Below are 72,089 nucleotides of genomic sequence, written 5' to 3' on the forward strand. Positions count from 1 at the left end.
GTTTAGTCAAAGGCAAAGCAAGTAATGAAAAATTACGCACAAATTTCCTGTAAAAACTAGCAAGACCTAGGAAAGATCGTAACTCATGCACATTTTTAGGTATAGGCTAGTTCAATATTGCTTCTATTTTCTTAGGGTCAATCTTAATACCATCTGATGATACAATATGACCGAAATATTCAATTTTTATTTTAAAGAACTCACTTTTTTCGGATTAGCATATAGTTGATTATCTTTCAATAACTTAAAAACCAAGGACGAATGTTCATAATGTTCTTTCTCATTTTGACTAAACACCAAAATATCATCAAAGAATACAATAACACAATGTTGATATTTTAAAAATATATGATTCATCATTCTACTAAATGTAGCAGGTGCATTAGTCAATCCAAAAGGCATCACACAAAATTCAGAATGGCCAAATTTTGTTCTAAATGCAGTCTTGAATATGTCAGACTTATCTAATCTTACCTGATGATAACCAGATTTAAGGTCTATTTTACTAAATATGGCAGAACCTTGCAGTTTATCCATAAGGTCATCGACTCTAGGAATTGGATACCTATTCTTTATTGTGATCTTATTTAAATCACGATAGTCAATGCGCATACGATAGGTATTATTTTTCTTATTTACTAACAAAACAGGTGCACCAAATGGAGAACTACTAGGTCTAATCAATCCTCTATTTAGTAATTTCTCAACTTGATTTTGAATTTCTTTTTGCTCTATCTGGTTATGCCTATATGGTGCTTTACAAGGTGGTTGTGTACCAGGAATCAAATCTATTTTATGGTCTTCTGGACGTGAAGGAGGTAAACCAAGTGGTAGATCTTCCGCAAAATAGTCTTTAAAGTGTGCAAGAAATTATTTATGCCTAGGGTGCATATGATTTTCTTTAACTTGCAGTTCATTTACCCAAATGAGATAAGATTTACTACTTTTGTGTAATGCACGTTTAGCTTAAGTATGAGAAAGCAGTGGAAAAGCATTAGATGCATGCATACCATACAATGTAATATGTTTTCCTTGAAATTGAATATTAATTGAATTTGTGGAATAATCTATATCAGGGTTATTCTGATGACGCCAAGGCATACCTAAAATAATATCACTGGACTGTAATGGTACAACTAGAAAATTCCTTCTTTTAGTGTATTCACCAATTTGAATTTCTAAATCATGCACCTCTTGTGTTCCATTATACCTTGTGCCTAAGAATGCTGCTTTAATGCGATAATGCGTAGGTACAGTTTGTAATTTCAATTCTTTCACTAACTTTGCAGAAATAAAATCATGAGTACTACCATCATCATGCAAAATAATCTTTTCTTTTCCATGCACTAAACATTTCATTATCAATAAAGAATGTGGAGTTGGCATACCTGGTAAAGTATCCGAAGGAGTAGTAATGTCATCTTCATCTTCCGTGAAATCAAACATTTCTTCATGTTCATCATCTTCCATTGCTCTAAGATAGTTGATATGGACATGTGGCTTCTTCGATATACAATTGGCTGCTAGATGTCCAAGTTGGTGGCATCTTCCGTGAAATCAAACATTTCTTCATGTTCATCATCTTCCATTGCTCTAAGATAGTTGATATAGACATGTGGCTTCTTCGATTGACAATTGGCTGCTAGATGTCCAGGTTGGTGGCATTTGTAACACACTATAGATTTGGCTTTAGATACATTGTTTGCAATGGCAGGAAGTCTATGAATATTAGGATTTGGCTGTGGAATTGGCTTAGGGTTGTGATTGGTATTGGATGGTAAAGAAGGTGGTTTTGCCCAAGTTTTACGGAAAGATGATGAATGAAAACGACCTTGATTAAATCTTCTAAAATTTGAGTTGAATTGCTTAGATCCATAGTTACTATTGGCTTGAAATTGCTGTGGACGCTTGTCTCTTCCTCGAAGTTTGTATTCAGTGTCATGAGCTAAGGAAATTGCATCTTCAAGAGTTGCAGGCTTGAACATATTAACTTCAGCGTAGTAATGCCCAAGTAATCGAGACATATACTTGTGCTTGTGTGTTGTTTCAGGTACGTCTTCAAGCATGCGTAATTAGAGTAATGCATTCCAAAAGCGTTCAATGTACGGAGGAATAGGCTCACGATCTCGTTGCTCAAGAAGGTCCCATTGCTTTATGGCTTTTTCATGAAATTGTGGAGGGAGAAAATTCTGCATAAACTTCTTCTTGAAATTCTCCCAGGTAGTGGGACAATCTATACTCTTACAAACCATAGTCCACCAAAGAGATGCTCTATCCACTAAATGATTAGTGACACACTTGATTTTATCTTTTTCTGCGTATGTTTCCTCATGAAAGTAATCATCAAACAGACTGATGAATGCAAGAACAAATTTTCCATCTCGAGTGCCATTGAAAGTACGGAATTTGAAATTTCTTTTACTTATCTTTGTTTCTGTGCGGATGGATTGAGCTTCGAGAATCGCATTGATGGTACATCGAATAAGATCTTCAGATTGTGGTTCCTCTTTGTCGGTAGTCGATCTTTGTAAATTAGCCAATTGAGCTTGCAATGCTTGCCTAGCTTGTCGTTCTTCATCCAACTGCATCATAATTAAATCCAGCTTTTGCTCCATCGTAGGTTCAGGAAGATTGCCTTCAGCCATTAAATCATCCATATGTGATTCGGTCATCCTGCAAAACTTAAAAAAAAACCTCACACTCTCAAAATCCAATTAGCGGGATGAGCGTAGCTCAAGATCGGGTGTACAAGGCTTATATATTTTTGTGTGTGGCTTTCACAATCTTCATCTTTGGCTATTGTGGGATTTGTAATCTTTGCAAAATCTGCGTTTTAATCTTTTGCGCGTGCTGAAACTGGTTCAACAAGCCTGCGTATGTGAACAATACCTTCCAAAGAACAACTTTGCAGTTCGGAGTTTCTGCGCAGGAACAGTCCTTCTATGAGTTTTGAACAGAAGTTAGTTTTGACTTCAAGTGACTTGTGTGACTTGCAGACTTATGTGACTTGCAGAGTACCAGGACTTACAGAACTTGAGTGACTTAATAGACTTGCAAAATTTGAACTTTGTAGACTTGCAGAACTTTTGTGGCTTGTGTGATTGGAGGCTTAAGAGACCTAGCTTATAGCTTATATGGATTAAAACGACGAATTTTAGGGGGGGGAGGGAGGGCCGTTTTTCAGCCCGCAAAATTCACACAGACCTCCTCAGGTGCGCCGATTTGACGAATTGAAGATTATAAGCTTTTTTAAGCTTAAACTAAGCTTATTAAGCTTATCAAGCTTACTTAAGCTTTTAAACTTGTGGATTTTGAAGACTTATCTCTTTGTTTCTTGACGACTTGTATGAGAGGATGTAGGAGTGGTCCTCCGTCATTGCAGGCCGGTCCTTTGCGATCTGAGGATGGAAACAGAGATTCTTGACTGCCAGGAATCCACCCGTATTGACCGTTCACGATGAGATTGATTGTAGAGCTCGATCGTTCCAAGAGCTCCACCTTCTTACAAGATGGGTAGCGATTGGAAGCTTTTGATCTCAGCTTCGCTCTGATACCATTGGCGCGCAGATCGGATGCTGTACACTCACATAGTGAATGCCAGAAGGTCCCCAAGAACAAAAGAACTCTACTTTTTTCACAAAACTCAAGGTAAAAAGCATGCACGACATGAACAAGAGACCAATTGGGTGCAATCTCCCCCCATGCCTTGTGTGAGCACTCCACAAAGCATGTATTTTATGTATTAATCATCTTCAAGCTCAAATAATAGCCCAAATTACAAAATAGCAAGCTTTTAGCTTTTGAGTTTGCTTTAGTACAAAATAGAAATAAAGCTAATGGACGGTGCCCAAAGAGTCAGCCATACCCAATACAATGTCCAAGTACAATAACATAATCGTGCGCCCATGCGCATACAAAATAATAAACAAATATCCAATGCCTCAATAAATAGGCGTGACAAAATATAGGCGCCATGCCTAAGGTATGCGCCCATCAAAATATAAGTGATAACTCAAATACTCGCTATCCTCCAATGCTTTCCTCCGCCGTTGCTGCTATCTCTACACATCAACTGAAGCATTCACAATCATTAGTAAAATAATACAATTAAATCGACAAAAGTGAATACCTAGCAGTCTTCAGCTACATAAATAAATCAACTGGTTAGAAATCAATCCTAACCTTAATTTATTACAAGTACGCACTCTAAACTCATAAATGTTTATTAATTTAATATGCATTTTGAGGAATCACCCGCTATGGAATCACCCATGCACACACTAAATTAATGAAACGCCCGAAAAGGATAGGTGTCCCCATCAACTTCTCGCACAAAGAATCCACTTTGTGTATGAGCCCCGGTCATCAAAGTCTACGGAATCCACCGTAAAACCTCACAGAATCCACCGTGAAATATGCCTCCTGGCATCATAAACTATATAGGAAATCTATGGGGACCCATCTAAGAGCAGAGTCCGGAATAGAGCAGGTGAGAGGGTTTGCCATGTCATAAAACAATGCTAGTATACTAGAGCTAGGGTCTATGGCAGAAAGCGAGCTCTCTAGACTCAAGGTCACACAAAACCTAGGGTATATCTTGTCTTCTATGTGTGCATAGTGTGTGGAGCTAATCCATGTGGCGAAGGCAGGAATGGTAGCCGTGGCATCACACAAAGAGAAAAGGGAGGAGAGCACAAGTGTAGGGAAGTAAAGAATGAAAGTGAAAATGAGTTTGGAGTTACAGCTTTTATGTATCTAGGGTTTTAAATAAAGGTTCTTTTTTAACACTAAAGTTTTAAATTAAAACTCTTACCTTCGTTTCTTTATTTAGTACTTTAAAGTAACCATTAAAATTACTCATACATACAAATGCTTTGTTCTTCATTATTATATCCTCAAATATACTTGGATCACTGAGTATATTTAAGTCCAACTACAAAAAATATAGAAATTTTTTAGAAAAGAAATTTGAAAGACATTCAAAATCCCTTGGATCCAGTTTAATATTTAATTTTAAGAAATAAGTAGAAAAGACGAGCTACAATATATCATTATGCAAAGACAATATTGCATAGATTATAAAACTCTAGCCTGTAATTTAATTATGATTTTAACCAACATGATTGACTAATTACAATATAGTTTATCACATGCTTGGATCATAGTAAACTAAGCTTATCTAAATTGAAAGTACTCAGAACTTTTTTAAAAAATTATATTCGTTCTTTATTTAAAAAATTTACAAGGACTCAACTATCTCAAGGATATGTGGAGAAGCACATTGTTTACATGTCATGGATTGCTCACTAAAAATCGTGACTTTCTATTATCTAACTTGAAACAAAATTTACAGAGGGGCTCATTGAACATTAATTGGATTTCTTGTCTCAGAAAATAAATGGGCCAATGTCTCTCTGCGCTAAAACCACAAAAGGATTATGACCATTCCACAAGATAACCACATCTATAAGAGCTGTATGTGTCTCATCTCAGGTATCTTGATCCAAGCTGATCCACTCCCCTTGCAAAAGTTGCCATCTTCTATATCAAAAGTGAATGCAGAGAGTTTTTCTAGAGATGAAATACCTGTAATAAAAACAAAAATAATGGTAAGTAAATGTGAACGATACAAGAATTCATCTAAGCAAAACCTATGTTAATTAAATCAAGGCATTCAAAGCAATAAAAAAGATTTACCTAAATGTGAGATTATATTGGTTGACCTTGCATTTAATCATCTCATCAAAATGTGTTCTTTTGACTTGGCAAGACTCACTCAATAGCTGACTTATCCATTCCTCGGATGGACACTTGCATTGATAAGTAATCTTTATTTTCTTCAGAACATGAACCAAACAAATGTGCAAACAATGAGAATAGAATTAACCAACTAAGATGTATATCTTTGGACCCTATGATGGGTTTCATAGCACTATTGATTTCAGATTTTATCTTGGACTTACATGCTCCTGACAACTCCAAGTTATCAATCAACCATTCACCACTAGATAATGGCAGCAATGGGACATGCTATAATCTCTAGCTTTCTACTGCATACAATGAATTATAAAAAAGGATATTTTGAGTTGCAAATTGACTTGCAGAGTTATTATAATAGATCAAAGAACCTATGTCTTCATGCTAAACATGTATCTTGCCACTCAAACATTCCACATTCTGCCATTCATGCAAAGTTGATGGATATAGAGCTAACAATAAAACAAAATTGAAATAGGACATTGCAAAGATTTTTAAAAACAACTCGAATGCAAAAGAATAAACAATGATAAAATTTAAAAACTTACTATTTTTTTATAATTTGCAATATAGTTCTTGTTGTGTATAGAGATTTGTTTGTACGTATAAACATGTTGGATCAACACTTCTGTTACTCTATTTGTTCCATTGAACAATTTTCTTAACTCTAAAATTCTATATTTCCAATGTTTGCTAGGGTTTGAAACATCCTTATGTCTGACCTTGAAACTCCCTCGAGTACTTGGGTGTATCAAAATCCAATCCAACTTATAGTACTTATCACAAATCCAGTTACTGTCACTATCTTTCCTATTGAAGACCTCCACTACAAGTATGTTACTGATGTTTTTCCTCCGTGAAGACATATGATAACCTAATAGAAAAGTTACCCATCAGCATGTGTATAATTTACAAATGTTCTCTCCAAATGAAATGAAATTTAAATGGATCAATTAATTCCTTCTCATAATCAATGCCTACACATCTCTTCCCCACTTAAATTTTAAATTTCATGTGAAGGAGGTGCATTTGAGGATGGGATTGAGGATGATCAATTAGTTGATGATGTCGATATTCATTAGGATGGAGCGATGGCTAAGTGGATGAGGAAAAGGGAAAGTACATGTATATTAATTAAGATCTTAAGATTAATCATTCCTTTGCTTTATCTTGCCCCCACATGTCCCCATTCATGTGGGAATGGAATGCCAATATTACAGAGAAATCATGTTATGTTGTTGAAAATGATGATAGATAGGAAGAATTGAGAAAAGGATGTTGCTTGCTTTGTTGATTCCTACATGCTTTGTGATAATGTCATGATAGAGAACAAAAAACCTTGTCATAGAGAGAATGAAGAAAATTGATCTCCTTGTTTGCTTGATTTTGGTGGCCACTTTTGGCCACCTTCTTGCACGTGAGGAAGGTGAAGCAACTACAGTTGGAAATTAAATCCAGGTGGAAGCTACCAAGAAAATTTTGACAAATTTTAATTGTTCTAGTAGAGTGTGGAAACTGCCTCTAGTGAATGGAACTAATTGGCATTGGCATGGCTTGAGAGCTTTAGTAGTCAAGAGATGGATTAAAGATATGGAAGACATTTCTCGATGGACAATGGATGTTAATCTTCATGTGGAATCTGACTAGGTAATTCCAACAAAGACATGTTTGAATATATTTGAGATGGTTGTGTATGAGTGTATACATATGTTTGAGGTTTCTCTTTTTGAGTTTTAAAAAACTTAGTTGCAATTAAAAGTTGTTGTGAGATCACTAAGCCTAGAGGAGAAACATAAAGGATGTTATCTATGTTAAAAGCATTGATTCAAAAGATAATGCTTTTAGATTTAGGAAAAACATTTTCTATGAAGCCTTGAAAACCACAAGAGGAAGGATGGTAAAAAGAGAAAGACCGATTGTGTTTAGGAGAGGCTATATATTCGTAAGGCTGCAAATTAAGGGGAGAGCTTATTGGACAAATTTGGTGAAAGGTTTTATTGTGGAAGGTAACAACACAGAATTTAGGGAGGCATTGTCCTATGTGACTACCAAATATGATACATTACACATTCGAGGATTATCTTATCAAGGGTTGATGGATGACACCAATTATTGCAGTAGGAAACTAGAATCTTGAAGGAGGAGGAAGACATGTGGCAATGGCAGAAGATCAAATGTGGTCCGAATAGATAACACAAAATTACTATACAGATAGGGAGGCTATAACTGGACAAATGAAATGCCTGCTATCATTCGTACTAGAGTAGGGGAGACTAGGATGACCTATGGTAAAAACTCAAGGAGTGTAGTGGCTTGTACATGAGCAGCCTACTTGAGTTGAACCAAATGGAGTCAACAGTGTGTTTTTGTGGTGAAGTTGGCCTCAAGTGACATTGAGTGACACTCCAAACAGTGTCTTGTCAAGAGTGTTATTTGATGGAGTTGGTTGGTGCTTTTGGAGTGGATCTACTCAAGCCTGTTATGTTGACATATCATGAATGCATTATGATGAATGAGAAGCTTGAAGCTCAACCGTGATGACTAGTCATCTGCAAGATTAGAGGGGGCAGTGTACCTTTCAAAGGATTGGAAGACTTGTCTTAAGGGTCAATTGTCATTTTGAAGAGCTTCTTTATTTTTTCTTGTGTTAGTCGAATGATGTCAAGCGTGGGTGATCATATTACAAAAATTTCTTTTAAGATGTTAAGCTTAAAATTGTGGTGCTGATCTACATGTGATTTTCTAGAGCCTAGGAGAGCTGGATAGAGGTATGTTGGCAATGCTAAAAAATAAAGAGGACATCATCAATAGCAAGAAGAATCGGAATTTTAAGTAAAGACTTTATTGAGGTTATGAGCCTTGCTACTATAACATAGATTGTGTGTTTTTGTTGGATGCATTTTGGAAGAGAGAATATTGAGGTGATGAGATGAAGATCATGTTCTACATAAATTTACCATCTTTATATGGAACTATTTGAATCCCAATTCTATTTTGGAGAATGGTATAGTACTTATGGAATTTTCCTAGTGTTACTAGGGAAAGAACAATGAAATAGAATATCCTTTTGCATCTTAGAAGTAGCCATTCTAATTTTACTTGCTACATGTGGAGTTACTAAAGGTGAATATCAAGCCACAAATCTTTCCTGGTGCTCCTTTGCTTTTGTGTCTTGGGTTGTGTGAGAAATTTTTGTTTGATCACCACTTGCAATGCATCTTTTTTGGTGGCCCCACTGAGGAGCGTTGACAATGGTTTGGTGTTAGTTTTTGGTAGTGTGATTGATCAGAGGAATGACAACTTTTTGTGGGAGATTGGATGAAGATGTTTATGCTTGAGTTGATTATGTGGAGCACCATATGCACATGTTTCATATTGTGGATGATGAAGATATGGTGAATTTTTCTTTACAAGGATTTGAAGACTATGCCTTGGAAGTTATTAGTTGTGTCCCAGATGATATTATCAACAGTTTGGAAAAGCCTCTCTTTCTTTATATACACTTTCTTTTTTGTTTGTTGTCGTGCCACTACGTAGATACGGTGTGAAAAACTCTGGAGTGCCTCATCATTCAACTTCCTTATTGATCAAGAAAGTCAATGACATGTGAGTCATTGGTGCTAGTGTTTATGGCATGGATTATCCAAAAATAATAGATTTTTTAATAGTTTTAGTTGATTTTTTAGATTATTTATTGTAAAAATCCGAAAAAGTTAGAAAAGCTTCTAGATTAGACCTTATACCGACGTTTAAATCGACGCAGATAGCGACGCAAATAGCGACGCAGATAGCGACACAAATAGCGACGCATATAGCGACGCAACCAGTAAAGTTGCGATGCTCATAGCGATGCTAATAGCGACGCGAGCAGTAAATTTGCGACGCAAATAGCGACAGTAACATGGAAAAACAAAATTGTGGCAGGGCAGCTTGCTATGTGTACTGTATGAGAGCCATACAAAATAGTTTCTGCACTGCTGCATACAAAGCGCTTGCAAAGAAAAAGAATGTATACTAAAATCATAAAATTGATACATGAAATAAATACATGATTGCATAAAATGCGATTGGTATAATCATGAAAGGATATCACTAATACATAGAAAATTTCTACATAGATCAGGTGACTAAAAACTAAAGGTGTGTGAGCTCTAAGGATCCAAGGGCAAGTTAGAAATCCTCGTCCCCCAAAAGCTCGTCCCGCCGCAAAGGAGCATCAAACGGATTTTGTAGAAAAGAAACAACATATCAATCCACCATACAATAATGCATTCAAATATCTCATGGTAACTACGGACAAGAAAGATGAGTGACTTACAGGGCTGCCGCATCTATACAATCGGTCGATCAATGCCCTGAGACCGTGCCTCTCTGCATATTGAGTCTCAAGGCCTTGCAGATCGCGATTTGTAATGGAGTGCTGCAAAGAAAACAAAATGCTAACTGTTAGAAACACGATTGTCAGTACAAAGAATATTTCAAAAAAACAAATAAGCAAAACAAAAGAGAAAATTACAAAGTCCTCCAAATATGTCCTGTGGCCACCACTCCCAAGATGATCCACCGCTCCGGCCTTGATTCGTGCCCTCGCCGCCTCCCGCTGCTGACTCCAACGTCCTGGCGAATCTGTAGCCTCCTCCCTCAGTCGGCGCCAATCGTCTGCATCTAACCACTCGGGCTTTGGAGCCCCACTCTTGATTGCCTTGCATGCATCGGATCTTCTATGTGACATGTATGTACGCATGCAATCCATCATCCAGCCTGTAGAGAATCTATCTACTGCGGCTGGCACCGGAAACTCCTCGTGTAAGGATGCTACTATGTAGTCCTTGCTCCCCTCCGGAATGTTTCTCCAATGATCCAAGACGTTGTGCCGAAAAACTTGTTGGCACAACTCCCTCATGCGAGCCATCACCCTCCTCCCCTCATCACTCATGATGATGGCTCCTGACCTACTATCCACTAGGTATCCATAACCCCTAGGAGTCTGCCTAAGATGGACCCTGGAGTAGACGTCCCCACAAGTGTGACAAATCCTGGAGGTGACGCAGCTCTAGCTGAACGACGAGACGGAGATACCACGTCCGTGTCTCCACAGCAGCACCCCCCTGATCCTCCTGCAATCCCTCCCTCTAGCCCAAAGCGTCGAGATCGTCTGCTCGAAGCTGAAGCATCTGATCGCGTTGAAGCAGATCTAGCAGAGCGCCCTGACGAAGAACGAGACAGCTCCTGGTCTGCCATCTCTCTGAATCTCGCGAGCTGATATGGAGACATGTGTGCCATCATGTCCTGAAACTCCTCATCGCTCATCACTCGACTCATCCTGAAAATGTCACCTGCACAGATAAAAAATGATGTTAGAATAATCAATTCAAACTATACAAAGCATAGTAATATAAATCATTTTTAAAAAATCCCTCTTAAAATGCATATCTTATATACTGTTATGGAAGATCTAAACAACGAATTGAGTAATACAATTCTCCAAGAATGAAGTATTCTATGGTCCCATGTTAATCTCCTGACACAACTCTGCATACACAGGAAGGTCGATAGACATGTCACCACAAAAGAACGAGTCTACCTCATTCTCAAAAAATTCTAGGACTTCTGTATTTCCATCATTGTTAACCGATGCAGGCTCTAAGCTTGCGGTGGCCTCCACCCCTTGTAATATCGACCCCTCTATTTGCATATTTTCTTCATCTATGCTTGGAACATCTCTTTGATCATATACTCTCGCACCTCGAGGAGTTGAAGGTATAATATACTGCCATCGAGGTTTTTGGGGGTTTGGATAGAAGATTACCTGTTCACAAACACTTACAAAGCAAGTTCAAACCATTGTGACATAAACCATGTCGTATTACAATTAGCAAGCAAATGACTATTTGCACCTGTGCACAATGGGCCGGCAACACAAAGGTGTCACGCAAATCCGTCCATTTTTTTTCGCAATCTATTTCGAGAAATCCAGATGGACCTCGTCGAACTATTGCTCGAGCTCCTCCAAATACCACTTTGAACCACTACACATCGAATAGTATCATGGAGAAGCTACGGTAATCCACCGTAATAATACTTTGCAAGTTCCCAAAATACTCCATCTCATCCACAACCGTGTTTGGATCCGTTGCTCGTCGCCGGCTCTCTTGCTCAAACCTTGCCATGACACCACAGTCCATTGTGGAGCGCATTTTGTCAATACGCTCCACCCGAAAATGTCGTCCGCGCTGCACTATATATTTTGTACTGTACATTGAAACACTCAAATTAGATGTAGCAAGCAAATTTAGATACGACACATTCTAAACCCCTCATTACCTTTGGACTACATCCTCTTGAGAACTCCCACTCCTCCATTGAGACCTCTGTCCCTTCGCTGGATGCTGCGGTCAAGGCTCCATGCAACCATCGTGTTGACATAAACCGCGGCATCTCCTCCATGCCTTCGGGATATCGAATCGGTCGGTGATGCGTACTGCGTCGGAATTCAGCTCGCGCTTCCTCACGATCTTGCCTTGCAATCTGGTACTTGGCGAGCCACGTCTCCATGGAGGCATGGTGCAACATACAAAAGCGATTCACCTTCTCTTCCATTGAGGCATCCATTCTTTTTTCTACCCCATTTCCAACCACCACATCTCCAGTCAGCCTATCATCGTCCTTCAGCATCCATAGCATTTCATTGTCTGGTTCCACCGTTGGTAGCCATTGTGTGATATGCACTAATGCCTCTGACACCAACCAACCTTCCGCCATGCTATCTTCTGGACGAGCTCGTTGTCGCACAAAGCCTTTCAGGGTTTTCATGAAGCACTCCAGGAAGAACATCCATCGCGTATGGACAGGTTCAGCAATCTCCACATCGTCCACCAGATGCACAAGAAGGTGAACTTGTATCATGAGCATGCTAGTGGACAGGTATTTCTCAAAGAGACAGACCGTCTCAACTACTCCCCGCCTTGAAGATTCAATAGAGGACGTCTTAACCTCTTTCTGTGAGATCCATTGCACCAAAGTCGACAACTTGTAAATGGCCCTGCGAATTTCTGGAGTAAGGCATCCTGCGATCGCGATCGGTAGGACAAACTGCCACAAATGAGAAAGCATTATGAATAATGGCCACTTTTCAAATTGCAAAATGTCCACGCTAATTAAAATCCATATTGTTCACAAACCTGACATATCTTATGCCAATCATGGGATTTTAGCCTAGACATTTGGTCATCTTTAGAAAATGCGGACCTGAGAGAACGCATCATACCCGTCGGAGTGCGGATAGACTTGATTACTTGCTTCATAATGCGCTCTTCTTTGGTAGACAAAACCCAGGGAGTGCGAGGAAGCTGCACTCCCCCTTCAGCACTCGACTGCGGCCAAAGTGCCTCCATCTTACCTACCTCCTTTAAATCCATTCGTGACCCTATAGTGTCTCTCTTTTCTGTGATGTGGTCCCATAGCAAGCTGCCCACATTCTTGAAAATATGCATGGGATCCAACAAGTGGTTGACCTGTAAGTGGGTCCAATATGGCAACTCGTAGAAAACTGAGAACCGTCGCATTCCATTTGGATGTGATTCCGAGTTTACCATTTTCAGCTCATACCAACTTGCAACGTTCATACATGCTGGAGGTCGTCCAAGAAAACCTTCCTGAGTTCATGATCCTCCGGCAAGAAAGTGGCGTGTCCTTGATATACCATCTTCTTCATGGTTCGTGACCTTCGGGAGTCTAACTGTGGCCCACACAATGGACATGCATGATAACCTGAGGTAACTAGACCTGTAAAGTGAGCCACGACTTGGTGAATAATTGATTGAATGAAATAAAATATAGATATTACGAGCGAGAACAAAGGTTTGCTCACCTGAGCACTCTCCCAATCCTGGAAAGTCATGCATCGTCCACATGAGAATGGCTCGAATGTTGACTGACCGCCAACCATCGCACCTGCTCATATCTTGCACAGTGACCCCGTCCTCCCACAAAATCTTAAGCTCATCGACTAATGGAAGAAGATACATGTCCATATTTTTTACTTTGTAGGGGCTCGGGAGGAGCAAGCTAAGGATGAGATGTCCTTTCTTTGTAGAAAGCCATGGAGGGATGTTGTAGTTGACAAGCACTATAGGCCACACACTGTAAGAAGTCGAGTGCAGACGGAATGGGTTCACACCGTCCATGGCGAGACCGAGCCGAAGATTCCTTGGCTCTCGCGCAAAGCCTGGGAAGGTAGAGTCAATGTGGCTCCATGCGCGCGGATCCACTGATATTCGTTGAACTCCATCCGTGGACCTATTCTGCACATGCCATGTTGTCAAGCTTGCCATGGCAGACGTGCGAAACATGTGGTTTATGCGGGGGATGAGTAGAAAGTGTCTGAGAAATTTTTGAGGGATGGTTTTCCCTTGCAAGTCCTGTTGATACCAGTGAGCACCACACTTTGGACATGTCTCCATAGTCTCGTATTCATCTCGAAACAATATGCAGCCGTTGATACATGCATGGATGTTATTGTAGTCCATGCCAAGCTTTCGTAAAACATATCGTGCATCATCACGAGACTCAGGCATGGTATTTGCAGGTGGTAATATATGATATTTCAATAACCTGAAAAAAATCATAAAACACCTTGAAAAAACACAAATGTTTGTAATAATACTGTTTTAAAAAAAATCAATGAAGCCTATGTGCAAGGTACCTGAATAACTCAGTCACACTCGTATCGCTCCAACCATATTTTGCTTGCACACTTAAGAGTGCAAGCAATGTCTTCAATCGAGATACTCAGCACCCATCATATAATAGTATGGATGCTTCCTCTCTAAGCGGGTCAGATGTCTCAACATCCATGGGAATCAATGCATCGATCATTGCCTCCATCTCAGGCTCCAAGATTGTAGGTAGGTCGAAAAGGTTGTCTGTCTTCTCTGGCATTGACGGTATAGATGGGCCTTGCGAGTGGTCAATTGGCTCCTGCAATCCATCCATCGTACGTCCACGAACTCTTCTAATTGGCCGCAAAGGGTGCACTCCCCCTTGGGTCGAGACATCACCCCCGTGGATAGAAAATTTGCCAACAAGACCCATCTTATTGTGTATGGTTTTCAATAAGCTAGAGAGTACAATGCATGATTAATATTAACTTCAAATTACCGTTTGCTGAAAATTCACAATCGCCTGATCAATGATCTCAGATTAAAACTCGCCAAATCGTCGTACGTGTTCTATAGACAATCGACGTTTTCATCTAATTGCCAACTTGCATTGAGAGCAAGGACATGGGACACGCTGATTAAGATACGTCTCGCGGTCTTGAACAATAAGACCTTCTTCGTTTTCCATCTTATCTACATTACAACAAACGAGGCTTAAATGGATAGCTTTATGGAGATGTACGTCAAGTTGCAAGTTGACCATAAATCTTGCATTGTATATAGTAGTTGAGAGATTTTCCGATGTTATATCTCGGCCTTGTATCATGCTCAAGGATTTGTTTGTCCCAGTAGATAATTATTTGTTATATCTCGGCTTTGAGTATAAGTAATCCATTTTGAGCATCATTGAGGATCTCTTAGTCTAATAATAAATCAGTCTCAACAAAAAGCATCTTAGAAATGTGGTTTTTTTGTCCTAGGATCGTATATTAAAATTAATGCGCGCCATCTATGAAATTTAATAACTTTAGTAATAAAATTTATTTCAATCAATTCTACTCATAGTCATAAGACCTAAGAGAAAATATCATATACTCAATTTAAGGGTTTCTTCTTCTATAACAATACTTTTGGGTTCATTTTTATGAAGTACCGTAATGACCATTAGCTAGGGTATCATTTTCTTTTAGTCCTTCCGTTGACTAGTTGGCATGATTTCTAATTTCTTATGCCTATAAAGTTAATACAAAAACAATGAATTATGCATATCACAATTAGATCCCCTACTTGGACATTATGAAGGAATTGACCATTTTTAAGCCATCTTAAAGAGTCACCAATGTACATGGCCCATGGCAAAGCACATTGCATACCATTATCGATAAGTCTATTATCTTAAATTTCCTTCCCGTCCCTCTCCCTCTCTTTCTCTCCCTCTCTCTCCCTCTCCCTCTCTTTCTCTCTTTCTCTCTCATTTCCTCTCCTAAACAAGCAAAAAACAAAGTGATTCAAACAACAAACAACCAAACCCGTCGTGAGAGAGAATGCACACTCTCTCTCAGCCTCTCCCTCTCCCTCTCGTTCTCTTTCTCTCCCTCTCTCATTTCCTTCCCCTCCCTCTCTCTCTCCCTCTCTTTCTCTTTCTCTCCCTCTCCCTCTCTATCTCTCTTTCTCTCTCATTTCCTAAAGAAAGCAAAAAATAAAGTGATTTAAACATCCTCCAAGCAAAAGGGAGAGGGAGAGAGACAATGCACTCTCCCTCTCTTTCTCGTTCTCTCCCTCTCTCATTTCCTCCCCCTCCCTCTCCCTCTCCCTCTCTTTCTCTCTTACTCTCTCGTTTTCTCTCCTAAACAAGCAAAAAAGAAAGTGATTTAAACATTAAACAAGCAAAAGGGAGAGGGAGAGAGAGAATGCACTCTCCCTCTCCCTCTCTTTCTCTTTCTCTCCCTCTCTCATTTCCTTCCCCTCCCTCTCCCTCTCCCTCTCTTTCCCTTTCTCTCCCTCTCTATCTCTCTTTCTCTCTCATTTCGTCCCTCTCCCTCTCCCTCTCTTTCTCTCTTACTCTCTCGTTTCCTCTCCTAAACAAGCAAAAAAGAAAGTGATTTAAACATTAAACAAGCAAAAGGGAGAGGGAGAGAGAGAATGCACTCTCCCTCTCTTTCTCTTTCTCTCACTCTCGCTCTCCCTCTCTTTCTCTTTCTCTTTCTCTCCCTCTCTTTCTCTTTCTCTCCCTCTCTCATTTCCTTCCCCTCCCTCTCCCTCTCCCTCTCTTTCTCTTTCTCTCCCTCTCTATCTCTCTTTCTCTCTCATTTTCTAAACAAGCAAAAAATAAAGTGATTTAAACATTAAACAAACAAAAGGGAGAGGGAGAGAGACAATGCACTCTCCCTCTCTTTTTCTTTCTCTCCCTCTCTCATTTCCTTCCCCTCCCTTTCCCTCTCCCTCTCTTTCTCTCCCTCTCTTTCTCTCTCATTTCCTCTCCTAAACAAGCAAAAAAGAAAGTGATTTAAACATTAAACAAGTAAAAGGGAGAGGGAGAGAGAGAATGCCCTCTCCCTCCCTCTCCCTCTCTTTCTCTTTCTCTCCCTCTCTTATTTCCTCCCCCTCCCTCTCCCTCTCCATCTCCATCTCCCTCTCCCTCTCCCTCTCTTTCTCTCTTACTCTCTCATTTCCTCTCCTAAACAAGAAAAAAAGAAAGTGATTTAAACATTAAACAAGCAAAAGAGAGAGGGAGAGAGAGAATGCACTCTCCCTCTCTTTCTCTTTCTCTCCCTCTCCCTCTCCCTCTCTTTCTCTCCCTCTCTCTCTCTTTCTCTCCCTCTCTCTCCCTCTCCCTCTCTTTCTCTTTCATTTCCTCTCCTAAACAAGCAAAAGAGAGTGATTTAAACCTTGAACAAGCAAAAGAAAGAGAGAGGGAGACTCACCAATGAGATATGGCGAGCGTGGGGCGGCTTCTCTTTGCGATGAAGGCTCCTCCTCTCCTTCGCGAACAACGGCAGCGGCGGCGGCGGCAAGTTTTCTTCCTCTTCTTCTCTCACGATGGTCGCTCTCTCCCTCGCTCTTGCTCTCAAAACTCGAAGCAAAAGAAATGAAAACCGCGCTCGGGTTTCGGCCGCGTTTTTTCCCTGCAGCCCGTCGCTTTTGGCGTCGCTAGCGACGCCGCTATCCGCCGTCACTAATCGGCATCGCTAATGGCCCAAATCCTTGTAGTGCAAAAAGCAAGTTACTTTTTGAGCTTGTTATTGGATTTCTCATAAAAAAGACAGATTGGCAAAATTGTGCGTGTCATGATCACTGTTGTCAGGTTGAAAACTGCACTTTGAACTGGAATAAGAAGGAGGAGTGAACTCATCTTAGGGATTTTATACCACAATTGACAATGCCCTTCTTGGATGATGTTCCAATCAAAGGGTTTACAGTGGATGAAAAGAATGAAGAGATAGATGCTCATGGATGCAGACAGTTTGTTGCAAACCATATTGTGGATTGTGAGAGGATTTTGACACGTCTAGAAGAGGTGCATTTAACTCTTTTTGGAAAAAAGTATGTCTTTAGAGTTGAAGAGGTTTTGATTGTTGGTCATATGGGCGTTAAAAAATCACCTGGAAAAATAGATGGGATTGATAGAATGCAAGATGTATGCACGAATGTATCATAGGTGCATAGATTCTTGGGTGCATGTGTTTTCTATTTGATATGGATTCCTCACTTTGCACATGTAAGTGATGTTTTATATCAGCTTCTAAGGAAAGGTCAGAGATTTCATGGAAAAAGGAAGCATCAGAAAGCAATGAAGAAATTGAAGCAACTCTTAAAATCAGCTCCTACATTGAGAAAGACTTACTATTCACATGGAAAGCCTATTATTATTACTATTCATACAAGCCCAATCGGGATTGGATGGGCAATTGGGCAAGATGATGAGGAAGGCCAAAGATATGCAATACACTTTGGTGCTAAAGTATTGATTAAATGACAAAGAAGATATCCATAGATAAAAAGAGAATTATGGGGAATTGTGATAGCCCTTAAATGTGTAAGGAGTATTTTATGGGTGCTCATGTAGTCATCGAGACTGATTGTTTGTCAGTATTGGATATGATTACTAGTTTTGCTACCTTGGACATTGCTATGCTCGGGTGGATTGTATACATCAAATCTTTGGACCCTGAATTTCAGCATATTGTAGAAAGAGTTAACATAGTGGCAAACATGTTATCTCGGGCATGCTATGAAAATGAAGATGAGATGATGGATGAGGAGGAAGAAGATGACTTTCTTGCGGTTGAAAATGATGTTGCAAGAGTGAATTTAGTAAAGCAAGGTGTTGCTATAGCATTCACAGAAGCTTGGACAACAAAGAGAAGACACTTTAGATGTTTTGCATCTTGTGTAGAAGTGTTTTTGGAATACAAATATGCAAGAGAGTGGCTGAGAATTGGTCAATACCTCAGTACATTAACAAAGAGAGATGAATGGTCAAATGAGAAGTTTAATAAGATCAAGAGGAAAGCCTATGGGTTTTTCTTAAAATATGGATACTTATGGAAACATGTTAAAAAGAAACAGGATATGCCATTGCGAGTTTTGGGTGACAAAGCTTCACAAGTAAATGTTATGCAAGATTTTCATGAAAGCTTGTGGACTGGCCATAGAGGTGTTTGGGATACTTTTGCAAAGATCAAAGAAAGATATTGGTGGCAAGGTATGTATAAGGATGTTGCTCACTTTGTGGAAACATGTACGACATGTCAAAGATCAAAGAAAGATATTGGTGGCAAGGTATGTATAAGGATGTTGCTCACTTTGTGGAAGCATGTACGACATATCAAATGTATTCATCTATGAAACATTCCGATGGATTGTAGTCCACATATCCAATGTCTCTTCATTTTAAGTGGGTGGTGGATTTAGTCACGATGCCTAGAGGTCTTTGGTGAATGAGGTATCTTGTGCTTGCTCATGAAGACTTGACTAATCAAGTGGAAGGGAGAGCTCTACATACTAAGACAATAAATGATGTGTGTATTTTTCTCTTAGAAGAGATATTTTGTGGGTATGGCTGTGTGGGTAAAATTACAACAAATTGTGGTGAGTTGGATGTAGATGAAGTCTGTGATTTCTTTGCACGGTTGAGGATAAATCTTGCGTTAACTTCAGCCTATAACCGTGAAGGAAATGGAAAAAGTGAAAGAGTTCATCCACCTATTGGGAAGGATTTGGAAAAAGCATGTGAAAAGAAAGTAAAAGAGTAGCCACGATTGCTCCCTTATGCCTTGTGGGTTGACAAAACAACTCATAGTGCTGTTACAGAGAGGGAGATAGAGAGGGGAAAAAGAGGGAGATGAAGAGAGATATGGAAAGAGGAGGGATACTTAATGATAGATAGAAGGAGAGAGGGAGGAAGGAAGAGAAATGGAGGGAGCGAGAGAGGGATAAATGAAGAGGGCGAGGTGGGAAGATTGAGAGAGAGAGAGAGAGAGAGAGAGAGAGAGAGATGAAAGAGAGAGAGGGAGGGAGATTAAAAGAGGGAGAGGGATATGGAGAGGGAGAGGGAGAGGGAGAGGAATAGGGAGAGGGAGAGAGAGATAGAGATTGAAAGAGAGAGAGGAGGAGAGAGAGGGATATTAAGAGAGAGGTATTAGCAGAGACAAGAAAGGAGAGAGAGAGAGAAGAGCGAGAGAGGGGGATTGAAAGATATAGAGGATAGGAGAGAAACAGACACTTGGAGAGAGGGGATAAGAGAGAAAGAGATACTTGAAGAGAGAGTTATTGTTTCCTTCTCTCTCTCTCCCTCTCTTTCCATCTCTCTCATGTAAAAAGAGAGGGATGGAGAGAGAGGGTAAGAGAAAGGGAGGGAACCTTCTGCTCTCTTACACTCTCCCTCCATCTCTCTTTTCTTCTCTCTCCCTTTCTCTCTCTCTTTCTATCTTTTCATCTCTATAGCTCACTCCCTCTATCTCATGGGAAGAGAGAGAGATTAAAAGGGGGAGTAAGAGAGAGAGATGGAAATAGCAAGATGAGGGAGAAAGAGGTTTAGAGATAGAGAGGGGTGAGATAGAGAAGAGTTTAGATAGAGAGGGAAAAGAGAGAGAGAGGAAGAGAGAGGGTGAGAGAGAGAGAGAGAGAGAGAGAGAGAGAGAGAGAGAGAGATGAGAGAGGGAAAATATCAAAGAGGGATAGTAGGAGAAAGAGAGAGATGGAAAGTGAGGAGCAAAAGGTACATGTTTGTCGCGCCAAAAATGGTTCCAACACTAGCTATAGGGCTCTAGTAAGGGGCTTCCCCTTACCTAAACAACCCTATGACCTCACGTAGCCAAGAGCATATAAACACTATGAATTGTTTTATCCAAATAGTGCATTTATAGATACTATTTGTAAATTATAGTTCAATGTGTTACCCTTCTCAACTCAAAGCAATTGGTGTATCCAAACATAATGGTGACTAGCACTTCATAGCACAAATAGAGGGAGCTCCCCCAGCTTCTTGTTAATGGCCCCACTATGACTCTCCTATACCCTAGGGATTAGCCCTAGGATCCCCCATTTCAACATAAAGCATATATGCAACATCGTCTTCTCTTTTAGTGAAACACTCTAGGAGATCATTTAAACCTCACCACATCAGTCCCTAAAGGAAACGATAATATTAGACCTACAACTTAGGAAACCTCACACTAAAGCTGGGCTAATCGTTCAAAAACAAGTGCTATGCATCTAAGAGATCATTCTCCTATACCATGTATGTAAATGCAAATGCAAAATGAATACCTTTAACTACACAAATAAGTAAACTTATCGATCAAACAATGTGGATGTGCACAAATAATTATTTTCATGACTTCACTCTAGATGCAATGCATTGTTGCTGAGGCAGTATCAAAATAATCAGTGCTAATATCCTTTTTCTTAACTTAGAATCATTGTATCTACTCAGCTGGCTGGATTGTCTCTTCCTTTGGGGCAGCACTTCATTAGCCAATCTTTGGCTGATGACACCTTTATGATTTTGCGGGCGGACAGGGACAACATTCGAAAGGCATTAGATGTTTGGACGCTCTTTGGTCAGGCCTCTGGGCTCTGCATCAATGCCTTTAAATCAGCCATACTCAGTTGCACGGAGCTTGATTTACAGTCATTAGGCTGGCAGGGCCAGGTGGTTTCCCGTGGCTCCATTGTCAGGTATCTTGGATACCCATTGGGGGTGGATGTACGGCCAAAGGAACTATTGGAGTGGATTTCACAAAAATTGGCGGCGAAGTTTATGTATTGGAAGTCGCAAGCGTGGCCATTCCATGTCTGCCTCAAAGTGGCTCAGACAATTATGCTACCAATGCTAACGTATTTCCTGCCATTTCTGCCGTGGACGCCTACTACTTTGAAGACTCTCACTCATCCCATTCGTTTCATGCTATGGAAGAAGGATTCACTGTAGGCAGGTATTTCGTGGATTTCACAGTCACATATATGTACCCCTAAACGCATGGGTGGTGGAGCTATTTTGGATGCAGAAACTCATATGATGGCTCTTCGTTGGTCTTTTTTTCATGCCATGTGTGTGGATCATCACCCGTGCATGATACTTAACTTTTCACAGCCTTTCCTCCACTACCGTTTAATGTTTTCCTTATGGTGGTGGGTGTAAAGAGTGTTTTTATGCATACTCTATACCCTAAAGAATGGGGATAAGTCGAGTCTAAACCTCATGTCGTCCCAGCCCCACCATACATTTAGGAACATATTCATAAATTTTTGTAATTTTTCCATGCGCATATTTTTTTCATTTTCTTGATTTATCTTTTTTTAATTGTTTTTTAAATGTTCAAACATATAGAGCTTATATGAATCAAGAACCAACATTACATTCCATGTAAGCCCTTATGAATACCATAAGAATCATGAAAATTCATTTAAGTCTCAATTTTTCAAAAATTCCACAAATCCCATATTGCGGATTTTCTTACTTTTTATTTTAAATAGGAACAAGCAATAACAAATTTATAATTAAGATTTTTCAAGTATTAAAAATCATATTGAATTATTCTAAATTATTTTTCATAATGTACTCGAAAGAATCATCATAAAACATCATAATCAAGCACTGATATGATTAATTTTATACAAATCCACATACATATCAAAGTTGAGAAGCCATTGATACTCTTCTTTAGCCATTGATGCATCTATAAACTTTGATTTACACTCTATAATACTTCAACATCATCACACAACCAAAATCTTTTATCTTAGCCCACCCCCTCTCATATAGAATAGCCATGGGAATAAGATATAGAGAGGAGAGAGAAAGACTGAAAACTGAGAATTCCATTTCTTGCATCATTTCTTGCATGACTATAGCCAAAATAGAGAGCCCCCCCTATAGATCGGAACCATGCCTTCCTTCCTTGATCATCTTGCCCAAAGGAGAGAGCCATAATGATGAATCGAAGGGGTGCAAAAAAGAGTCCCCCCCCTCCCTCCTTTACACTGATTTTTCATGTTAATTAAGCTTTATAAGGCTTAACCACTAACCTTCAAATTAATAGTTCCATTTTTGCATGTTCACACTTTTTGGTAAGTGGTTTCAGTCTCATTGGCAAGGTAAACGAACTTTGATTTCCAATCCAACTATATAGCTAGCTTTGTAGTATCGAAATCTATCAATTTGGCCTCTATCATGCACTTTTTAGCTCTCAAATCCAATAGCTGCTTTATAGTGCAATATCTTGCGATCATTAAATGGTGGGTCAATTGACCTCCCATAAAAAAATAGAGACTTGCATTAGATTCCTAGCACATAAATGTATATAGGAAAACTCCATCTCCTTGATATACTCTCGATGAAAATTTTCTCTTTTATGCCTCCTAGGCCACTTTGTTCTAAATAGACTCCAACAATCCACTCTCACACTAACCATAAGATAGGGCAATCAAGCCCATCGGATCCACAAACTAATCCGCACAGCAAGAAACCATAAAGAGCATCAAGCTACCTCAAAGAAGAATATACAACAAAACACAAACACAACTCTCACTATATCCCTTGACCAAATCAAGGCATAAAGATCCATAAGGGATAGGTCAAGTATAACCTGACAAAGATCTAGATCTATTCATTAACCAACTTTAATAATATACACTGGCTATAAAGAACTATCAAAGAAGTCATCCTAAGTGGTGGTCCAACCTGCCTTCTAGACCTAAAACAACTGGACCAAGAACTCCTACTAGGCGAGGACTCCTATAGCCTAGTTTTGTATTTTCAGATACTTCAATTACCAATTTCTTTTGTACTTTAGGACTTGATACTCGATCATATTAAAAGGAGGGAGTTGAGCGTATTGTGACTCAAGAAGAATTGGGTATCGGTCTCAGGTCATTTTGTCTCGGTACCCAAGAACCTACCAAGCTCTCACAAGGCGACACTGAATCCTTTCTTCTTTCCCTCACTTTTATTTTCACTCTAACTATCCTTATTTATTTTTTCGGCGCTAGATGTCACCCCCACGAAGATAAGGCATTGGCCCTAGGTCTTATCTCGTTCCCCAAAAACCTACCAAGCCTTTGCAAGGCAATGATCATCTGCTCTTGGCATTTTTCTCTCTTTTTTCTTTTTATTTCCTTTTGTTCCCCAAGGGTTAGAACTCCTTTTTACACACCTCTATATACTAGGTTTTTCCATATATATTCATTATTTTTTCTGTTTCTTTTATTTTGCAAGCTTCAGTATTTGTTTCGGAACTAACAAGAACTCCTAAAAATAATTGCCTAATAGACTAGCAAGACAAGGTTACTAAGGACTTCATCAAAAACATTTCTTAGAGTGTCCAATAATGCCTTTACAAAAGGCGGACAATGGCTTAGACCTTCCCAAACAGATGTAACCTAAACTTTAGAACTTCATGCCTTCATTTTTATAGTCTCCAAAAGAATTAAAATTTCCACATATACTTATGAAATCAACCAATACACTGCAAAAGAAAGGTCCCTCTTGGCCGAATGAAGATAAAACAAAATAAAAACACACCATGCATCATATTATGACTGAAAATAAACCCTGTCCCTGTCATAAATCATACAAAAATATAGCACAAAATCATGGGATGGACCATTGTCATGATGCTGCGCATCCACCATTGTGAACTTGAGGGTGGAGTTTTTCGCCACGAATTTGAACTCATTAGTTGGTGTCATTAGAAATTTGTTTTCTGTTGTGTATGTGTGTGTGTGTATGTGTTTTTTTTTTTTGCCATTCAGTTTGGACTGTAAGCTTGAAATTTGATTGCTTAGTTTCATCCTATTTTTTTTGTTTTCACTAAGTAGTACTCGAGCGCAAATAAACCGTGTGTATGTCTGTGTTTGTGGTAGCTCGTATGAGTGCTTGTTCTAGTCAACTTGTGATCCTGCTAAGTACCTTAATGCTTCTTTTTGAAAGCAAGATAAAAGGCATTTCTTGGAGGTTTCAAGGATGAAGGTGGGCTATCTTTTGAGATGGAAGAAGATTATAGTTTTACATGAAGTTGGCGCAGCATTACAATTTGGAATTAGGGAAATCATTTGAATGAGAGCAACTTCTTCAACAATACTTTGATGGCCTTCGGCCAATGCGTTAGAGCCTTATTAGAACATCAAAGGAGTCCGAAGAAAGCACTGTAAAAGCATTTCCAATATTCCATGCTTACAAGATATCTCAAAACATATCTGTAAGACAAAGGGAACATAACATTGATTGTGAATGTAAGTTCACGTGATATGAGGATTATTTTGATACGGCTTTTGTACTTAGGCAGGCTTCTTTGGTGGCAAAGGTGCACCAAAGGTTGTGGGTAACAAAGAACCAAAAATGGACGAGTTGCTCGACTAAGTTGCCTGTTCAAGATAGTTCTCATATTGACTCGGATAAGGTGACATGACATCTTCTAAAAATAATGCAGAACCTCGATCTGGTTAGGAAGTATGCAGGAAAAAACAAAGTGGCACGAAGGATTTAAATGGAGAAAATGCAAATATTTTGCTGACCGCATGCATATCAAAGTGCTTATTAGACAAGGTTGCACTCGTAAAAACGCACGCCCTTCTAAAGTCGGATTCTGTTGTTCCATCAAGCCGATGAATTCTAGTTGGTGAAATTTGGGCTGGATACCGTGCAAAACATGTGTGGCCGAAGAAGCGGCTGTTTCTGAATTGCAGGAAAAAATGGCCTTCCAAATATTGAAATGAATGCAAAATATGACGGTTATCAAACACAGGAAAAGACGGTGACATATGCAGAATCGTCGGCTGCCGTTGATCATGGGCTAAAGGGTGGCATATTCTGATCGAGGATGACATTGACGACGAGTGGAAGAGAAGTTACAAAGAGAAGCATAATTTGCAGAGATTGCATTGTTGACTGTACGCAATGACGTGAGAGTTTTTTCCTACTGGGTCATGATTATGCTGCAGCCAAAAGCTTGGGAGGTGGTATGAGTGAGTTTTTTGATATTGGAAGTGTGCTATAATAGTTTGGATGACAGACATGCAGTTCCTCAGAGAGCGAAACTCAACATCTTGCAATAAAAAATCAGGAGGAGGTGACAGTGAACTGATAAGCAGTCATTATCGCATGCAGGGTTCAGCTCTACTATATAATTGATGAACAATTCTGGGCTTATAAGAAGCTAAAATTTAAGGTAGAAAATAAAAGGTTATGCTGATTATCTTGAGCGAAAAGGACAATGGAGGGAAGGACGCATAGCTACAGTTTGATATCTTGAGACGATATGGAAAATGGAGAAGAGCATTTCGGCCAACAAGGAAGCTCAAAGGTCTTGGTGAGAGCTGGTCAAAAGCATCAGTCAATTAGGCGAAATGATCATGGAGAAGGTTGATATATCGTAAGCAACGGATAAAGAGAAGAAAGAGCGGATCACAGTCAACGTGGAATACACTTCAGCGTGTAATACGCAGAGACAAAGTAGCTCTTGATCCGTACATCACCCCCTTTGTTTTCTCACAAAATCGTTGTGAAGGTTGATATGGCGCCCTACAATTCGTCCGATTAAGATGATGAGTGATTGGAATTTGGTATTTTGAAAACACAACAACATGGCGACATATTCCTTGGAGACATTTTGGACAGCGTTCTGAGTTATTGAATAAAGCAGAGAATCGGCGGCTGTTTTGAAGTCGAAGGCAAGGAGACAGCATTACTACGGGCAAGATGGTGAATATCATTAAAAAGCAGACAGACATGGCGGCATTATGCATATAATGTAATGGTGGTTGACCACTGATGGCGAGGAAGCTGGCCAGCTCGATGTTCGGAATCGCAGGAAGGCAGGTGATGATGTATGTACAGGTACTCCATTGACCGAGGGTGGCAGACAGCTGATTGGTCAACGCAAGGCGGAAACAGATCCTAGGACCTAAATCGCGGGCAGAGAGAGATTTGTGCACTAACGGCGATATATTTGAAGATACAATTCACAGTAACGAGGAACCAGGATAACAGGCAATGATGACGCAGGCTTCGCAGGAAATACGACTGCATTACAAGCAATGATTGGTGATTATGACAAGGCAAGAGACGGTACTCAGGGGAATGGTGCCCCGATTAGCTCCCAATAATAACGAGGGCAGGTCAGCAATGTTTAAATTTGAAGCCCAAAATGGGCATCATGGCCATTTGGGGCATCAAACGACACCTAAAAACTTGGGGCAAGGTGTCAAGATGAAGTCTAAGAATAAAGGTCAAGGTTGCAATTGAAATCTAATAACGTTAGGTAAGGTGTCACCATATACATCTGTACATACATGTAGAATGAAGTGAGAAGACACACAAGCATAATTCCCATGCTCAATAGCTTTTTTTAGAATTGATTTAAAAGCTTGGTCATGACTCAATTAAGCCTTTGAATTCGCAATGAGTGGCAAGACCACTTTCAAATCTATAAGGCTATATTAACATATGGAGCCACATGTTTTGAGGAGAAACCTACACTTGTGTGACTTGTGAATATCTATTATAAATCGCATTTGCATTGTGACTCTACCCCTTTTGCTCGATTTGTCCTCATTAGCTCGGCCCAACTTATTTGTGCATGCTCTACCTGATGTGTTTGAACTTACACTCATAACTTATGAAGGTGCAAGCATTGAGGGTTGAGTAATCAAAGGCTGAATGTTGATAGGCTACATAGGTTTGTACAAGTGTAATGGCAAAGTATCTAGTTGCCTTTAGCATCACACATTCAACCTTCAGGAGCTCTTTGAGTTAAAGCTCCTACCTAACCTCACTTTTTGACAATTACTAGCAATCACTAATCAATGAATAACACGTGTTGGGCGTCAAAAGCTCTTTGAGTTAAAGCTCCTACCTAACCTCACTAATCAATGAATAACACGTGTTGGGCGTCAAAAGCTCTTTGAGTTAAAGCTCCTACCTAACCTCACTAAATCAATGAATAACATGTGTTGGGCGTCAAAAGCTCTTTGAGTTAAAGCTCCTACAAGTGTAATGGCAAAGTATCTAGTTGCCTTTAGCATCACACATTCAACCTTCAGGAGCTCTTTGAGTTAAAGCTCCTACCTAACCTCACTTTTTGACAATTACTAGCAATCACTAATCAATGAATAACACGTGTTGGGCATCAAAAGCTCTTTGAGTTAAAGCTCCTACCTAACCTCACTTTTTGACAATTACTAGCAATCACTAATCAATGAATAACACTTGTTGGAAGCTTTGACACCCGAAATTAATGTGAAAGTGTCAATTTGATGCCCATTAAAAAGGCCAAAGGTGTCAGTAAAATTTGATTGAAGCCCAACATTGGGCGTCAAATTTAAAGCCTGGGCAGGTGGCTTTGTTGAGTCTACGGCTGCCGTTGATGATCAGGCTAGTCGATAATGCAATGTGACGATATTAAGGAAAAGCAGGGCGACAAATATTTGATTTGATAAAGCCTAAAAGGCTTTTGACTCTTTTTCAAAAACCGTTTAAGGATAAAAGCTTTTTGGAAAGCTTAAACGATGGAAAAGCCAAGGCATTGAATGCCTTAAGATTTTTATGAAAAGCCAAAAGCTAACTCTACGTATGGATATGCGAAAAACCTATATAAGGAAGGTGTAAGAGGTCTTATGGTATCCTACTCTTACAAAAACTTCTTGTATCTTGAAACTTGATAAGAGGCTTTTCACATCATAAGAGGCCTCTTAAATCTTAATAAGAGACTCTTGCTTTACTCTACTTCTTAAAAAGTTTATTGTATCTTAAGATAAGAGTGGAGGGCTTTTTGTATAGCGTCCCTGTGACAAGCAATTTTCGTGATGAAGGAGGCTTTCATCTCGCAAAGCATCCCTGCGGCGAGTGACTTTCATGAACTCCCGCACTTATTCTGTGCGACAGTGCTTAGGTCCTGCACTAAATGCATCATATTATTCCCTAGGCCCCCTACATAAATAGAAAGGGGTGTCTGGCGAGTATGTCGTTTAACAATCATATGCATCTATGAAAGGTTTAGGGTTTAGGGTTTAGGGTTTAGGGTTTAGGGTGTCTGGCAAGTAATGAGCAGTCCCCATAATAGCCCTCGTCTAATAAGATCATGCAATTTTAATAACCCCTCATAACTACAATTGAGAAATATGCCCTCAAAAAATGCATGATTTGTGAGATAATTTGCCAATGAGTCTACAAAGTGGTTCCACTAACAACGAACCAACTAACAAGTCACTGTCTCATTTGCATTAGGGTTTAGGGTTTAGGGTTTAGGGTGTCTAGCAAGTAATGAGCAGTCCCCATAATAGCCCTCGTCTAATAAGATCATGCAATTTTAATAACCCCTCATGACTACAATTGAGAAATACGCCCTCAAAAAATGCATGATTTGTGAGATAATTTGCCAATGAGTCTACAAAGTGGTTCCACTAACAAGGAACCAACTAACAAGTCAGTGTCTCATTTGCATTATATCACCGGTTGCACAATGATACATCCGTAGAATGGAATCTCTCACACTATAAGTCCCATTCAATTGATTGATAACTAACCAGAGTCCCATTTTACTAATACATCATGGATTCCACCATGTTAGGCTATATTTAGCCCCATGATTAAGGTCTTGTATTGTGCCATGTTATTAGTAAAAGCAGTGCTTAGATAGACTCTCATTTTCATAACAACTCTACATAAGGGGTCTTTAATAATCATACTGACTCTCATGCTTAGCAGGCCTCGTGAAGCCCCATCAAAACACAAAGTATAAACCCATGCTTCATTGATAGGCCATGTCATACGGATTAGTCTACTCATACCTATGATAGTCAAAGTCGAGCTAATAGAGAGGATATACAGTAGATACAATCCCTCCTTCCTCACTAAAGTCAATAGGGATTCTAATATGAACCCTATGAAAATGGTGGTAGTAGACCTTAATATCCCATGTAAAATATCTTTGTCTTGCCACAATAATCTAATAATCCTTACTCCACCAGATCACTCAATGTTGGTGGTCAGGCTATTCTAAATACATATGTTCAAGTTAAGGAATGATTCTGCCCATTTGATTGCATTGGCACCTATTGCAAGTTTAAGCTAGATCCTGGAAGACTTGCAAAGGTACCAAGTCCGATGTCAGCCCCTACACATAATAGGGCTTCAACTTATTAAAATTTACTTTATTTTTAAACTCTTTCCCTTGCAAATGTGCTATAAGGGCTATAGAGCCATTCTTTCCTATATGAACAATTTTATAAGGTTCATCCCATTTAGGTTTCAACTTGCCAAGAAATAACTTGTGACATGCATCATAACATAGGACCAAATGACCCTTCATAAATTTATATCCTTTAGCACAAGGTCATGAAGTGCTTTCATCCTCTTCTTCTCTATCTCTTGAAGTAACAAAGCATGCAATTGGATCTCATCAAGATATGCCACAAAGGTCAACCTTTCCTCCAATGAATCCTCTTCACCTAAAGAATGGTTTAATGCAAACCTCACAATAGGTAACTCAATTTCCAAGGGAAAGACACACTCTTTTCCATATACAAACTTAAATGGCATGTGACCTATTACTCTATTCAATGCCATATTATAAGCCCAAAGAGCCACATGAAGTTTTTTGTCCTAGTCATGCTTACCCTTGGATATAGTCTTGGATAAAATCCCTACAAGTTACTTGTTGGTACTCTCTACTTTTCCATTCCCTTGCACTACAACAAAAGGCCTCTTAGACGCACTTTTAGATGCGACTTTTGAATTGAGAGAAAATCTTACTGGTGCGTCTACCCGCCGTCTATTTGCGCGTCTACAAACTCGCGTCTATAGTCGCATGTATGAAGAAATTTACACGCAGAAATAGACGCGCAATAGATGCGCATATACACGCGTGAATACAAGCGCATAAAAAAAATTGTTATTTATTTAATTTCTTTTGTGCATCTACCAGCGCGTCTACATGGCAAATTAGATGGGCATATAGACACGCCCATAGACGCACTTTTACAAGCGCCCATAGACGCGAACGCAAAACAAAAAATCTCATTTAAAAAAAAAAGATATTTAATTGATTTTTTTAAATTTGAATTATGTAGCACGTGTACTCTGCATTTTAGACATGCTTATAAATGCGCATTTTCTGCAATATAGAACTGGAAAAAAAAAACCAGAGAGCATGTGGTTGCTTTGCAACCACAACCACATGCTCTCTGGTTTTTTTTCCCCCCTCCCATATATCAAATTATACATTTGGGAAAAACACAATGGATCTTAAAGCACGAGATTTGAAAACAAAAATCCATGTATTCATTATAGATAAAATGCATTTACATGGGGAGTTTAAGTGCTTGCGACCTAAAGCGTGGCCGCAAGCAGTAGGTTCAAAGATGGATAATAGATATACAAGAAAACAAGGCCATAGAGGATGTATGGTGCTCCTTTATGAATCAGAAGAATAAACATCTTTGCTAGCACCATCATGGCTACTAGTGTCGCTATCCCCCTCCTCGCTATGCTCCACATCGGGGTTCACCTACACACACAAAAGATCAAGGTTGCTTACGTACAATTGCAAAGAGAAAGTTATAATTAGCTATACTTTTAATAGGAAAGTAAGAAAAACGTACCTCCTCTGGCTGTCGAATCCTCATAGCTCGGTTGTATTGCTCCTCAGTAATGAGACCGTCCTCATAGAAGCGAAGCCATGTGGCTGCACAGTTATGGCCTCAATGGTAACCTACCTCTCTAGAAGTAGGTATCCTACCAACGATAATAGTCTGCAAAACAATTATGATAAATACAAACAATTATGAGACACAATGTATTAGAACAAACAATATAAAGAATTGAAAGAAATATAAATTTTAAAAAACTAGAAATCAAAATATGCTTATAAACTTTGCCTCCCATGACTCTCTGCCACCCTATCCATAATGCGACGATCCCATGGTTTCCATTTGGATGCGTCACGCCTCTGCGTACTAGCGACTCTTCACTTTCTCTACTGCTTTCTTCTTGGCTTTCTTCCACTCTATACGGTGGCACATAGGTGGTTGGCTATAGGCTCCACGTCCCTCCTCCTGTCTCCGCAGTGAGTCCGTGGCGCATGCCATGAGGTGGGAACTTTTGTTGTGAAGCAAATCCCTCACTTTTGTGCATCCCCAATCATCCGAGAATTGCTGACCCTCAGGATTTGGGTATCTCCTATGGACTGCCCTCAACACCTCCTACCACAAGCCGCTTTTCTGATTCTTGAAGTAAACGAAACAATCTTTATACATCGCATGCACAATGCTCCTCATGTACGCCATTACATCCCTTCCTTCATCATCATGGAAGATGCCAATAGTATCTGTAACTCTATAGTACTGGCGTACTGGCTCCTCTACATGATCTTTTGGTGAGGGTGATCACTCACCACCTCCTAGGCAACCCCCACACAAGCCTCGTCCTCCCCCTCGACTCTTCCTCCTCCCTCTTTGTTGACTACCCTCTGCCTCGCTGGATGCACGTGCTTCTGCAAATGCACGTGCGTCGGCTGACGCTTGTACAATTGGAGTTTGGACATTTGGTGTTTTGGAAGCAATGCGAGGCAAAGACGTCAAAGGCGTTTCAAACATGACGCTGAACACCTCGTCTGTTGTGAGAGAGCGGCCAAGGTGTCTGGTCATCTCTCCCATGAAGTCTTTCCTACTAGGAAAACCTCCAAAAAATGCATTGATCCCTCTGTCGAACAAGCCCAATGTATCATTCATACGATCCAAATCTGGGTCATTGCTAGATGAACCAGGATGCGACATCTGCAAAAAAACACAGGAAAAAGAAAAATTTGTATAGTTCTAGAAATAAAAATTTATTTTTTATCAGAGCTGGCTGGCGCATGTATAATCGCATCTAAAATACAAGATAGACGCACTCTCAGACGCATCCCTGAAGTCAATCCTCTAGTCAGAGCGCGTGTATATCCGCATTTGAGATGCAGCATACAAGCGCTATTAGATGCGATTCTAGAGTTAACGCTTTAAGGCGCGCGTGGATCCTCGCATGTGGAATGCAGAATACACGCTCCTAGAGACACGACTCTGAAGTGAAAGCTTTTGGGCAGGGCTTGTGTATTCCCGCGTCTCACATACAGGATACATGCGCTAGGAGACGCAACTCTAAAGTCAAAGCTTCTTTTGTGTAGAGTGCGTATATTCTCGCATCTCAGATGCAGAATACACGCGCTATGAGACGCAGCTGCCGCAGACGCAATGACAGCAAACATAGCCTCGCATCTATCCCTGCGACTGTACTGAAATGTAAACGCGTTGGCAAACGCGATGAGTCGGCTGATTTTAGTCCGAAGACCGCCATTCATAACTTATTTGTGCTATACAAAATGCAGACACAATGACAGCAAACATAGCTTCGCATCTATCCCTGCAACTGTACTAAAATGTAGACGTGTTGGCAAACACACTGAGTCGGCTGATTTCAGTCCGAAGACCGCCATTCATAACTTATTTGTGCTATACAAAATGCAATCATAAATTCTAATACGTAGAGAGAGAGAGAGAGAGAGAGACAAAGAGAGGACTCACCTTGGGTGTTTGGTGTGGTGGGTGGTGGCGCTTCTTCCTTCTCCTTCTTCCTCTCCTTAGTGAGTTACTCTCCCTTGATGCTTGCTTGCTGCTTGTTGTCTCCTCCCTTGGCTTCTTCTTCCTCTTGTTCTCTCTTTCTTCCTCTCCTTGGCTTTTCTTTTTTTCATCTTGTCTCTTTGAAGTGAAAGAAAATGTGAGTCATGAGGAGGTGAGGCATGAAGAGACTCGAGCTTTAGAACGTGCAAAAAATGCAGGAAAGAAAAGGCGCAGTTTGAAAAGAAATGATTCAATTATCTTTTGAATTTTGACGTTTGCGTCTATTTTTCGTGTGTATGCATGTCTATGTTTATGTAAACGTGCATATAGATGCGAAGTTAGACGCACAAATAGACGCATATTTAGACGCGTAGGTAAACGCATATATAGACGCGCATTTAGCTTTTGTTATGAATTTTTTTTTAAAGATAAGCTTTGATAGTAAGTTCTTATCATAAATTTTTATGTATTTATGATAAGTTTTGTGTATTTAAAATTGAGATCTTAGAATAATTAATATGCCATCTTGAAGTTTTTATGTAAACATATGAATGATAAATATTTTGATATTGTCATGAATTAGGTTTATTAATTATGTCATCGTCATCACCTAGTGCGGTGCATGCTGATGAGTTAATGACCACATCCTCAAGTGAGGATGAAACATTACGTCTTCATAATTGGGATGCATGGCTATGACGAAAAATTAAATGCATGTGCGATCGTTATCGAGGGTGTATTTTTCAAGCACGTCGAGTTGCAATGTCACACCTCAACATGCATGGAGAATGGGACCGAGAAAAATAACTGGTATTCATTGTTTTTTTTAAACACTAGGATTGCTAGTCTATGTTACTCAATATATATCAACTTACATGAAACTCTCTTTTGTGGTTGATCAGGATGCGGTGCCACATCCTCAGATGCTCCCTCCCGGGCGTCGAGAGGCTGCAAAACATCGACGCGAGGAGGTAGAGTCTTCAAGAAGAGTGGAGACTGACGACCATGATAGTAGCCCTCATGAAATGCCTCATCAAGTTGTAGAGGATGAGATTTTGGACAACATGGTGCACCATCTATTTTCGCAACGAGTTTAGGGAGAAGGTCACTCTACAAAGCCGGATGATCCACTATACGTTGTGTCATCTACTCCGTTGTATGAAGGTTGTACGTACTCCGTTCTTCGTGCGTCCCTCAAGATACTTAACTTGCGAACAATTTATGGATGGAGTAATGTCAGTTTGAATGCGTTATTGAAGTAGGTATCAATTCAATTTGGCTTATGAATCATAATATTAATTACTCTATTTTGAAATCAGACATAAATATATGTTGGTGGTTTTTTAACTCACTTTTAAAAATATATGTAGGTTATTATCGCAAATGCTTCCAAAAGGAAACAAATTGCCAACTAAGAGAGAGAAAGCAAGACATTACTTGACATCTCTGGGAGGCCTTGATTATGTCAAGATCCATGCATGTGTCAATGATTGTGTCTTATTTTGTGGGATTCATGAGTTCGCAGCAGAATGTCCTGTTTGTGGCGAATCAAGATACGAAGTGGAGATGAAGTCAACGGATGTGCCTCGTAAGGTTTTGCGACATTTTTCGATTGTTCCACGTATTCAACTTATGTTCAAGTGTAAGTCTATTGGAAAGCTCATGTCATGGCATGCTAGTTATCGTTCAAGTGATGGAAAATGGAGGATCCCTGCAGACACACCGGCATGGCAACATATAGGTAATTTGTGGCCTGTTTTCAAAGAAGAGCCAAGAAATTTGAGATTTGGTTTAGGGATGGATGGAATCAATCCATTTGGCATCAAATAACATCATACAGTGTATGGCCAGTGGTATTGGTGAACTATAATATTCCTTCATCCACGGCAAGTAAAAAGGGACATGTAATGTTGTCCCTTCTGATTCCTGGAAAGCACAAGGTAAAAAAAAATGGACATTTACTTAGAGACTTTGATTGAAGAGTTAGAAATTTTATGGAAAGGTATTGAGGTGCAAGATACAAGCACATATGCATCCTCTAGAGATTTCACGTTAAAGGCCATGTTGTTGTGGACCATGCATGACTTTCCAAGATACGGAGAGTGTTCAGGTACATGTATATAATTCTATATTTGAAATTCAAGACTTGAATCAATTGCATTTTATTAATTCACTTGTTTGTTCACGTTACCACATGAGGATATCATGTATGTCCTATTTGCGGTCCCTCTCTAGTTTCCTCTAGGCCGGCACATTTAAAGAAGGTTATCTACAACAATCATCATCGATTTCTTCCTATTGACCATCCAAAATATGTTCTCCCTACTAATGGAATGACTCCACAATCTCTAACCATTCGAGATTGGAAGGAGAGATGGATTAATGCTGACAACCACCCTCCACTCGGCATGAGTCGATAAGAAGTGCATTTCTCTCGATTGACTTTAAAGTATTTAGCATGATGAATTGTTTACCTAATATATTGTTTGTTTGTTAGGTTCTCTATATTTTTTTCATCTTTCATAGTGGATTGAACTCAAGATCAATCACCTGTTGGACCCCATGCACATATTCAAAAATGTTGTATCTACATTATGGGATCACTTGATAGGGGCTCCTGATTCAGTCAATGTAAGAGAGGATTTATGTAACATTGGTCGCATGAGACAAGCCTCGCCACGCATTGGACCCAAAGGACAGATTGAGCTACCCCATGCACCTTGGATGTTGTCAAAGAACGAGGAAAAAATAGTGAATGAACAAATATATAGCTTTCGAACACCCACAGGATGTATGAGATGTCTTAAGGGAGCCTTCCTAAAGAAAAAGAAAAGAGGTGTGGAGCAACTATCTGGTTTGAAGTCCCATGATTGGCACAAAATGATTCAAGTAAGGGTATATCTAACCATGAATATAGTAATTAGTGGAGTAACTATGTGTAAACTTTGGGATATGATGACTTTTTCCTTAACTAATCATTTGATCTATGAATATTGTTTACATTCAGTTCGTACTTCCTACTAGTATATCCCATTGTGTATCCAAAGATGTATGTGATATCATTTACAAGATGGGAGAGCTTGTGAGGTGTGTATACATTGTATTTTTTCATTATATATCTTTGAATTTCTACACAAAAATAAATAATTGTCAAATACATCCTAACAGATACGTGAGCTTGAAGGAAATTGATCCAAACACATTGCAAGATGCTCGAGTATTATCTGTTGAGGTGGTTTGTTTGATGGAGAAAATTTTTCCTCAATCCATTTTGACTACTCAATTACGTTTACTCGTACATTTGATTGATGAGATCGCACTTTGTGGGGCAATTCATGCAAGGTGGATGTTTTTTCTTGAGCGCTTCATGAAAATCTTGAAACATTTTGTGAGGCACAAAGTATGGCCTGAGAGAAGTATGGTTGAGGGTTGGTTAGTGCAATCATCCCTTGTTTATATCTCTAAATATCTTGTTGAAGTGGACCCCTCTCAACCACGACTGTGGAAAGATGATGAAGACTTGAGGATGACCTCTATAATACCTCAAGGAAAAGGAATGAGTAAAGTGCTAATAAAAGAAGAACTTCGTAGGTTAAATAGTTTTTGTGTGCTCAATAGTGATGTAATGAGAAAATGGGTGACACTATATAATGAAGCAAGGGCAAGAAGAAAAAGTGAAAGACAAGCATTTCACACCAGATATGGACGTAATGTCTCATTTCCAGATCATCTAAATGTGCTCCCACATCATATTGATATAGATTGGTTACATGAGGAAATGGAGAGAATGGAAAAAGAGGAGGAAATTAATATATCTCAAGAAGAGTGGGAATACACACGAGGTTGCCTATCAAAGGTGAGATATACTATCAACTAATTTATTTCTATAAGTTATATTTTATATAAAAAATTGACATGTTTGATCTTAATCTTTTACTACTAGTATGCATTATTCAATGCTATTTGGTATGAGGGTAAACATCTTCGAACTCAACGTATAGATGAAAAGAGAAATAACCAAGATTGTGGTGTCCTTGCTCACTTCAAGGATGCCAATGGTACCATGGAAGGTTATTGTGGCTTGATCCAAGATATTCTGAAGCTTGACTTTAGACGATTCTTTATATATGTATTGGATGTGAAGTGGTTTAAAAAAGTGGTAACAAATGGTGAGCATTGCACAATCAGACTTCATCCAAGTGGTTTTGTAATCATTGACTCTACAAAATTTCACCAAAACAAGAATGACACATTCATACTACCTCAACAATGCGAGCAGGTATATATGCAAAAGCCAAATTTTTTATATGTATACATGTGATACATATACACAATATAATAAGTATTTAAGTTTCTTGCTTTTGTTTTTCAAATACATGTTGTGTATCATTTAATGGTAAACAATAACCGATGGTGGTATGACATCCCTATATCTAATCGTTCAAAACCAATATATGGTAATATTATTGACATAGAGATAGTAGATGACAATCCAACAATTAATGATGATATATATGATGACACCATAATGGATGATATACATGATATAGTACAAGATGAACCTCGCGAGGATATTCAAGGAAACGCAGAAGAGGACAATAATGTGATTGATGATATTGATAAAGTTATTGAGCAATATAGCAACACATCTGATAGTGGGATAGACTTATTTATTTCGTTACCTCTTGGTAACATAAACCTAGAAGTATATAGTTTAGCAAGGGCTGATCTCATTAAAGATGAGATGGATCATTCACTGTAACATAATTAATTTGCTTAATGATTCAATGTGTATTCTTAATTCTATGGTTTTATCATGCGCACACGTGCATACTCAAGAATCAATAGTCACGTTTAAAGCTAAATTGAATTTTTCATAATAAAAAAGGAAGTATTTTTTATCATCTTCAAGTAGAGAAATTACGAGATATATGCTATGCTTGCTACTAGTTGTATAATAAGTTTTCTGTCGCTTGCCGCTAATTACTTATATCAGGCTTGTCAATTGGAGGAACTTCCATTCATTAGAGAGCAATGCAAAAATAATTATTAACTCTGGTTTTTTAATTATATCAAGTCCAATTTGAGGTGGTTAAATAGTTACGCGTCTATTTGCGCGGATATATAGACGCAAAATTCGCGTCTATTTACACGCTCTTTTACACACGCATATAGACACAATGATAGACGCGCCCGACTTTGTGCGTCTAACATGCACGTCTATGCCTCGTTTCCGTTGTGGTGTTGTGGATTATATGGGGTGGTTTTATTATGTTTAATTTTCATAGCTTCAATCAAGGCTTCAATTATCTTATTCAAAAAATGTGCCCCATAGTCTCATAGACACCAGTTCCTTAGGTGGACCGAAATAGTAGACAATTTCTTTATACTAACTTATTGCATTGTATCAAGTTGGTATGATTTTTTATTTTAAATATATACTAACCTAATGCAAAGCATCAAGGTCTTTTATATTTTCTTACATATTTCTTTTCCACTAACACAATGTATCGACTTGATATAATAGCTGTAAAGATTTGATACCAACTTGATGTAGTGCATTAAGTGACTTTTTTTAAAAATAATTGTTTACTTCTATTTGAAGCATTACATCTCAAGGAAGTTACTATGTATATATACTCTACATCATGTGCATTTAAGGCCTATTGATAAATATCCTTATCTGTGAATTTTTCCTAAATAAAACATAACTTTTTTCTATTCAATCTGTAAATAACCCCTTTATATCACGCCCTTCTGTATGTAAAAAATGTATAAATATGGTATTTTAAAAATACATTATTTTGAATCCACATGATGTACAAATATGTTCATGAGTAACTTACTCAAACATTATATCAAGTTTATATTTTTAAAAATAATTATATCTTTTACTTTTCACTAAATTTCTTTTTTAACTAATGTAGTGCATTAATTTGCTAGCATTTTAGTATATATTTGGTACCTACTTGGCATGATGTATCGATTATTTTGTATTTAGTGATAGTTTTATTCTTTAATTGATACACTTTATCAATTGGTCTGAATTTTGAGTAAATATTGTATTAACTTGATGTATTGCATTAAGTTTCATTCTTTTTTTTAATCATTTTATTCTTCATTCGATATAATGCATCGAGTTGTTACAAATGTTGTGTTGACTACATAGAGTGCATCAATATTTATAGAAATCTTTGACATTTTTATTATTGACTTGAAGCATTGCTTCAAGTTTGTATGTATTCTTAGTAAACTTTCTCACCAACATAATGTAAGACTTGTTTCTAATTAGCTTGCTTTTCTCAATATGTAACTTGTGACTTTGCAAAATTTGATATTGTGTCTTCTGTATATTTCTTTTTCAACTTTATATGGTGCATCAATTTGCTAGCTTAAATGAAAGTACTTAGCTTGAACTTATAGCATGAATAAATGGACATTAGATACTATGTACTTTTCCACTAATAATTTATGCATTGAATCAAATAGCTCAGTTCTATGCTCCTATTTCCATCTAGAATTTATCCTCTTTCCTATGAGTTTATATTTTACTTTGTGTTAGTCAGGTACTTGATGCAAATGCATCAAGTTTGTTAGATGTTTCTTCAAGTTTTTATTCAATGCATCATGCTTAATGTATCTCGTATAATAATTCTTACATCTTGTTGTTGATTTTTAGCAATTAGCTCAAACTTTAAGCACAATGTTTCACTAACTTCATGTTGTCTATCACCTTCTTGCTCTTTTTGTCATTATTGTCATGGATTGGACTTAGGAAAAGAGTAGCAAGGAGTCTAAGAAGAGATAGAAGTATACTCTTGAAAAGATACCTCAACTCCATTTGATTCTCCTCCCCCCACTATTATGATGAAGAAGGGTAGCAAAGTTCAAGTTGAGAAAGATAGCGAGACAAATGGTGGTAGCAAATTAGGTAAGCCACTAAAGTATCAAATCCCTAGGAGCAAGATAGTACTATTTCTAAGAGGTGCTTCTAATGAGCAAAGTAAGACTACATAAGCATCAAGGTGGAAGAATAATGAAGGACATGAGGATCGACCCTCAGATTGTCAAAAGCAATCTCTTCTACCATCAAAGTCCTCATATATAAGACGAAAACCTAAATAGGAGCCAAAAATATATAAAATTGTGGAGTTTGGATTTGACTCTTTGACATTAGATTATAGTTCTAGTAGTGAGGAGGAGCCAATGTTGCCTTGGACAAAGCAAACTATTCCATTTATTGAGAAGCCACAATAAGCTCAAGTACCCTCTTCTTGTAGCTAAAGGGCCTTCAACAAAGGATGTCACATGAGAGTACCCTAATCATGAATGGTGTTTATTGTATCCTTCCCAAGGAAATCTCATTTTGTGCCTTGCAAGACATACTAGGTTGAAGATGCTATCAATTGACAAGCCAAAGTAATATTTGAACATTATGTCATGTAGATCTAGTCTATAGCTCCATGGTTTACTTGACGATTTCTAATGGTTCAATAATCCAACATTTTGGCTTGGGTGAGACAAAATTAGTTGAAACTTAGTCTAATGTAGGGCATTTGAGAGATGCAATTCAATAACGAGAAAACCTTAGTGGCATTGTCTTCTTTTATGCAAGGCAATGTATCATCACCGTTGTACCTCCATCTCAAAAATCTATTCAAACAAATGAGACTTCTCATCCTATAGAAATCAAGACTACTGGGAGAGAAGGTAGTAGCCCCATACAAAAGAAGAGAATTCCACCAAGGCCAATACCTCCATTAAAGAAAAGGACACAAAAGACATCTAAGAAACATATGGAACTTAAGCCAAGTACTAGTGCTGATTCCGAGGAGTTCAAGGATGAGTTAACTAGTGAAGTAGATGAACCCATAATGCCAGGTAGGGAGTTTGAATTAGGTATAATGCCCAGTAGCGAGTTTGAAATAGCTATCTTACCTTCTGAAAAAAATAAATTTAGAAGATATATAAAATAAAATAAGCTTGTTAGAGACAATTTCATCTCCCTTCTAGCTAGAAAAATACATCATGCCCCTATAAATGAGAGTACTAGATTGGAGCCCGAAGAGGAACACCAAGAAAACATGGAATCTAATGTAAGAAAATCTATCTTGTCAAACCAAAAAGCATGTTCTTCATTTTTTAGTCAACCACAAGAAAGAAAACAACACCAATCTTCACAAATCTTCACATAGCATCATATAGCAATTCTCCCATAGATTTATCCCAACCAATCTTTAACATATTCTTCATAGAAACCATTTAAAAAAACCATAATGACACAAAAACAAGATCAACTTTGAATAGAATTCATCCTTCATCATCTTTATAGTCTTCATCATGTAGATACAATATTTCTCATAGAAAATTGGCTCTCTCTCATACTCCATCTCTCTCACATATGACCGGTCTCTTTCAATATTACATTGAAAATTACAAGGAAAAATCTTCAATAATACTATCTTGGTTTTGGATACTCCTCCCAAGAGGTATATCTTATATGAAGAGTCACTTGAGCCACTATAGTGTCCCTTGAGAGCTCACTAGTGTCATTGTCACTCTAGTTTGCACTTCAAGTCTTCTTCGACTACTTTTGCTTCTTCGAGCTATTTCGAACTTGTATTCTTCCTCTTTCAAGATTACAAAACATTCCCCAAGCTAAACATTGGAGCTCGAGAGAGACCACCAAGGAAAAACTGATCTTACTACAAGAAAATCTATCTTACATTCTTCGACAAGCTTGTTTTCATCCTCTATATGACTGTAACAAGAACAAGAACACCAAGCACAATAAATCTTCATGCAGCATCATAGAAAGAATCTCTCACACCTTTATCTTTAACAAAATTGATCACATTCTTCATATTGTTTTTAAAAACCATCAAAGAAACACAAAAGGAGAAAATAATCCTCCACTTTGAATGGAATTCCATCACGTAGTATTCATCTTCAATGTCTTTATAGTCTTCTCTCAAGCTCTCATCTAGATATAATTTTTTTTAGCATAGAAGTGACTATGTCTCATACTCTATCTCTCTCACACATACTCTCTCTCAATATTACATTGGAATTACAATTAGTAGTCCTCTCTTAGTCATGGATACCCCTCCTAAGAGGTATGTGTGCTATGAAGAGTCACCAAAGCCAGTACAGTGTCCCTTGAGAGCTTACTATTGCTACTATCACTCAAGTCTTCACTTCAAGTCTTTTTCAACTAATTCTTCAAGCTATTTTGAGCTTGCATTCTTCCTCTTCCAAGATTATAAAACATTCCCAAGCTAAATATCCATCCCACAGAACATTCATAGAGGCAAATAGAATAAAAGCAGAGGCTCTACAAAAGCTTAACAGAACACTACATTGACAGTCAATAGAAGGCATAAAAACCATGAAACTTTAACCAAAATCATTTCAAACTATCCAAAACTATCCAACACATTCTTAATTAATCCTGAAAAGAATTATTTACAATCCCAACCTCACAAACAGAAAGAAAAAAAATCAAAATAGAGGTAAAACAGACCTATTAGAACCAAATAGACACATCACAGAACCTATCATAATCATTAGATCTCAACCAAAAACCATCATCAATCTTCCAAATATAATAAAACTATCCCAAAACACTTCCAAGGTCATCAAAATGCAATCATCATACCCTTATATTAACAAAAAACCATCCAAATCCTTAGAAAAGAAGAATAAAAAATCAAAATACTAGCTCATCAATTTATCTTTATCATCAATCATCGAATAGGCAGCAACCAATCACAACTCCATCTATTCATTAAAATAACATGGATCTAGCAAACAAATGGCAAAAGGAAAACAACTTAAAGTATAGATCTATCCCTACTAAGTCAAACTAGAACCAAAAAGTTTAGTAACAGATATAAGAGTTTTTTGCATTGTAGCACATAGTCATCTAGACAATCTTTAACTTTAACCTTCAACCAACTTTGATAAGATTTCACTTTGATCTTTTTCAACTTCAACTCCATCGTCTCCATATGACAAGGATAATACACTCACCACACACATCACAAAACATAGAACACAACACCCACAAATACGCAACCAAATATAGTTTGAATGGCACCAATCTCCAAAAATGGAGATTTAGAGAGAATGAGAGTTTTCATTAAAAAGATAATACATCTAAAGACTACATCACTGCTATGTAGGATGAATATATTTCTTCTTAAACTTCATGCTAAGCTCGAGACATTCTAAAGTTTTTCTTTCATCCAAAAAATGGAGAGGTATGTTCTGAAGGAATTGCAAGCAATACATTCTTTCCAACAAGATAATAAATATAGTAGGAAAAGCCTATGCAAAGTAGTACAACACATCCATTTGAGCGACAATCACATCCTCATTATGACTTATTGTCAGATTTGGAATGGTCTTCTAAGTGTTCAGATTGGATTGTTGATGCATGAAGGTCACATATACCAACAAAAATATGTAGTAACACATATAGAAGTTCTTCAGATTGAGCATGCACACAAGCAAAATGAAGATAGGAGTTTGAACATGCTGAAGAAGTCTCCCAACACCCAAAAATGAGGGGCCAATTAAATATAGATGAGAATTGCGTAAAGTCCACTCTCGTCGATGTTCTGCCACTATGCGCACATTGTGTAAAAAACTCTAGAGTGCATCTTCCTTATAGATCTAGAGAGCCAATGCCACTTTAGGCATTAGCGTTAGTGTCCATGGTTTAAAAATATTAGATTTTTGGACAAGTTTTAGCTAATTTTTGATATTTTAGATATTATCTCTTGTAAAAATCTATAAAACTATAGACAACTTCCAGATTAGAATGACATGTAAAAGAAAGCATGTAGATTTTAGCCAATTTAATAGGATTTTATGTAAAAAGAGAGATTGATGAAATCACGCGACTCATGATTGCTATTTTCAGGTAGTGAATAGCACTCTGAAGTGGGAGATAAAGGAGTGATTTGGCAAAATTCTAATCAAGTATCCTGGAATTTTATCCCCCTTTCAAAGCTAATGGAAGCATCAGATTGGGAATTTGAGTAGCATAGAGGAATGTATTATTTTATATGTGCTTTTGTCTACAAGAGTTTTATCTTCTCATAATGTAGAAATAAACTGATAGGCTTCATCCATGTCACTATTTTTCTACATTTTCTATTTCTTTCTGTGAGTATTTCTATTATGTCTTTTATTTCTTTGAACCCCTTCTCTTTCCTCTACTCCTCTCCTTGAATCTCCCTTCACCTTTATGTCTATTACCCCCTGTGGTAGACTTTCAACACCAAATGTACCGACACCGTGTTAGGGGAAGTTTATGCTATCATCAAAGGTGAATTCTGGAAGATATTTGGGCTGATTGAGGACTGATATCTTCAGCCATATTCAAGGAATTAGCTATACCAGTGTTCTTTTAATTCATTTCTTACTCTACAAAAGACATCTTGTAAAAATATACAAGCATTATGTGCCCCTATGGCAGGGAAATGTTTGTAGATCATTCATAGATGCTTTGAGTTGAATTAAGAGGAGCTTTTTCTCTTATTTCTTGGATCTGATAACTTATCCTTATCAAGATCTCAATTTGAAGCTCTCTTGAAGCAAGTCTCTTTGCCCTACAAGCCTTGTAGTTGACTCATAAGCTTTTATCCCTAACAATCTACATTGAATGTAATCATGAAAAGTTGATTTATGCTATGGCATCATGTATGAATTATGGAATGCATACTTATTTATGATACATGACATCATATTGTACTTGATTTTATAATTTGTGATTTCTCTTACAGCCAAGAAAACAAGCTTGATTTGAGTTAGAACTTATGAGATTGCTAAGAACATGTTGTTGGGGGTAAAGGCGCCTTTGCCTAGCCGCCCGTGTATTACTACACTGAGAGTCACTGCCACTGCACACTACAGATGGTAGGCGTTCGTCACCATCACTTTATTCTTTATTCTTTTAGTGATAGTTTGAATAAAGGAAGGCCCAGTCACACATTGTGACTGTTGGAGTTCCCGTTTCTTATCTCTCTCTTTCTTGCTCTTGCTCTCCCACCATATCTCTCGCGTGCAAGCTTCGATCCTCCTCACCTTTCAATTGGTATCAGAGCTTGGCTTCCTGACTCTTGAGCTTTGCTCATGGCATTCTGAGCTTCCCATCGACTCCCCACTCGCGTTGAGTCTCCTTCCCGGTAGCCATAGCTCATTCTCTTGAGCTCCCGTCACTCCCGAGCTTCCCCGAGCTTCTTCCTGGCCTATTGAGGCACCATCAAGGCATTGACCTTGAGTTATTGCTTCATTATTTCAGAGATTTATTTCAGTCCACATGTCTAGGTAAACAAGGCAGCCACCGTTGAAGCTTCCAATCTTCATATCACTTTGCCACTGGTTGTGGACTGCTAGAGGCTTGTTCCAAGGCCTCTTTGGCTCATGTTTGAACCCTCCAATCCCTCCAAACCTGCCACGTAGACTAGCAGGAGTAGTAGCATCATCAAGAAAATCTGTGCCTGATTTTAGACAGATTTCATTCAGCCACTTCAGCTCCAGCTCCAGCTTGACATTAAGCACTTGTTTGGGCTCCATTTCAGGCTTTTTGCACATGTATTGATACTTGGCATTGATCCTTTGAGATTAGGCATTGGTTTGGTGGCTGAAAACAGTGTTTGAAGACTGTTATAAACAATCTAGAAACATTTGATGCTTGTGCTACATTCACAGTTTATACCTATGCTTGTTTGGGCATGACTACATAACCGGTTTGATGCCTATTGCATCCCGATTGATTGGGGGATTGAAGCTACATGTCATGCTATGATTTTTGCCTGATTGTGGGGCTGGAAATACATAGTTTATAATAGTAAATGCATACTGAATACTCTTGGGCTGAAGCTATCTTTCATGCTTTAACATATGCCTATTGGCTCTGGGTGTATGTCTTAGGTTATGCTATGATGTATTGATCATCGAGGGACGACTTCGAGCTTGTCATTGGATCCGAATGCTTTTGGAAGCTTGAGCTTATTTCAGCCCACACTTATTGACATCGGTCTATGCTTGACAGTGGTCAGTGCTTTGATAGTTATATGCTCTTTGGGTACATGCTTACTCGACGCCTACAGCTTGATGCATTTGTCTTGGCACAGTGTATCATGTAGTACTTATTGAGCTTTAGCGCTCTCTAAAGACTTGACTTGGATTCTCATTTTCTATTCCAGAATTTTGTATTGCATGTCATTTTGGTTTTTAGAGATCTTTATTGGGATGTATGTCTTGCTCATGGATGCTACCTACAGTTGCTTTGTAGCCGTCATGCTCTTGGGATGCTATTGAGACATTGTCTTGGTTACCTGTCTTTGGTTATCCGCCTTTTGTGCTAGTGGGAGCATCTTTTATGCTTAACCGGCATTGAGTAGGAGGTTTATGCTATTTGAGCATTTTGCAGATCCTTGAGACTTTGGAATCTCTTACACTTAAATGTTTCATGGTTCATGCACTGATATCTTGGAGTTACTTTTAACCTTAGCTTGGGCTTTGCACTCTTGTGAGAATACACCTACTGGTATTAGATCTTGTGAGTGTTATGTATGCTTTGCCCTACTGTCTAGGGGGTATGCCTACTCACTGACGGATGCTTTGGTGACATGTTTGGGTGTTTTCTTAGGGTCTTGATGACTGTTTGGTGCTCATTTATGCCCATTTATGGCTGTTCATGTCCTGGCTATCATTTATTGGCTTGTGGAGTGATTTGGTCAGCAATTGACTCTCACAGTACCCTGCTGTCATTTATTACACCAAGCATATAACTCCTAACTGTCATGGATTTTTCATGTTGAAATATTCTAAAGTGATATACTTTCACTAGTACTTGGTGGGCAGCAGCTTTGGTTACACTTTTCTTGCCATTTTCTCTCGATTTTGGTGATTTTTTTGTCATTTTCTATAATAAATAGCAAGCAATTTTGAACTGTCTACAGTCTTCTAGCCTGCATTATGACAATTTTGTCAACTGATCATGCTATTTTCAACATCACTAAGCTTGATGGTACGAATTACTCTTATTGGAAGAGCCAGATTTCACAGGTGTTGGTGCAAAAATCACAGATCAAACCATTGAGGTTGAGCGGGTATCCGCCTCCAACTATGCTAGATGAGGAATGGCTTGAGCTTGATGAGTTATGCAAGTCCACTATTGTATTATCTCTCATAGAACAGGTTCATTACAATGTATTTGAGGAAGAACAGAGTGCATGTTAATTGCGGGATAAAATAAAGAATCTCAATGACAAGAAAAGTCTAGGGAGTCAGATGTATTGGCTGAAGCAGCTTATGATGGATCTATGCATGAAGGAAAATGTGACTATGTCTTCTCACTTGAGCTAGTTCCATGCTATACTCAAGAACTTCACTTCGCAGGACATCACTTGTGTAGAGGATGTCACTCCTCTTTTCTTTCTTGGTACTCTTAATGAGTCATGGGATATATTTCGCACTACATTATGTGCCTCTACTACTACCTTAAAATTATCTGATGTTGAGAGTGCTCTTCTGCAAGAAGAGGTTAACCATAAGAATTTGGATATCTCTCATGTGTCGCATGCTATGATAGTTAGAGGCAGAAATGATGGATATGGAAAGCATGGTAGTGGTAGTGGTTGTGGACGGGATTCTCAGAAATCTTGGTCCAAGTCTCGTGGGAAGTCACGTAGCAAATCCTGTGGCAGGAATGCAGATGTTATTTGATTACCATTGTGGAAAAAATGGCCATAGTAGGCCACAATGCCATGATCTGTGCAATGAAAGGCGCAAAGATAAGGGGAAAGACAAAGTGTATGATAAGTATTCTGATCGCAGCATAGTGCCTGCAAAGTCTAGTGTTAAAATTGAAGAGATCAATGTTATGCAGCCTGAGGATGTTGATGATGATTATATCCTTGCAGCTTCTTTTAGTGCTCTGCAGATGATAGAGATACACTCTATTTATGCACAGTGTTGGCTCCTGGAGTCAGATGCATCCTTTATGTGACACCTTGGAGTGGTTTCATTCATACCATAGTGTTTCAGGTTCTGTGCACTTGGGTGATGATAGCTCTCTTGATATTGTGGGCATTGGTGATGTTAAGCTGCAGTTTCCTTCTGGCAGCAATTTTATTATACAGGATGTATATCATATACCTACTTTGACACGCAGTCTCATGTCAGCTGGACAGCTTGATGATGCAGGTTATCATGTATCTTTTGAAGACTCTACATGGAAGATTACTTGTGACAGACTTGTGATTGCGAGAGGTGCCAAGGCTGGCAGCCTCTATCCCTTGATTGTATGGTTCTTCCCTTGATCATGTTTCGTCTGTGGGTTCTATCCCACATGTATCTCTTTGGCATGCCCGTTTGGGCCATATGTCTTTGAAGGGAATGGAAATGCTTTCTAGTTTGGAGTACTTATCGCCCCTTGATTATGCATGTTTTGATTCATGTGAGCATTGTCTTTATGGGAGGCAGACTAGGTCCTTGCATAAGAAGTCTAGTAGGCCACACATGAGCAAGCCCTTGGCATTGGTACATTCGGATGTCTATGGGCCCATGCCTTGTCAGTCTATGGGTGGTGCAAAGTATTTTGTTACTTTCATAGATGATTTTTCATGAAAAGTTTGGGCTTATCTCATTAAGCTAAAATCTGATGTCTTGGCTGTGTTTCAGAGATGGCTCGCATTGGTTGAGAACCAGTCTAGGTATAGGCTAAAATTCCTAAGGACAGATAATGGGGGTGTATGTGTCACGTACTTTTGAGCAGTTATGTGATGAGCGGGGTATTAAGTGTCAGTTGACTGCCCCCTACACCCCCCCAGAATGGTTTGGCTGAGTGGATGAATAGAACCATCCAAGAGCGTATATGCAATGCTTAGCCATGCAAGCCTACCACAGAGCTTTTGGGCTAAGGCAGTCAGTACAACTGCGCATATCATAAACATATCACCTTCTATTGGTTTGGATTTCCAGGTTGCAGAGGAGGTATGGACTGGAAAACCTCCCTCTTATGCACGTCCTTTGGATGTGAGGCATTTTCCCATGTGCCCAGGGACAAGAGAAGTAAGTTGGATCCTAAGAGTATCAAATGCATTTTCCTTGGTTATGGGGATGCAGGTGAGATTGGTTACCGTCTTTGGGATCTGCAAGGGCGAAACGTCATCCACAGTCATGTTGTAGTCTTCCATGAAGACAAGATGCATAGGCAGCCTGAGAGAGTTGTTGAGATCCGCACTATCATATTTTAGGAGGAGCCAAGAGCTCCCATATAGCCCATTGGACAGCCTGAGAGAGCTTTGCAGAACCTAGCAGAGAGCACCTAGTGTGAAAATTGAAGAAAAGTCTTTATGACTTGAAGCAGGAACCTAGAGAGTGGTATCATAAGTTTAATGCCTTTATGCAGTCCCAAGCTAAAACAGGAGTGCTATGGATCTGTGTCTTTACACAAAGAAAGCCCGTGATGGTTCTTTATTGATTTTGGTACTCTATGTGGATGATATGCTGATAGCAGGGAAAGCTCATGATAAGATAGATGCTCTTAAGGCTTAGCTCAAGAAGAACTTTGAGATGAAAGATCTGGGGCAGGCCTCTCACATACTTGGTTTGCGCATTAGACGCGACAAGCATCAGGGACTCCTCTACTTGTCACAGAGGGAGTACATTCATAAAGTCCTTGAGTGCTTCCGCATGCAAGACATAAAGCCTATTGGTTGCCCATTGCCTTCTTATGTTAAGGCATCACTAGCTGATTGTCGGCAAATAGATGAGTAGAGGGCTGAGATGGCCAAATTCCCTATGCATCCGCAGTGGGAAGTCTTATGTATGCCGTGATTGTAAAAATTACACGGCGGAGCGAACAGAATCTAAGATAGAGATAGAGAGTACACAAAAAATAAGAGGAGAATCAGTAAATTCTTTAGCTCCAAACAACTGATACAAAGATGGCTCTGTCCACCCGTGCGCTTCTACTGTGTGAAGCTTAGATGGCGATCTAGATAGAAGATAGGTAAAGAGCTTAAGGCTAGCTGTAACAACAACTCTGACTGGGTGAAAGATGAATGATCAATGGTTGTGAAGGGGTTTAGCTTTTATAGCATGCGAAGGTCGTGAGGTTGGCCTGACTGGCCGACCTACCATATAAGCCTCCACTAGTCGGACAGGGAATATTCCCTTTACCATCGGGCCGTTGGCCCCCCTGGGATGGTTCTTCCTATGCTCGAATTCGAAGCAAGGATAATGAATGAGCTATCCAATTTCTTACTATGTGTGTTAACCATCATCAAAATAGAGATCGACTACGTGATTATCGTGTGCCTCCTAATGCCTGAGAATTCAAGGGTTTTTTTGGTTGCATTGTTGTAAAAGAAGGCTATGGAAATGCATAATGTAAAAATATTGAACCTCCTTATGCTACAGAAACTGTCTCTAGCAAATTTGTATATCTGTACAGCCAATAGTATGGGCTGTTATAAGACTCTTCTAGCCATGACTAAAGCTAAAAGAAAATATTTATGTCATGTAAAAAGGGTGTTGAAAACTTATGACATGATGGCTGAAAATGAAGAAATTTTGGGTTTTTTTTAAAAATTGGTTACTACTGACACATTGGCTGAAATATATGTAGTTGCTCATACAGAAAATCAGGCTAAAAATCAGTCCATAGAAGTATGTACATTGGCTTTTTATCAAACAATTCAAGAATTTGTTGAGCAATAAGACATTGGTTTACTCAACAAGGCTGAAGCACAAGTGGAGATAAAATACAAGATGGTGGATAAGAAAGTCAAGCATGTGGTCCCACTGCCTCCTCAAAGTGAAGGGCTGGCCGATAGGGTAGCAAATTTGTCAAGTTTTTGTGATCCTTTCAACATTGGTCACAAGTTTACATCTAAAAGTGTAAAAGAGCTTAAAATAGGTGAAAAATCCTTCCTTTTGTCGGCTCAGAAACACTCTTTTATGCAAATGAAAATGAAACATGGAAAAGCTTTTGCATTTCAGCCAAGTCAAATAGGTTGTGTGGATCCAAATATTATGGCTCCTATGGTCATTTTTACAGTTCCACATATGCCTTGGAGCCTCAAGCCCATTTCTGTTCCAAGGGCGCATTTGCCCAACTTATTCGAACTTCTAAATGAGAAGATCAGAATGAAGATTTTAGAACCTTCTTTAGCACCTTACTCAAATTGATGGTTTACTGTGCCTAAGAAAAATGGATTCTTATGATTCATTCAAGATCTACAGCCTGTTAATCATGTCACAATCCAAAATGTTGGTTTGGGTCCAATTGTTGATGAGTTTATTGAAGCTTTTGCAGGTAGAGCAATTTATTCTATGGGTGACCTATATTGAGGATATGACCAATTTTAGCTTTCATTAGAAGGCCAAGACATTACCACAATGAAGACACCTCTTGGATTGGTCCGCATGTGCACTCTACCACAAGGTGCAACAAACTCCATAGTCTATATGATGATTGCCATACACAAAGTCTTAAGGGACTTTATTCAACAACTTACTATTTCATTTCTTGATGATGTACCTATCAAGGGATGTGAATTCAATGAAAAAAATGAGGAGCTTGACAAAGATGGTTCTAGGACATTTGTAATTAACCATATTCATGATTGTGACAGGATTTTGATAAGGCTAGAAGAGGTACATCTTACCCTTTCTAGAGCTAAGTCGAATTTTAGAGTTGAAGAAGTCCTAGTGGTCGGACATCTGTGTGGCCCCTATAAACGTAAACCTTTACCAATCAAGATAGATGCCATAAGAAGAATGCAAGAAAAATGCACAAATATTTCAAAGGTGAGAAGATTTCTTGCCGCATGTGTATTCTATCTCATATGGATACCACATTTTTCTCATGTAGCCGAAAATCTCTATCAATTATTAAGAAAAGGCCAAAGATTCTCTTGGTAAGGGAAAGAGCATACTCTCATTGTACACAAACTAAAGAAGTTGTTAATTTCATCCCCCACTCTCAAAAGGGCAAATTATTCAAATGGTCAATCCATCATCCTTACTATGGATACAAGTCCCATTGGGATAGGATGGGCTGTTGGCCAAGAAGACCTTGAAGGGAACAAGTATGCAATTCACTTTGGAGCAAAGGTTCTCAATCAACATCAAAGAAGGTATGCATAAGTAAAAAAAGGAATTGTGGGGAGTTGTAACAATATTAAAGTGTGATCATGAATACTTTATAGGTGCTTCTGTAGTGGTAGAAACTGATTGTCTTCCACTCTTGGGCATGATTTCCGCGTGCTCTACACCCGACATTGCTATGCTAAGATGGATTGCATATATTAAATCTCTCAACCCTGAATTAAAGCATATTGTAGGAAAGGTGAATCCAGTTGTTGCTCACATGCTGTCACGTGCAAGATATGACAATGAAGAAGAGCTGATGGAAGAAGATGAAGCTGAAGAATTTATACTTATTGAATTTCATTCCATGGCTATTGAAAGTACATTTTCATGCATATACAAACCCAAGACTGAATCTTTCAGAGGTGCAACTAATATTTTTAATGGTATAGCATTAAGTACAATAAGAACAGAGAATGTACTGTTGTAAATCGGCATACAGCAACAAAGATCAAGGATTTATCAATGGAAAAAGGATGGTCAACTAGAAGCCATCATGCTCATTGCATTGCTCAAGTTGTAGTTCCTTCTCGCGTTCCTTTCCTTAAAGAAGATTATAAAGAAGATTGGCTGAAGATCAGCCAATATTTGAGCACAATGAAGAAGAAAGAGACTTGGACTGATGAAGAGTTCAAGCATATTAAAAGGAAAGCTTATGGCTTCTTTCTTAAAAATGGGCATCTATGGAAGCACGCAAAGAAGAAGAAAGGAGCGCATGTCCGAGTTTTAGGTACTAAAAGGTTGCAACTACATGTAATGAAGGAATTTCACGAAAGCTTATGGGCTAGCCATAGAGGTATATGGGGAATCTTTATTAAAGTTAAAGAAAAATACTGGTGGTAGAACACGCATTGAGATATAGAGCATTTTGTTGAAACTTGTTATGTGTGTCAGATGTACTCTATAGTCAAGCATCAAGATGGGTTATAACTGACTTATCCCTTGTCTGTACATTTGTCTATACATTATAAATGGGTTATTGATCTTGTAACCATGCCTACAGGGATATGGAATATGCAGTATTTAGTGCTTGCAAGAGAAGATCTAACCAATCAAGTTGAAGGTAAAGCTTTAACAACCAAGACCACTCAAGCTATTTGTCACTTTTTTCTTGAAGAAGTATTTTACAGATATGGCTCTATTGGCAAGGTAACCACAGATAGAGGAGAATTCGATGCCGATGAGGCACCCAAATTCTTTGCTCAATTGGGTATCAAGTTTGCTTTGATATCAATAGAAAAATGATTTTTTATGTCGAGAAGTGCTTGAAAATAGCCAAAATTTCTAAATTTTTGGAAAAAAGTAGACTTCGTTGAAGATGGTAGCTGCAATTAGTACAATTTTAAGCGGCAATGCTCAAAAAGTGCTTAAAAGAGCCACTAGACGACAGTCGGTGAGTTTTCATAATTTTTTGGCATGACACAGGAGACCCTAGGAGATGCCTCATAGTGGGGGACTTCAAGACGAATACCTAAGATTTTTTAGAGAGCAAATCAGATACCGAACACGGGAGGTAGGCCGGACGGGAGGCCAAGGACCAAAAATCAAGTGGAAAAGGACTTTAAAAGTCCCAAAAGGTGTGAACTTTGGGGGCTTCCCTTGCAGCCCCCACCAAAAAAGGATTTCGTAGGCAAGGGGGCTATTTTTGGTGGCCGAAAAAAACAGGTTCAAGGTGCCTCCTCCTACATGACAATTTGATGAAGAGGGAGCTATGGCAGTTTAATACATCCCCCCCCCCCCAACTGACTACATCGGCCTGATACATCTTGTCTTCGCTCTCCATCGCCGCCTTGGCTTCAGAGATGACTGTCCGATTGCTGAGAAAAAAACAACAATATTTCTCTCTCCTCCCTCTCTCTTTCCTTAAGAGGCAGTTCATGCCCATGAAGAGGATTGAAGGTCAATTGAAGACCGCTTATCCGGCATGGTACCGGAGGTGGGCTAAGCATTGAATGAGGCTGATTCATAGTCTCGTATTAGATTTTAAAACCCGCTGATCCGGGTTTTTTACAAACCAAATTTTTACCACAAAATTTGGCCAAAATCCCTATCAAGAGCCTTACAATATCACTTTGGGTTTACTCTTTAAGCACTAGGTATACTACATTGCTTCTCGATTATGAAAACTCTAGCAAATGGGGGGGAAAAGTTCTTAGGAGGGATGTCAATGTAAAGGGTAAAAAGGATGGTTATCTTAGTGAAGATGGAAATGGATTACACCTAAGAGTTGAGTGAGTGCATAGATTTTTCAAAGGACTAGCCTCCAACTACACGTGGGTTTCGCCTGCATCACTAACATTTGGAATCTATCACAATCATTACAGGACACCTCCCCCTAGTACAAAAGTCAATATCCACATCATGGTGTCATTTGTATCTTATACAAAATCTTACAAGCATGGACCCCTTCTGTCACATGCTTATATGTATTTATATATATATATAAGGAACTAAAGTCAAAGCAGCTTTTGGAAGACATTTTTTATAATCTCAATAACTCCCAAGGAAAATCAAATTTCAAGAAAATTCTCACATTGCCCAATCGGTTTCGACTTGGCTTACAAAGTTGTAGAAGAAACTTTTTTTCAGATTCTTCATCGATTTGAAGTTACAAAGTCGCAGATTGTTGGGCTACTTGCAATTTTATTCTCTCTTTCACCACATCAACTTTCCATTCTATCCTTCTTGTAAATATATTATAATAATGTGCTTTGGGAACCCACCTCTTGTAATATAGCTCCCTTTTTCTATTTTTTGTACCACCACCCTTGGCTTTTTGCATGATGGCCAAGGTGAGGACTTGTCCCATCCACTATTCTCCATACATCATCTAGGATTATGTTAATCAAGAAGAGTAGCTTAATCTAATCCCTCATGGAGGCTATATAAGGAGTCAATGGAGATTTAAAGAGGGGTATGAGAATGAGAAGCACACGAGAGAACTCTAGAATACCCTCATACTAGTCCATCTCTTTGAGGTAAGCTATGAGTGAGTTCTTTTATTATGCAGAATAATGGCAAGCTTCCTCTATCTCTTCTCCTCTTATCTCCCTCTCTTATCATATTCTCATTACATGAATACACAATGGCAAGCTTCCTCTACCTTCTATCCTCTTGTCTCCCTCTCCTCTCATCTCTCTCTCTCTCATATTCTAATATGGTGTCTAGTAAATATATTCTCTATTGTGAAGTTGTGTCTTGGTTCTTTTGATTCTCTTTGAGAAAAGAGATGTCCTAGCCCATCCTCCCTTTGGCTAGGTGGTGCCACTCTTTAGTTATCTTAGTGAGGATTGGAGGTTGGATGGGTAAGAGGCAACCCATTCATCATTTCAGCCCTCACCGCAAAGAAGGAAAGAACCGATAATTCTATTTTACAAAGAAAATTTTCTTGTTTTTTACATTTGATTGAGTTAATGTTGTTCTTATGGAGTGAAAATTGGTAGGAATGTTGTTCATTGTTTGTTTTATGTTTTCATGATGAAAAATTTAGAAAACATAAAGTTAAAATGCTAGAAATAATTTTTAGAAACTCGTAAAACACGGTTTTTATGAGGAAAATGAGATTTTTGGTGTTTTCGGGTGGGATAAACCAATACACATAGGATAAAATGCTGATAAATCTATATTTTTGTCATTCTAATAATTAAGAGCCATATATTTGAAATTATTTAAAATTTTAATTGAAAAAATAGAGAAAAATAGAGAAAACAAGAGAAAAAATAGGAATATGCCTAAGAAAAATACAGAAAAAATATAATAAGTGGTTGTAGATGTATGGTGGGATAAAGCATGAGGTTTGACCTCTGTTTTCCCTATCGTTTTGTTATAGTGTGTGATTTATTGCTCTTTATACACTAAATCATGACAAAACAACATCTATACACCTATGCAACAAAGCAAAACTTAAACAGTGAGGGGGAGTAGGATTTTGTGCAATAGTTTGAGGGCTGAAATAATAAAAATTCTAGTTTTTTTCTTTATGGACAACATTTAAAAAATGGTTTATTTAGAAATTAGGGATCTAGTAGCATAAGGTTTGCCTTGGTGCTGAATTCTTGCAACAAAGCATACGCATATTAGTTGGAATTCATGGAAAGATTATTTGCATACTAGCACATAGGCTAATTTCAGAACATAATTATTTGTACACGATGAGATATCCACTATTGCATTAATTATACATGTGGTATCAACTCTTGGAAATACATAGCAATTGTTTGAATTATAATCAACCCACACTTGAGAGGGTGAGAATCCCCTTATCGTATGTTAGCTGTTCATTTCTTGGGAAAATTTATTGGTGAGAAATATGGTATCTCCTGGATCTTGCTGACAAAGAGAGGAGTCTTGTGTGAATATGTTTATATGTAAAAGCAATGCATCTAGGGGTCAATCCCAAAGATGTAAGAGAGCTGCAATGGAGTCACGGCAATCAGTCGGTGGGGTGCCTCCTTCGTGTGTGATATGTGGTACTTATTGCCAATATGTGTGGGATACCCCCTTTGAGGGGTTTTGGGGAAGGTGCCGTTGGACTTTTATCGAGCTACAAATGCAATATTAGAAGTACCTAGTGTGCATTTAGTTATTACAAACTCTCCTGGACTGCAAGGCCGGGTGGTGGTGGAGGTGTTTGTTGTATGCATGAGGTCTAGCTAGTGCCATAGCCAGTGCCGGCCCATTTTTTGTCCCATCATCAACCTAGAATCCTCAAGGCAATGGAAAGAGTGAGAGAGGACATCAACCTATTCTCAAAGCTCTAGCAAAGTCTTGTAGAGGAAAGATCAAAGAATGGCCTAAAATGCAACTTTTTGCATTATGGGCTGACCGGACTACTCACAATACAATGACTGGCTATATGCCAGCTGAACTTATTTATGGACAACAACCGATTATGCCAATTAAAGAATCTATTCTCACATGGATTCTTCTACCTTGGGATGAAGGCATCAATAGAGAAGAGTTGCTAACTTTGCACATATGGCATCTAGAAAGAAGGCCTAAAGATGTTCAAGTAGCTATTAAGAAGTTAAAAATAGCAAAGGTTGTTCATGACAATGCCATATATTCATTGGTTGAACTGGATGGGACAAGCATGAAGATACCTGTAGCTAGAAAAAGAATCAAGCTTTTCAAAGGAAGAGAAAGTTTAACATATGAGTTAGAAGACTTGGATATAAATTAAGAGCATGAAGACATAGAGGAAGAAGAAGAGGCAAAAGATGAAGACATTGACATGGAAAAAGATACTTCTTCTGATATTGTAGATCCATAAGACTTTGGAACGTGCCAATGGATGTGCAAGTTAGGAGGGAGCGGATGTCGTGCCCCTAGGCACACATCTATGGAAGCATCAGATCGGCAATCTGAGAAGCGTAGAGGAATGTATGATTTTATACACATTTTTTTCTACAAGAGTTTTGTCACATGCCCATCTATTGGCTATTCAAGCATGTTTTTAGCAGTCCATCGAGAAACGAATCTAAGTGTCGCCGCCTGGCACTCCCACGGAATATCATGGGGTTTGTCGCCTAGGGTTTCTTGAGTCTGCCATGCACCTGAATGTTCGCGGCCAAACCCACTAGGATCGACCTAAATCTTGAATCCCTGGTGGTCAAGGTTTCCCGGTCACTCTACTATATGCAAAGATACCCAATCCAAAGCAAGTCCATACCCAACTTCGTTCAAGGAGAAGTAAAAGTGAGAGGGATACGTCGCTCCACCTCCCCCCCCTATAGGCCATAACCCCATTGTGGTCCCCAAAATCGGTATGAGATGATGTATTAACCCACACTGCCTAAAGGTTGAACGATGATAAATTCTTGGGAGAAGCCTCCCTGTTCTCTGGGACCACCCTACCGTAGGACCCCTCGGGTGTCCTTCCCATACACTTCGCTCACTTGGCATACTTTAGTTATCTAATTAACCCTATCACATTTATGTGTGACATTAAAAAGAAGCTTGTTGAATTTAGCCTTTTAGAGAATAGGGTTTGTTCACACAAGCACTCACACGAAAACAAATTCAAATAGGTTCCTTGGAAGTAGACTTAACATTAGCATTTTATCAGAGATACAAGTTTTGTCCAAAAGGAATAATAACTGCAATCTGTGAGTATGCACTTTATTTCCTCCAAGATTCTGCCTTCTTGCACTAGTAACACGCACCCTCATGAGTCTATCTCAAGTCACACAGATTGTTTGAGTAGGACCTGGAGGCAATGAATTTACATCCAGAGCCCCCCCCCCCGCCCCCCCCCCCCCCCCCCCCCCGACACCCAAGCGTCCTTCTACATTCAAAACAACCTGTGGAGAGACCTCTCATGCTAGGTTTGGTCCACGTTCTCGTCACGGCTATTTAGAACCCCCTTGGCCAGGGTTGGAAGCCAATTGGGGGTGGTTTGGCGTGTCCTCCAAAAGTTCAACCTAATTCATATTCATTCCCATTTCTTTTATGAGTTTGGGATTATACAGTCTTTTACAAGTGGTGTTCCTAAACTTACAAGCACAAACAATGGTGTAGGCGAGTGCTCAGGACATCTGCTAAGGTGAGGTCCCTCTCTTGACGCTTAGCATTTGTCCTTCTTGCCTTGGCAAAAATTTCCAATATCCTATGAGGCATAGGAAATATCTTCTTTTCGACTCCTCCCTCGTGTATGAAAGGAACCAACAATTATACAATTGGATCTATATCTAATAGTTCATGGATAGTAGCTGTCTTAGCTTGCTAACCTTTAATCCAGGATTCTTGTCTTGGAAGAAATGGCACTTGAAATCTCTTGTATTAACACCAGATTGTGTCATTATTAAAGGTGATATCTTCAAGGTTGTTTCAGCTTTATCAAGGATAGATTTACAATAGAGACTAGTGAGTGTTTACTTGTCTCATGGTCCTCCTATGAAGTAACAATAGATTGGCTCAATTACTTTTTAACACTAAATAAGATGAGTTGAGCCGTATCCTTGCATATATAGGGTTCATTTGATTGAATGGTCCTGAGAAACTTTTAACATCTCGTATGCGCGACTTACGATTATCTTCAAGATGAATCCCTAGCAGTGCAACTGAAACTAACAATGATGCCACACAATCTAGATGCGTATCGTTCCTAAGAAAATGATGCAATGCAGGGCTAAATTTGCTTTTGGGAATTCATTTCAACATGCTTATGCAAAACAAAAATAGAGACTTGTATTTTTCTTTTGAGTGGAGGACGTGAAGTTATCATGCCTAATGCAAAAGTGAACCACTTCCCTCTGAAGGTTTATAGGAGCCTAATATCGGCTTAGTATTGCAATGACCTAGATATACTTAACCATTATCATAGCAATTCACAAACCTCATGTACTTGATTCAGGCCTTTACTCCTATCTTTCTAATTTCACAAATCTTGCGATTTTTTAAAAAAAATGTTATTTGCTTAATGAGGAATATGCTTAAGCATCCTTACCCCCATTTCTTTTCAATACCCTTCAAGCATGCCAATGCTAGTGCATAAACTAAAGTACTACGAACACAACCAATAAAGTCCTTGATTTTTAGTGTGCATGAATGTAAAATATCTTGTGCATTTTATTCATTCAAAACATGCCAAAGTACACTAAAACACATTTTTCAACATCATTGAATAATGCAATCTAAATGATGGCTAGTTATCATAAAATTTTACCCAAATACTTCTCCCTTCCCAATGAATTCGACCTATGTTCTTAAGGGCTCCCATCAAGGTAGGATTTATGGGATGCACCTGATTACCAAGTGACGTAGTTCCTTGACCCACAACTCCATTAGTTGAAGCAAGATTCACGTTCGATTGGACCTTACTTCACTTGGGAGGCATAGTATAATTTTGGTTTTTTCTTCGCAGTTACACACCCAGGTTACGAGAGAGATGACTCCGCATGGAGGAAATTTTTCCATGAGAACCCTCTCTAAGAGGGGAAAAAAGAAATACGCCAAGCTTGGAAGCCTTCAAAAAGAGGGATAAATTTCCTCTCTCTCTCTCTCTCTCTCTCTCTCCTCTTACTCTCCCTCTTTTCTCTTACTCTCTCTTTCCCTCTCTCTCTCTCTCTTCTATCTTACTCTCTCCCTCACTCTCTCTCTAGTCAAACAGTGTATAGGGGCCACCATCTAATCCTTCTCCACACTTAGGCCATTTTATAGGGTCTTCAAGGGGGGAATTTAGTAAGGTATGGAGTCCCCCCCCTTATTCCCAACAGGGTAGCCAGTTGGATGGCCGCTACCATGTAGAGAATGGGGGAGGGGAAGTGAAGTAACCATTACCCCTTGCCCATGTCATCGTATCCTATAGCCATTCGACATCCACGGCACCCTTCCTCCTCCCTCCATCGACACATGGGAACCCCTACGTCTGCGCCACCTGGAACTCCCCCACGCCCATGTACATCTGTTGATGATGTGGGGGCACATTTATTCTTTTTTTCCTTTTAAAAAAATCATTAAATAAAGGGGAAATATTACATCCTTCCCTCCTTAAGGAATCAAGATCTCCTCATTTTGAAAGGAATTGGGGGTATTGTTGGTTGAGAGTACTCTTGTCCATCCATGTGGCATCTTCTTCTAGAAAGTCCTTCCACTGGATGAGGTACCCCTTGAGGATTCTACTCCTCAATCTCTTTTCCGGAATGTCTAGGATTCTAGTTGGCTAGAGCTCAAGGACTCCTTGGCTTGGCATTACAACTTGTTGATCATCGAGTACATGGCTAGGATTGGATATATATTTCTCTAGTATGCTAACATGAAATACATTGTGAACCTTTACGTTCTCAGGGAGTTGGAGTTTGTAGGCATTCGGCCCTAGGCATTTGAGGATCTTGCAGCGTCCGCAATATCTTGGACTAAATTTTTTAACTTTCCCCAATGATAGGGAACTCCTCTTGGGCCGTATAGAAAGAGAAACCATGTCTCCCTCATTGAAGAGTCACTCTTTCCTATTTAGATCTGCATAGGCTTTCTACCTATCCTTGGCAACTCTAATATCTTGCCTGATGGTATTAACGTGCTTATCCATTTCCTGGAGCATTTCCTTAGAATCTTCTACCCTTAAAGTAGGATCTGAAAAGTTCAGTAATCATGCCAATACAATGCTTGAAAAGGTGTCATTTGAATGCTTTGTTGGTAGGAAGCATTGTAGGTGAACTTAACTAATGGTAGATATTGGATCCATTTCCTAGGTTCGTGACAACAATAAGCTCTAAGGATATTTTCAATGACTTGGTTGACCCTATTTGTTTGGCCGTCATTTTGAGGGTGATAGGTTGTGCTGAAACAGAGTTGAGTCCCAATGGCCCCAAATATCCATTTCTAGAAGGGAGATGTGAAGAGGGATCCGCGATCACTAACGATCCCTCTAGGCAACCCATGGAGTCTGAATATCTCCTTGATGAACAGTTTGACAATATGTGAAGCTTTATAATATGTCTTGACTGGAATGAGGTGTGCAACCTTGGTGAGCATGTCTACTATAACCATAATTGAGTTGTAGCCTCCTTGCATTCAGGGTAACCCTACAACAAATTCCATGCTAATAAATTCCCACTTCATTTGGGGGATGTCAAGAGGTTGCAACTTCCCAGCCATCTTGACATGTTCTGCCTTAATGCGTTGGCAAGACAAACATTCCGTGATATATTTGAGCACGTATCCCTTAAGCCTTCCCCAATGGTAGCTCTTTCTGACAGTGTTGAGGGTCTTGACATATCCGGGATGGCTTGAAAAGGGGGAGTCATGTGCTTCCCAAAGTATTCTTTGTTTGAGTTTCTTGCCTGAGGGTATGCATAATCTTGTCCTAAAATAGAGAAGTCCCTCATTGACAAAGAATTCTTGATATTTGACCTTAAGTCTCGAGTTTTGGTCATTTTTCAAAATTTCCTTTATCATCTCTAGATATTCTAGATCATGGCTAGCTACTTCCTTGGCTAGTTCAAGGATAGGGTTTCTAGGCATTGACACCATAGTTTCCAAAGATTCAGTCAATGAGGGTTCCTCCATGATAAGAGAGTTGAGGAACACCTTGTGACTTAGGGAGTCAGCGACCACATTCTCTATGTCGGGTTGATACCTAATCTCAAAATCATACTCCTGCAAAACCATGTTGCCTCATGTTGAGGTCTGTTCTGGGTGAAGATCCATTTAAGGCTCTTATGGTCCGTGACCAAAGAAAACTAGTTACCAAGTAAGTAATGTCGCCAAAGTTTGAGGCCATGAATTAGTACTAGCAGTTCATGGGTGCCATAATTCCTCTCATGGGTTTTTAGCTTCCGCGAGAAATAGGCTATTGGATGACCTTCTTGCATTAGTACACAGCCCAGTGCAAGTGCGCTAGCATCCGTGACAACTTCAAATTCCTTGCTTAAGTCAAGGAGCTTCATAATTGGTGATGTCACCAAGCTATGCTTGAGTTGATCAAAACTTGCTTGTTCAGAGGGCATCTACACTATGGCAACTTACTTTTTCAACAAATTTGTGAGGGGTGTTGCGATTAAAGAATAGTCCTTAATGAAGTTCTTGTACCAACCTCTTAATCAAAGAAAGCTACGCACTTCTTTAATAGTAGCCCGTGGAGACCACTGTTGGACATCCTTAACCTTGGTAGGGTCTAGAGAAATCCCTTCATTTGACACAATAAATCCAAGATATTCAATCTGCCTTTTTTAGGAAGGCACACTTTTTCTTCTTAGCATAGAGCTTATGAGTCCTCATGGTCTCAAGAATGATGTAAAGTTGGGACTCATGATCTGTGTCCTCCTTGGAATAAACCAAGGTGTCATCAAAGAAGACGAGTGCGAAATCATTGAGGCATGGTCTAAAAATGTCCTACATTAGAATGTTAAAGGTGGCGGGGGCATTGGTCAATCTAAAAGACAATACATGTGATTTCAAAATTACCATATCTGGTATTGAATGCCATCTTTGGAATATCCTCATCCTTGATGCGGATTCGATTATACCCTGGCCTCAAATCAATCTTGGAGATGATTTTTGCTCCCTGCAATCAATCGAGTAACTTGTCTATCCTTGGAATGGGTATTTATTTTCTATGGTTACTTGGTTTAGGCCTCTATAATCGATGCAAAGGCGAAGTGTACCATCCTTCTTCTTTTGGAACAAGACTGAAGCTCCCCAAGGAGAACTGCTAGGGTGTATATACCCTTAGTCTAGTAGTCATTTGAGTTGTTCCTTTAACTCAATGGATTCAGGAATGGACATATTGTAGGGCCTTTTTTCAATTGGGGTAGCTCCTGGCATTCGATTAATCTCATGATCCACTTCACTAGGTAGTGGTGATTTAGTCAATTCTTTTGGGAACACATCCACATATTCCTTTAACCTTGATGGTTCTTCATTAGTGTCCTCCACTTGATCTATTTTGTTTAGCTTGATCAGGTATATGAGTAATCCCTTCCTTATTCCTTGAACACCATATTGGGGAATATAGGAATTTCCCATAAGTTTGGGACACATGGTCAGATCTTTGTATTTGTCATAACTTGAACATTATAACTCCAAATCGAGCACTCTATAGCTCAATAGATTCCATTTTTCAACCAATGATAGGTTACATAATATGGTTTTGAGAAACTTATGGGCATGTTACCCGAGTACCACCTTTTGTGTTAAAAAAATGGGAATTGGGAGATTTCCAAACTCACTAATATTGTGTTCTTGAAATATTCCCGTTGTCTTAGCTAGCTAGATCTTTGGTTTACCTGCTTCACCTTGTGTTGTAATTAGCTCACCCTTAGGATTCTGAAAGGAGACTTGACCCTTTCCACAATGAATGTGACATCATTGGGGATTAGCCAATCCATCCCGAGTAGGCATTCATGGACTCCTAGATTCATCATCCTGCACTTAACAGTTGTGGGATCATTTCCGATTAGGAATTCCACCTTAGCAGTTTGTCTAGTGCAAGTGATTTCTCGCCCATTTGCTAGTTTAACAAGCAAAGTGGGTGCAACTATAGTGGTTATCCCTAACGTTCTTGCACATGTAGGTGAAATGAAAGAATGAGTGCTTCCACAGTCAATCATGGTTTTGAATTTCTTACCCTGGTAGTCGATGGTGTTTGAATCACCAAGAATTGGTAGCTCGAGCCCTTCTTATGAAGAGTGGCATGAATAGTTGCCCTCTCAATCTCAGCTACCATGCATGGATCTTCTTCTTCGTCTAATCCTTTAGTGATAATATTGGAATTTTTGGCCCTTCCCAATGCTGTAGGGCCACGACCATGGCCGGTAGCCCTTGCTTGGCCTCTGAATTTTCCTTGACAGCAGTCTCCGCCAGGTTTGGGACATTCCCTTTTGAAGTGCCCAGGTTCATTGCAGTGAAAACAATGCATACTTTGTTCACTTCTTTGAGTGGGGACAAATTCCTTGATTGCATTTGCTCTTGGATTCTTCCATTGGTCTTGACTCTATCCTTGTACCCTTTTAATTTGAGCTTTTGATATCCCTAGATTCTGGTCTTTGTAAGCCCAAGGTTTGGACTTTGACTGGACATCTTGGGCAATAGGTCATGCTCTTATCAATGCATCTTGCAAGTCCAAAAGACGCATTGATTCCAATCAAGTTTTTATTGGCGGATTCAGCCCATTGCAAAACTTCGAGACTTGTCGAGGGATACTCATTGTCGGGGCGTATTTCCATAAGGAAACTAATTTCTAGTAGTATGCCTCCAGAGATAGGCCCAGCTATTTCAACTTGAAGAACTCATTCATTTTCTGAGTTCTGTATGCACATGGCACATACCTTCCCTGCACACTGCTTCCTTTAGTTTTTCCCAAGTTTATGTGCTTTTAGTGTGTGCTTGGACTTTACACCATTGCTTCCACCACAACCTAGCTTCGTTGGTGAGCTTGAGTTTGGCAATCATGGCTTGGTTCACAGGTGTTGTTTCTGCTGCACTAAAATAGACCTCCATGGACTGAATCCATATTTCGGCATCGATTTAACCAGTCTTCCCTTTTTCGTCAAATTTTGGTGGTTTAATTTGTTTGACAAGAAACTTCTTCTCTTGTGCCTCTACAAGGCTTAGTGCGGAAACATGATTCTCGGTCTCCGCTTGGGGTTGTATCTAATTGCCAATTTAAACTTTTTGTGTTAGGATTGCCTTTACACATCCCTATACAACTTAAATCAATGCGCACATATTCTCCATTGCTACTATGCAACCATTCAAATGAACGTAAAATCTTTATTTAACTATAGGGAAGCGTAAGCCTCAGGTACAATTATTCAGGAATAGATAGGGTTTGACTGAGATGATTTTCTTTTCAAGAGTTACATTAACACTGGGTTAATAATTTCCTATTGGATTTAGCTACAAGAACAGAATAGTAGTATGGATTGGGGAAATGGATTCTCAAGAAGTGATAAATCATGGGAAGTTCAAGAAATACCTATTTTTGATAGTCATGACATTCATTTCGTCCCGTTACTTTAATGTTGTCCGTTGGTAAAATTTTAGCCACCTCTTCGTAGATGTAGTGGTTTTGATCTACTTGCCGGCATCCGATGTGTAGGGTCGAGTTCACAGGAGCCTCATCGAAGATGAATAACTTGATAATCTTCAAGTATTCCAACCACTTTAACCTCTTTAGATTGTTTTAGAGATAGGCGAGTCAGTTGGCGTCTATATAGTAGTATCCCGCACTCCAAGTTGAATGCCTTTCCATATATAGCAGTGAGGGGTTGTAGAGCCGATCTAGGATCCCTGTCATGTCGGACTGTTTGCGATAGCTTGAAGAGTTCACAGCTATCTTGAGCATGATATGAAATATGAGGAACATGCTCCATGCCTTGTAAGTTTGGAAGCGGCAGCAATTCACAAGTGAGTAAAAAGAAAAACATTTTCTAATGAAAACATCACCTCGGTCCTCCCAAAATTTTTCCCTAATTGTATTAGTCGTGGGTCGCCTTTGATACCAACTGTCATGTGCTCGTCTATTGGCTGCTGTCCAAGCATGTTTTTGGCAATCGGAAACAAATCTAAGCATTGTGACCCGACACTCCCACGGAATGTCACGGGGTTTGTCAACTAGGGTTTCCTGAGTCTGCCATACAACGGAATGTTCACAGCCGACTAGGATCGACCTAGATCTTGAATCCCTAGTGGTCAAGGTTTTCAGACAACTCTATTATATGCAAAGATACCCCATCCAAAGCAAGTCGATATCCCACTTAGTTCAAGGAGAAGTAGAAGCGAGAGGGATACATCGCTCCACCTCCCCGCCCTGTAGGGCATAACCCCATTATGGTCTCCAAAATCAATATGAACTTAGGTATTAACCCACACTGCCTAAAGGTCGCACAACGGTAAAATCTTGTGAGAAGCCTCCCAGTTCTTTGGGACCACCCTACTGTAGGATAGACCAATCAAGGGTTCTATCTAGCCACTTCCCTTGATAAGCATACTTTAGTTATCTAGTTAGCCCTATCACATTTATGTGTGACATGTAAAAGCAACTTTCTTAATTAGGCCTTTTAGGGAATAGGGTTCGTTCATGTAATCTTATGGCATTGACACGAAAAAAATTCAAACAAGCTCCTTGGAAGGAAACTTAACATTAGCATTTTATCGAAGATACAAGTCTTGCTCAAAAGGAATAATATCCGCAATCCGTGAGGATACACTTTATATCCTCCAAGATTCCGCCTTGCACTAATAACAGGGGCCCTGAAGAATCTATCTCGAGTCACGTAGATCGTTTGAGTAGGACCCAGAGGCATGGAATTTATAGCTAGAGCCCCCCTGGCATCCAAGCATCCTCCTACATTCAAACCAACCCATGGAGAGACCTCTTGTGTTGGGTTCCGTCTAGGTTCCCGTCACTGTTATTTAGAACCCCCTTGGCTAGGAATGGCGGCCAACTAGGGTGGTTTGGCATGCCCTCCAAAAGTTCAACCTGATTCATTAATCCCATTTATTTTATGGGTTCGGGATTATACAGTCTTTTACAAGTGGTGTTCCTAGACTTACAAGCACAAACAATGGTGCAAGAGAGTGCTCAGGATATTTGCTAAGGCGTGGTCCCTCTCTTGACGCTTAGCATTTTTCCTTCTTGCCTTGGCGGAAAATTCCAATATCCTTTGAGGGATACGGAATATCTTCTTTTCGACCCCCCCTCCTGTGTGAAAGGAGCATGCAATTATGCGATTGGATCTATATCTGATAGTTCGCAGATGGTAGCTGTCTTAGCTTACTAGCCTTTAATCCACAGTTTTTCTCTTAGACGGAACGACACTCCAACTCTCATGTATTAATGCCAGATTGTGTCATGGTTAAAGGTGATATCTTCAAGGTTGTTTCAGCTTTATTGATACCAGATTTAGAATAGAGACAAGTGAGTGTTTTACTTGTCTCATGGTCCCCCTATGAAGTAACAATAGATTGGCTCAATTACTTTTAAACCCTAAATAAGTTGAGTTGAGCCCTATCCTTGCGTATATTGAGTTCATTTTATTAAACGGGCCTGAGCAATTTTTAGCATCTTGTATACGGGCCTTACAGTTATCTTTAAGATGAATCCATAGTAGCGCAACTGAAATTGACCATGATGCCACACAATCTAGATGTGTATATTTCCTAAGAAAATGATGCAATGTAGGGCTTTTGCTTTCGGGAATTCATTTTGACGTGCTTATACAAAACACAAATAGAGACTTGTATTTTTCTTTTGAGTGGAGGACATGACGTTATCAAGGCTAATGTAAAAGTGAACCACTTCCCTCTGAAGGTATAAAGCCTAATACCCATCTTAGTATTGCAATGACCTAGATATACTTAACTGTTATCATAGCAATTCATGAACCTCATGTACTTGATTCAGGCCTTTACTCCTACCTTTCCAATTTCACAAGTCCGGGATTTTTAAAAAAGTATGATTTCTACTTAATGACAAATTTTCTTAAGTGTCCTAACCCCCATTTCTTTTCAATACCCTTCAAGCATGCCAATGCTATTGCACAAATTAAAGCACTATGAACACAACCAATAAATTCCTTGATTTTTAGTGTGCATGAATGCAAAATATTTTGTGCAATTTATTCGTTCAAAACATGCCAAAGTGCACTAAAACACAAATTTCAACATGATTGAATAATGCAACCTAAATGGTGATTAGTTATCATAAAAGTTTACCCAAATACTTCTCCCTTCCCAATGAAGTCAGATTATGTTCTTAAGGGCTCCCATCAAGGTAGGATTTATGGGATGCACTTGATTACCAAGTGACACAATTCCTTGACCCACAACTCCATTGAGTGAAGTGGGATTCTCATTCGATTGGACCTTACTTCGCTTGGAAGGCATCAAATAATTTTGGTTTTTCTTTTGCGGCTACACACCCAAGTTACGAGAGAGATGACTCCTCGTGGAGGGAATTTGATTGTGAGAACCCTCTCTAAGAGGGAGAAAAAGAAATACGGAAAACTTGGAAGCCTTCAAAAAGAGGGAGGAATTCCCTCTCTCTCTCTCTCTCATCTTACTCTCCATCTTTTCTCTTAGTCTGCCTTTCCCTCTCTCGCTCTCTCTCTTCTCTTATACTCTTCCCTCACTCTCTCCAGTCAAACAACATGTAGGGGCCACCATCTCATCCTTCTCTATGGTTAGGCCATTTTATAGGGTCTTGGGAGGGGGGGAATTAGTAAGGTATGGAGCCCCGCTCATTCCCAATAGGGCAACTAGCTAGATGGCCATTGCCATCATGCAAAGAATGGGGGAGGGGAAGTGGAGTAATTGTTACCCCCTTGCCCATGTCGTCTTGCCCTCCACCCATTTGACATCCATGGTAGCCCCCCTCTTGCCTTCGTTGACACACGGCAACCCCCTCCCTCCCCCCCCTTGGCGTGTTTGAAGCACCTGGAACTCCCCCACGCCTACGTACGTCTGCTGGCAGTGTGGGGGCACATTTATTCTTCTTTTTCCTTTAAGAAAAACCGTTAAATAAAGGGAAAATACTACAAGTTTTATCTTCTCATAATGCAAAAATAAACTGATCAGCTTCATCTTTATCATTATTCTTCTAAATTTTCTATTTCTTTTTGTGAGTATTCTTCTACATATTCTATTCCTTCGAACCCCTTCTCTTCTGTCTACTACTCTCCCTAAATCTCCCTTCACCCTGCTGTCTCTTAACCCCCCGCTAGACTTTCGACACCAAACGCACCGACACCGTGTTAGGGGAAGTGTACACTATCATCAGAGGTGAGTTCGAGAAGATATTTGGGCTCATTCGAGGCTGATATCTTCATTGATATTCAGAGAATTAGCTACATCAGTGTTCTTTTAATTCATTTCTTACTCTATAGAAGACATCTTGTCAAAATATACAAGTATTATGTGCCCCTATGGCAGGGCAACGTTTGTAGATCATTCATAGACTCTTTGAGTTGAATTAAGAGGAGCTTTTTCTCTTATTTCTTGGCTGTGGTAACTTATCCTTATTAGGAACTCAATTTGAAGCTCTCTTTAAGAAAGTATGTTTTCCCTTCAAGCCTTGTAATTGACTCATAAGCTTTTGTCCCTAACTGTCTACATTAGATGTAATCATGCAAAGTTGATTTATTATGTGGCATCATGTATGAATGATGGGATGCAAAGTTATTTATGATACATGACAACATATTGTACTTGATTTTATAATTTTTGATTGCTCTTATAGCCAAGAAAACAAGCTTGATTTGAGTTAGAAGTTATGAGATAATACTCTTGTGGTCTTTGCTAAGAATATGCAGTTGGAAGCTCTATTAACATCTTCAAGAACTTGGCTTGAAATCTTCAGCCCTTCTCTTATCTCTACCATCTCCGGAGTCTAAGCTCTTGAACCCCCATACATTCTTCTCTCTCAAACCCCTGTGATTGACCATGAAGTACCTCTTGAGTCGTTAAACATTCATTGTAATCTAGTTATCTCTTGAAGACACATCTCTATCTGTCTTGTCCAGTTTTCTTGCCAAACCATTGTGGTGACCTTCAACCCTACGCACCGTGAATTGTCAATAGAGGATGTCATTCTCAGATCTAAGAGTGTCTAATACATAGTGAGGTGGAAGATTGATATATTCCATAGGAGGTGCAATAGAAATGAGGCTAGAACATTGAAGATGTGGATATGATAGATCATAGAAAGAGGGAAAGTGTAGGGATAATGTGTAATATATTGAGTATATAAAAAAAGAGGATTTTTGCCCCCCACGGTGGCATATTGAGCTGGCGTGTGTGAGGGGGGATGGAGGAGCCAGCAAGCTCCTCGCTGGAGCTATCTTGGCTCCCTCGCCATGCATACCGACAGGTAAGGGGGGAAGGATTCCCTCCCCTCCCCTATTTAAAGAGGGAGGGCGGCATGGTTAAGGAGGGAGGAGGAGGAGAAGGACATACTCGTCACCTGCCCGAATTCTGCCTCCTGTTACTGCCACCACCAGTTGTCCACTGCCGCCCATAACCTTCAGCTTCCCTCTGCAAAGCGCCACCATCAGACTCCTCGTTTTTCCCCCTAGATTGTCTTTCCCCCCTCCTACCACGTGATAAGGAAGTGGAAGCTTCCTAAGGGGGGGCTAATCAAGCCCCCATTCACCCCTCATATCCCCTTCCTCTGAATTTTCCATTTCCCCCTCCCCCGGGTTTTTAAACCCCCAAGCCCCCTTTTCATGTGGTGCAAATACACAAACCACAACTAAGATAGAAAAGATTAAAGAAAAAAAAAGATACTAGAGAAGACTAAACCAAAAGATCCCAAGAAAACTACAACTTATATAAAAATTTTGACATGACGTATGCACGCATATGACCAAAAGCTTCATGATATGTAGATAAATATGCACCCTAATCCCCGGTAATAAAGTATTTCAACTAAAATATAATCAATATACACCATATCCTTGACTTGAACTTAAGCAGAGAAACTATAATAGATTCATGAGAGAACCACTAACAACAAAGAGAATCGACAAGACTACCATTTGATTGATAAACCGCAAGCTCATAATGAGCATATGTCATCACCCTGAGGTGCTGTGATCTGGATGGGTGAGAACTACATGCATTCCTTATATCAAATGATATTAGCAACAATTCATTGTTAAATTATGCCCTTAATGAACATGATTTGTAGTTTGTAACCCAAAATCCATGTAAATTGGACTTGACTGGATGATGGTCTCTTTAAATGCACTTTCTTGTTACAATTTATATGATGTTTGGTGCAAAGCATATGCATCAATGATGACAATAAATTCACTTGTATTTACAAATTAAATATGTCTACAACATGTGTACGCATGCAGTGTGAACATCAAGGGTGAATTTTAATTTACAAAATTATGTGGGTGATTGTGCTATGTGCTCGTGAAATGGTAGGTGCTCCTTTTACAAATTAATGATCGA

This window comes from Lygodium microphyllum, chromosome 4 (assembly GCF_053477565.2).
Source record: "Lygodium microphyllum isolate KBCC chromosome 4, Lygodium_microphyllum_v1.1.10, whole genome shotgun sequence".
In the NCBI taxonomy this organism is placed as follows: Eukaryota; Viridiplantae; Streptophyta; class Polypodiopsida; order Schizaeales; family Lygodiaceae; genus Lygodium; species Lygodium microphyllum.